The sequence below is a fragment of the Solanum verrucosum genome, unplaced genomic scaffold, assembly GCF_900185275.1.
Source record: "Solanum verrucosum unplaced genomic scaffold, falcon-dt-bn FXZP01000067.1, whole genome shotgun sequence".
NCBI lineage: Eukaryota > Viridiplantae > Streptophyta > Magnoliopsida > Solanales > Solanaceae > Solanum > Solanum verrucosum.
Window position 1 is genome coordinate 1,520,364 of NW_026020175.1, and position 72,089 is coordinate 1,592,452.

Genomic DNA, 72,089 nt, shown 5'->3' on the forward strand with positions numbered 1-72,089 from the left:
AAACCAAATCAATAAATTAAAACTGATTTTATTTGGGTTTGATTTGGTTTGGTTTTAGATTTTTGAAAACCGATAGTATTTGGTTTGGTTATGATTTTATTAAAAAAAAACCCGAAGAAATAACCGAACCGATGAATTATATACATATATTTTATTAATATACATACTTAATATATTATTTTTATAAACAATTTTAAAGATCTTATACATATTTTCATTAAAATTTCTTTATAATTTACTTATTGAAAGCAAAAATGCCCAAGATGAATCATTTATCTTATTGATTTCATGTATATGAGTGTCTATGACAATTCTTTGTGGTACTGAAAATGTTATTGTCTCTTCCTTCTAGGCCAATATAGTGAATTTTAAAGCTTTATTGATAGTAAATTTAGTGATCGAAAGTTCAGTAATTTAAGTCATTCTAACTATGTTTCGTTTTGAATGGATTGTTGTCACTTTTTTCACATTTTAATGAATTGTTTCTTTTATTTTTGTGTATGGTTAATAACCGAATAACCGAACCAAACCAAACCGAAACCGATAATCACCAAACCGGTAAATGTATATTATATTTGGTTTGGTTTGGTTTTGATAATTTTAAAACCGATTAAGTTGGTTTGGTTTTGGTTTTGACCAATAACCGATCCAAACCAACCCGTGAACACCCCTACTCTCTGTGATCGAAATTTCAGAGACATATTTTAACTAAATTAATGTCTTATTACTTTTTCGAACTCTTTTTTTTTTGTAATTTTATACACTTTTTGGCTTATGTGGCATACTCCATGACTCCTAATAGTTGAGGCGCGTGGAGATGTTTGAATGTCATGTAAGCCAAAAAGGTGTACAAAATTACAAAAAAAAAAGGGTTAAGGGGGTAATAGGACATTAGTTTAATTAAGATGTGTCTTCGCGATTTCGATCATAGTCTAGGATAGGGCTGTTCAAAACCAAACTGAAAAAAAGTTATTGGTTTATGAGTATTGGGTTATTGGTTTAGCGGTTTTGATAACGGTGTTGATTTTTTTTCTTATCGGGTTATCGGTTCTTAACGGTTTGAAGTTTTTTCTTAACGGGTTAACCGATAACCCGATAGTAAATTAAATAATTTATTTATGTCATTTTGTATATAAAGTAAAGACTTAAAGTTTGGTTTCCTATTTTTATTTCTGGTTGTCTCAAACACTTGGTTATTCTACAATGTAAAAATGTTTGTTTTTAAGCAAGATGTAACTTGTGAACTCATGTGCATGGTTCATTTGGTTTGTCACCTTGATTGTAAGTGATTTTCAATGTTTTTTTGTATGTCAAATCTTAACGGTTAAACCGATTACCGAACCGATAACGATCAAATACCGATGAACCAATAACCGATAAGCCAATATCTTAATGGTTTAATAACGATTTAGCATCTCTACAAATCGATAACCAATAAGCCAAATCGATAAACTTCAAAACCAAACCGAACCGCGATACACAGCCCTAGTCTAGGAGTACTTGTGCCTTATCCTTTTTTCTCTTTTATACCTCTTACAAAAACATTTTATTTATTCTTTTATTTGTCATGTTTTATTTTCTTTAGAGTCATGCTTAAACGAACACGTTAAAACTTATAATTAGAAATTCCCAAAAATAAAATAAAATGAATGCTTAACTATAAATATAATCGATCTTAAACCATGCATTGAGTGTGATTACATAAGTTCTTTTCCAAGAAATTGGCAATGACGCATTCTTTTTATCTTTTAAAGGAAAAAATCAAAAATAAAAATAAGATGACGTAGAAAAATATTTTCTTTGTCCATCTTTATGTGTTTAATATTGTCTTGGCATATATTTTTAAGAGTAATAAATAGAATAATAATTTTATTATATTATATTTTGATTATAATAAATTTATTGTTCAGAAAAATAACTATAGCTATTAATATTTTCTTTTAAAATAAATAAGCAAAATGAATATTTTTTAATATGATGAAATAATAAAGTGGACGGATGAAATACAGTACAATTGAATGATATTTAAAGATAGAGATTGGGCAATCTTTTTATTGTTGAAACTTATATATTGCAGAATAAATAAAGAGGGAGATAACAATCCTTGAATTGGGGGTCATTTATTTAGGCAGGTCACGAAGCTTTCGACTTCTTTAATTCTTTGTCACTTCCTCTGTTCAATAATAGTTGTCCATTATATTAAAATAGTTGTCCAATAATATTTATTCAATTTAGGAAATCAAGAAATAATTTAATTTTTGTATCTATTTTACTCTTGCTATTAAATATTATTTATTATATAACACATTTTTCAATGTATTAAATTTAATAAAGTCAAAGAATAATATAATAATAATACCCCCGTTATTTATGATTTCTTAAGGGGTGTGTCAAGTCAACAGTGGACAACTATGGTTGGACAGACAGAGTATTAATTAAAGAGAAAATTTTACATATAGCAAATAAAAAATTGCAAATTGTATGCTATAGAACAGAACGTGCGTGACTTCAGTGATTTTTTTCCTTTTTTTTCTAACCGAAATTAACGCCCTTTTCTTTTTTAAACTATCAAAATGTATAAAAAAAAAAATGACAAACGAATATACAGAAAGACAAGTCCATAGCAAATTATAATTTTGCTACGGACTGCAATTTTACAAAGTTTGCTATAGCATACAATTAACAATTTTTTATTTGCTATATGTAAAATTTTCTCAATTTTGCCATTATGTACAATTATCCCTTAATTAAACTGCTCAAATTTATAGCACAACTTGCCTAATAAATTTATCCTCCCTATTTATGGTTTTATGTATTTTTATTTAACTTCTTTAATTTTTTCTTTAATTAATGAAAAGTGTGTTGATGAAAGTATCTAAACAGTCATTAATAAAGAGATTGGAAGATTAAATCAACATTTTCTATGCTAAATTTGTCTATATTTACTTCCCGGAATAATTACTTCTTGTTGTAAAACGAGAGGAAAATGCAAGAATACTTAAACAAGAAAGTAAGATAAAGTGTGATGGAAAGTATAAAGTTGAGAACCTTATTTCAATCTCTTCAATTGTGTCTTTTACAAGGGTGAAGACTATCCTTTTATAGGATGTTCAAACCATCCTTTTACAATATTTGACAATACATTACTATAATATTTAATTAATATAATAAATGGATACATTACGTTAGGATAGATTAAGAGAAACATTCACACAATTAAGTGGATTTGTAACACTCCCCTTAGATGTTTATAGATAATGTGCCTCGTTAAAACCTTAATAGGAAAAACCCAGTGGGAAAAAGCCTAGTGAAGGAAAAAGAGTACATACATCTTGTTATACGCCTTGAGTGCTGCCTCATTAAAAACCTTACCAGGAAAATCCAATGGGACAAAACCTTGGTTAAGGGAAAAGAGTACAGGGCGAATTTTACTCCCCCTGATGAAAAATTTATTTGATATCTTGGAGACGACGCATTCCAATCTTATATCTTAGTTTCTCAAATGTTGACGTTGGCAACACCTTAGTGAATAAATCTGCAAGATTATCACTCGAACGAATATGTTGAACATTTATCTCACCATTTTGTTAAAGATCATGTGTGAAAAAGAACTTAGGTGAAATATGCTTTGTTCGGTCTCCTTTGATATATCCTCCCTTTAATTGAGTTATGCAAGCAACATTATCTTCATACAATATTGTTGGAATCTTTGTTTGCACAGAAAGACCGCATAATTGCAAAATATGTTGAGTCATTAATCTCAACCATACACACTCTCGACTGGCTTCATGAATGACTATTATCTCTGCATGATTTGAAGAAGTAGCAACTATTGTTTGCTTCATCGAACGCCATGATATAGTTGTACCTCCATATGTGAATAAATAGTCTGTTTGAGACCGAACTTTATGTGGGTCAGACAAATATCTCGCATCTGTATAACCAATCAATTCTGACTTGGATGCATTAGAATACAACAATCTCATATCAATTGTTCCTTAAAGATATTTGAATATATGCTTAACACATTTCCAATGTCTTCTTGTTGGACATGAGCTGAATCTCGCCAATAAACTTACTGTAAAGCAAATATCTGGTCGGGTATTGTTGGCAAGGTACATTAGTTCCCCAATAGCACTGATATATGGAGTTTCATCACCAAGAAGTTCTTCATCCTTTTCTTGAGGTCGGAATGAATCTTTATTTATATCAAGAGATCTCACAACCATCGGGGTACTCAATGGATGTGATTTATCCATGCAAAATCGCTTCAAAAACTTTTTAGTATATGTGGATTGATGGATAAATATTCCATTTTTCAAATGTTCAATTCGAAGGCAAAGGAAAAATTTTGTCTTACCAAGATCTTTCATTTCAAATTCTTTCTTCAAACACTCAACAACTTTTGAAAGCTTTTTAGGAGTTCCAATGATGTTCAAGTCATCAACATAAACATATATTATTACAAATTCAGATTTTGACCTTCGTATAAAAATACAAGGACAAATAGGGTCATTCTTATACCCTTCTTTTAGCAAATATTCGCTAAGACGATTATACCACATTCGCCCTGATTGTTTCAATCAATATAAGGATTTCTGAAGCTTTATTGAATAACTTTCTTTTGAATTTTTATATGCTTCAGGCACTTTGAGTGCTTCAGGGATTTTCATAAAAAAATTGTGGTCTAGTGAGCCATACAAATAGGTTGTGACAACGTCCATTAGATGCATTTCAAGCTTTTCATGAACTGTCATATTTATTAGATACCTAAAGGTAATTGCATCTACCATAGGGAAATATGTCTCCTCATAATCAATGTCATGCCTTTGCGAAAATTCTTGTACCACAAGTCGTGCTTTAAACCTTACAACTTTACCACTTTCATTACGTTTTCGCACAAAAAATCATGTGCACCCCACTGGCTTGACACCTTCAGGTGTTCGGACTATTGGTCCAAAAACTTCACGTTTTTCAAGTAAAGCCAATTCTGTTTGAATTGCTTCCTTCCATTTTGACCAATCATTTCTCTGTCAATATTCATTGACGGATCTTGGTTCTAAATCCTCATCTTTTTGCATTATTTCAACTGCAACATTATAGGCAAAAATATTATCCACCACAATATTATTTCGATTCCACCTTCTTCTCGTGAAGACATAATTTATAGAGATTTTCTCATTCTCATTAATTTCAGGTACATGGACCTCCTCTATGGTGTCATCATTTATTATGTCTCGGAGATCTTTATGAGCAATTGCCTCCATATTATGATCATCTTGATCATTTATTCCTTTCCTTTTCTGAGGATTTTTATCCTTGGAACCAATTGGTCTACCAAGTTTTAAGTGTGGTCCAGACTCATTTAACTTAACATTTTGTTCTATCGAGACATCAACTCGAACTTGAGCATTAGCAGCTGGGATATATGATTTAGTAACCCATGGATTATGGAAGGTTAGTAAATGCATCCGGCAGTTGATTTGCAATATTCTGCAAATAAATCATCTTTTGAACTTCTTGTTCACGTTGATTTGTTCGAGGATCTAAATTAGACTGTAAAAGTGAATTCCAATCTATCTCATTTTCCAACTGCTTTTGTTCTCCCCCTATTGTTGGGTAGACTGATTAATCAAAATGACAATCAACAAACCTTGCCGTAAATAAATCTCCAGTTCTAGGTTCCAAATATTTTATAATAGAACAAGATTCATACCCAACATATATCCCCAACCTTTTTTAGAGACCCATCTTTGTGCGTTGTGGTGGAGCAATTGCAACATATACCGCACAACCAAAGATTCTAAGATGGGAAATGTTTGGCTCCTGACCAAAAACCATTATAATGGTGAGATGTCATGATAACTGGTTGGCCTTATGCACACAAGTGCCGCTGCATGCAAAATAACATGCACCCAAATCGAAACAGACAACTTTGTCATCATCAACAATGATCTAGCTATCAATTGATGACGTTTAATCAATGACTCTGCTAAATTATTTTGAGTATGAACATGTGCAACGGGATGTTCAATTGTTATTCCAGTGGACAAACAATAATCATTAAATGCCTGAGATGTAAACTCACCAGCATTATCAAGACGAATTATTTTATTGCATAATCTAAAAATTGTGCTTTTAACTTTATTATTTAAGCCAACAACCTCGCAAAAGTCATATTGCGAGTTGATAATAAGCACACATGAGACCATCTTGTAGATGCATCTATCAAGACCATATAATATTTAAATGGTCCACATGCAGGGTGAATAGGCCCACATATATCACCTTGTATCCGTTCTAGAAAAGCAGGAGATTCCACTCTAATCTTAGCCATTGATGATTTGGTAACCAACTTTCCTTGTGAACAAGCAGCACAAAGAATTCCTTTGATTGAAGAACATTTTGGTTCTTCAAAGTATGCCCATGTGAATTCTCAATTATTTTGCTCATCATATTATAATCGGGATGGCCCAATCGATCATGTCAAATGACAAAATCATTAGAATTAGTAAACCTTTTGTTTACCACGGCATGTGATTCAATCGTACCAATATTTGTACGGTACAACCCAGAAGAAAGTGCAAGCAATTTTTCATTCACAGTTTTCTTCTTCGCATTTATTGTAGTAATATAAAAGTATTCCATATTTCCTTCATTTGTAGTCTCAACATGATAGCCATTTTGGCGAATAACCTTGAAACTTAATAAGTTTCTTTGAGACTTACTACAATACAATGCATTATTTATTATCAATATTGTTCTTCCAGGTAGTAATAAGGCCGCTCTTCCAGAACCCTCAATCAATTTTGTACTATCGGATATTGTATTATCATATGCCTTTTTCATAATCAAATGAGATAAATATTTCTTTTCTCTTAGTAGTGTATGAGTTGTGGCACTGTTCAGAAGACACATATCTCCATTATTTATCTTGGATTCAACTGAAGACTGGAAAATTTTATTTATCTTCATAAAAATAAAAATACATAATAAGAAGTACGAAACTTAACAAAGGAAAATTTAAGTACATAAACTTTAAGTAATACATTAAAAACACATAACAACATTATTCATTTCCCAGTTCAATTATCAATCTTCAGTTGCGATCCTCAAAGAATTCCTCAGCTTCTAGATGAGTAATATCATCGAGCCCATCAAAAGCATCATCTTTCCATGCTAAATTTGCATCAACATTCTCATCATATTTTTGAGAAGATCCTGCCTTGACATCATCTTTGAGAGTCAAATGTGACTTCACCCAGGCATTAGAAGAGGAGGCACTGCCTTTATTTCCTTTCCTTTTAAAGGAATTTTGATACAGCCTGACAAAATGCTCAGGTGCCCGACATTCATTTTTCCAGTGACCTTTAAGGCCACAACGATGACAGTGATCACCCTTTCCCTTTGAAGGATTATTTTGAGAACTCATATTGTACTCCCTTTTGTTATGACCACCACTTTGATGATTATTATATCGTCTTTTACCCTTGCCACGCCCACGCACATTATGATGGCCCCGATTGTTTTGTCTTATTTAAGACTGGTTGTGTGCTTCTGCCCTGTGTGCCTTCGGTAATGAAGCACTTCCAGCAGGACGAATTTCATGATTTTTCATTAAAAGGTCATTATGCTACTCAGCAACCAGAAGGCATGAGATTAATTCAGAGTATTTTTTAAAACCCTTTTCACGGTATTGTTGTTGTAATATCATATTGGAGGCATGGAAAATAGTTAGTGTCTTTTTCAACATGTCCTCATCTTTTATAGTTTCCCCACATAATTTTAATTGAGAAGTGATTCTAAACACAACAGAGTTATACTCAATTACAATTTTATAATCTTGAAACCGTAAGTGCATCCACTCATAATGAGCCCTTGGCAATACCGTTGCCTTGAGGTGGTCATACCTCTCTTTCAAACCTATCCACAATTCAAGTGGATCTTTCACTGTTAAGTATTCAACCTTCAGGCTTTCATCAAGATGATGACAAAGGAAAATCATAGCTTTCGCTTTATGATTTCCTTCGATTATACGATCACCAAGACCCTTAGCGGTAAGGTGAATTTCAGCATCAAGTACCCATGACAAATAGTTCTTTCCAGAAATGTCAAGTGCCACAAATTCAAGCTTTAACAAATTCGACATGATGAAAACTATCATAAAATAATTGAGTTAATATTATGATGTTGGTTTGTTTATTATAAATGACAAATTAATACTTTAAATAATAAAGTATAGGATGAGTATAAAATATATTATATGCATGAACATTAATGTTAGAAAAAAATATAAACTCATGAAGCATTGAAACGGTAAGAGTTAAATATATTTTCTACTTGTTTTAAGTATTTATTACTAGTTTCAATTAACGTCAAAGTTTAGTAATAATTTCAAGTTATATTTAATACAATACTATATTCTTTATGACACACAAAATGTATGACAAGAAATTAGTTACGAGTATTCTAACTATCATGTTATCATATTGCTTAGTATTTAATTTAGAATTATACGTTAGTAGCATATAAATAACATAACAATATAAACTTGAAACGTATTAATTATTATGCCTAGTAAAGTATCATAATAATACCTAAAGCAAGTTATATATGCAGTAATTAAAATACATATTAAAGATTTATGCAAGTCCTATTAGAGATGTTATAAACACATAAATTTATACCTGACTCTAAAAGAAAATTGATTAACTTTTAGGAAAAAAAGATAATCCCAAATTAAGTAGGTCTCAATTGGTTAGAGACTTGTGTTGATAACGTGTTGTAAAATAAGAGGAAAATGCAAGAATACTTAAACAAGAAAGTAAGACAAAGTGTGAGTTGAGAGTCTTATTTTAATCTCTTCAATTGTGTCTTTTACAAGGGTGAAGACTCCCATTTTACAGGATGTTCAAACCATCCTTTTACAACATTTAACAATGCGTTACTATAATATTTAATTAATATAATAAATGGAAACATTACGTTAGGATAGATTAAGAGAAACATCAACACAATTAAGTGGATTTGTAACACTTCTAAGGATAATAAAAAAAAGTAGAAACAATATATTCAATTATGTCTTGATTTTCTAAAACGATAAACATCATAGATTATTTATTTTTAATAAGGATGATAAGTATTTAAGAACGGAGAGACTATATCCTTACATATCTGATTAAGTTACAATTTGCACTATTTCTCCCTTGTACTCCCATGAACATACAAACATCGTTTGGGATAGTTCGGCCATTTGTGAGCTAAATATTCAGTTTGATTTGTGTTTTAGAGGATTCCTATTGGTATGTGATGCCCAAAATATGTTTGTTCTGGATTCAGATTCATTTTTAATATATTGATCAAATAAAGATGAACGAATAGGGAGTACATCTTAAAAGAGCACACATACACTATATATATTATGTTGTTGAAGAAAAATACTTCTATATATTTTGGAAAAAAACAATATTATTACTAATTTGGTTATTTATGAAATTTTTTTAACGAAAGCTGTCAAAAGATTTCATACTGTTGAAACGAAAGACAACATTTCTACGTGTTGTCATAATAAACATGTCATATCATTTCGTTTCTACTTTAAATTGAGACTTTTATTATCACAAAAGTAAAGTAAATAAAAACAGCTAAAAAGGGAAGCAAAGCAACTCTCTTTTCATGCTCATTAACTAGAATCATAAGATCTACTTGTTTTTTTCTTGTTGCAACTACAAATTTCCTTTTTCATCATTTTAATTAAATATCATAAACTAGAATATATGCACGATCAGAAAAAAAGGGAAGTTTTTAACTGTATATCTTTTTCTCTCAAAAGTACTTGTATAGAGAGTATGTCCAAAATGTTATCCAATTTGTCAGAGTAGTAAGCAGCTTTGACTTTTTAGTGTTATGCTTGATATTTTTCCGAATTAATGAATTTTGAAGTTTATAATAATAATTTTAAATGATGATAATTGGATTTTAAACTTAATATTTATATATATTTAATAAAATACAAATATATTATTTAAATTAGTGGCGAAGTCAGAGCGTTAAGGGTGTCAAAGATTTAATATATATATATGGAAAATATTGATTTATATATTTCGTATAACTTTCTAAATAGATAATATAATATTTTGACGAAGAGTGTCCGATTGATCACTCTAAACTATATATGACTGTCGATCCAACTCACATGCGGACTACTAGTTTCGTAGTAGGGACGTTTGTTGGATGATAGAGATGGAAGGCTAAAGTCAACAGAGTGTGATGGCATTAAATGGGATGTGAAAGTTGATGACAAAAAGTGGGAGAAGTACTGTCATAAATTAGAACCGTAGACTTGTTGGGATAAGCCTAAAGTCCATGCAGTTTAAATAGTATTCACAATGTAACGCCATATAAATTTGGTCACATGCATTGCTGTTTTAGAAGCATTTATGATTTTTATAATTTATAAGAGATTATATTATTGTAGTCAAGTGGACTCCCTATATTTGTTAATTAGGAGCATCTTTTCTAAAGAGATATCGTACATGTCTAATTTCTGTTGAAATTACTATTCTTTTCGTCCCAATTCAATTATATGACGATGATGTTTGATTGATCATATAATTTTTAAAAAGTATTTGAAATTTATGATTTGTAATACGTCATGCAAACGTTTAATTAAGAATAAAGTTATTATTATTAAATATTGGAAAATAACTTTTAATTAAATGTTGATTAAGAAAAATATCATGTAAATTAGAATGAAAAAAGTTTGTATATTAATTGGCCATCAAAATTGAAGGCTATATTTATATCTATTTGAATGAATTGTAGCTCAATTATTTTTCAAAATTTGACTTGTGTCCTTTGAACCTTCTGGTTGAGTGATTGATGGCATAGAGGCTAGAGTGGAATGGGTCCGGAAAGAAAAGTCTATATCTTATGCGATAGGTTCAATTCAGAAGGTAACGAAGGGAATTAACTCTCAATTATTCATGTGGAGGACCACCCTTCAAATTAAATAAGTCAATTCAAAGGACTCTATTCCGATTTTATATATTATGATTATTGACTGTTGTGCTTTTAATAAGCAGTTGAAATTTGTACCTACACTCTTGTATGCATCTTATTCAAAAAGGTGTCGATTCACGCTCCTTCACTAAAATATTATATTATGTTATATTTTTATATATGTGTACCATTACATGTTAAATTTTTTAAATTTGTTTTATATATTTTGACTCTTTTTAGTTAAATTTCTAACTTTGCGATTACTTCGTATGTGTTGTTTCCTAATTAAAAATAAGATTACATGTATTCTTCTCCTCTACTTTGTTTATCTTTTTCTTTTATTTTTTTCAGCATTTGATGATCACTTCGGTTTACCTAATAATGATCTTGATCTTAATAAATGAGAGTTGACTGCATTTATTCGAAAATTCAATTATCTACACTTATTGGATCAGTCTACAAAAAATTCACTTTACATAAACTCATAATTGACATATTCGAGCCAAAACCTTTTATATACTTTTTAGTCTTGTTTTTATACTTCTCATTAGGGTTGCTGACGGAAATATCGATAAAATCAAAGAAAATAAATAAATATCGATAAGTACTTTTTATGTTTGGTTTAATTTTTAATTTTGAATTTAAAAATTGATAATATATGATTTGGTATTGATTTTAAACAAAAAATAATAATCAAACCAAATCAACAATATAAAAAACTATTTAAAAAGTATACTTGCGCGTGCACACACACAAGTGTGTGTTTATTTTTACATAAAATTTTATGGTATGGCATATTGATTTTTATTTTTTTGCGCTAGGTGTTTTCCTCAATATAATTTGATTAGATATATAGTTTCTCTAGTTCGATAAAAACTAAAGCAATGAAAAATTGACTTAATTGATTTGATCTAATTCTAACATTTGAGAATTTGATCCAACCCCGGTCATGAACACCCGCTCCTCATTAATCTCTAACATGGGCAAATCCACACCATGCATATTTGAAGATTGCTCACAAAGTCACAATAAAGCAAATGTTTGAAAGTAACATATATATCACTGCAAGAAAAATCGTTTTTTTTTTTCAATAAACCAATGCGTCGCAAAATTTATTTTATACTTAAATGGATTTGCCACAATCAAGTTGTTTATATTGTCATCAAACAGACACTATAGCTTATCTGAGAACCAGCATCATTAATCATTCAACTTAGTTCATGAAAACTACAAGTGTGACTACCTTTCTGAAGCCTAAAAAATTAGAGCTCATAACGAAAAAGTTAAAACTATGATTGATAGCCACAAAATCAACTACTTAATTTAAATAGTGCTAGCTTTACAAAAACATCCACTCTTGGTTTTACCCCTGGAGAAACTAGACCAAGTTGGACTTGTGTAGGATACAAAAAAAATAAGCAAAGCCAAGCGTGGTACGCGAAATTTGTCCATCACTTAGCACAAACTTCAGTTACACAACACCTGAAGGAAGGCGCAAAACTAGCTGTCCTCCAAAAACACTGCAATACATTCACAAAATAAGAAGGATATGGTCAATAGAGAAGCATTTTGAAAAGCAAGGAAGGCATGGGATGCTGATATTCAACCTTTTAACGTAGTAGTAACAGAAGTCTGCTAAGATGAATGTCTGAACAACTTCAGATATAAGCACCATTGAAGGCCATAGACCATGACCCAACGCTACTAGTAGATGGCCGTTACTGTCCAAAACCTGTCGTCAGCCCAAGAGAAACTTAGAATGTTAATAGAAATGAACAGCATGCATGCAAAAATGGATCTAAAGGTGACAATCTTCCTCAATCTCTATTCGTAGACTTAAGTTACAGCTATCATACAAAAAAGGATACATTGTTCAACAACCTGAAGATGTTTTTAAAGGTCCTTCATCAGTTCCTACAATGTAGTCAGTACTAGGTGCACAACCTGACTTTGTGCGAATTAATAAAACTGACACTTAAACATGCATGATAAGGCACTTATCAAAATCTAGGACAAAGTAACCAAAACCACATATCTACTCATTTTTACTTCAACTAAGACTTCCAATCCCTGCTAGTTCGAATCATTATAGTAGCCAAATAAGATACTGCGTCTACACCAAATATGAAGAATGGAAACCTTGTCAGTGAAAATTTACGTGATTTGTGCAATTTTTTAAGTTTGCAAATCAAACCTGGAGAATCCAATGAGCGCAGCTTAAGAACCTCGCAACACCCAAAGCAAATACATAGTGAGCCGTGAATGGTTCAACTATCTGTAGACAATATACCAAGTATGTTGTCAAAGCTTACAAGAACATTTGATCAGAACAGCAGTTTTATGAGAGCGAAATCTGCATGTTCATCAACAATAATCAGTAATTATACCTGAGTGTTTTGCATGACACGAAGTTGAGGAAGCACAGAAACCGCCTCCAAGTAAACACAGAAAGCCCAGAAGATTCTATTGATCAAGTGATGTGATGTTGATGGATGAATTAGTAAGGCTAAGGCAGCACAAGGGATCCCCTGGACAAAAGTGGGTTAAAACAATTTACTTCTAAAAGATAAGCCAGAGAAAAACTCTATACAGCATGCATTACAGAGAATCATGCAACCGAAATCTTAAACAATCAAACAGAGAATAATAAAGATGATGAAATATTGGTAACTTTTTAGGATAAAGTAAACATTTGAGATCATTTCTAGTTGAAGTTTTATACAACTTGACATGGACTACTATACACAATACTCAAATGCATTCTTACAAAGGGACTTCACTTTACAAATGTCATCATCTTACAAATCTGCCTTCAGTACAAATGACAAGATAATTTGATCTTAAGGAATATTACAAAGAGAGATCAACCACACATGGATCTTCTCTAATCAAATTCCTAGTTTTCTCTATCTTTTTCATTTGCCATTAACCAAGTAAAATTGTAATTGAATTGAAACAATTATTCAACATCATCACAAATACAGTCTCGCTTCACTAGTACATGTATAAGCGGTATCTGGTAGCTATATCTATCAAAGATCAGTACATCAATCATCAATGTATGGACTACCAACTAGACCCTGAATGAAGCACATATAAAAGTGAGGTTGTTTGAAGACTTGCCACATAATAAACTGAACAATTGTCTTTGTCCTCCATGTAACTTGATTCAAGTTTAAATCGGATCATAAAAATAACCCACAACGTTGTCGCCAATGTAGCTAAATCAAGTAAGGTATGTATATCATATTCCATGACAAAACTACAATACAGTCTGACAGCCAAAAACAGAGCAGTGAGCTCCTGGGATTTGAGTGAAATCCCTGCAATAGTATGAGAGTTACAAATGATCAGTGGCACACAAAAGATAAAAACTAACATGGCAATCAGGAAAACCCAGCCATAGGATTGAATCCGGATAAAATTGAGAAATAGGTTTCCTTTATTATTTTATTTTTTAAAATCTAGTTTATAAACAACAAGAACAACATACCCAGTGTAATCCCACAAGTGGGGTCTGGGGAGGGTAGGATGTACGCAGACCATACCCCTGCCTTTGTGAGGTAGAGAGGTTGTTTCTGATAGACCCTCAGCTCAAAAGGGAAGTATGTGACACAGATTGAAATAAAAGAGACAACAAAGTAGCAAGATACAAACAAATGCAGCGACAGATAGTAATACACATCAAAGAATACAAACTATGAGCTAATTGAATAATACTACTAAGAGGACAATAGGAGGCTAGCCTACACCTCTCCCACACGAAAAACGGCAACACTCAGCTACCTACTAACCTTCTACCTTAATCCTCGACCTCCATACCTTCCTATCTAACGTTATGTTCAGATGAAGCTGTGGATATGAGGAACAAAACTCAAAAACTATAATTAACAGATATAGAAGAGTACAGAGCAATTTACTAAAGAATAACAATAAGATAAATGCTATCTCATGTGAAAACTAACAAGGGCCACATGACCATGAAAAAGTTACAACATTCTATCAATAATTCTACTACTATCGCCTTATAACCCATCTCAATAGCACACACTGATTTTCAACATGTATGAATTATAATTATGAAGTATTATGATATATAGCACAGAAATTGTGAAAAAGGCTTTGGCGTTTGTGGAAGTTATTTTAAATGGAAAACAAGAAAAGATGCTCTCACCATTTATATTGCAATGCAACAAAAATGAATTTTGATATTATATTCAGAGGCCAAGTTAATCCCCATAAAAAAGATTGATTGTGAATTGGCATTACACAAGATTGTTGGCCTAATGTAGAGAATCACACATCTAGGTTAAGTCATCTAAGAAACATGAAAGCAAAATAAGTGGAGAAAAAGATGAGTGTTATGGGATTTTCATGCATAGGACAAGACCTAAGTAAAAGGCAAATTTTAGAGAAGAGTTGTGACACCAGCAATGTTATATGGAATAATTGTTGTGCTTCTAAGGCCCAACAAATCCACAATCTGTATGTTGCAGGATTCAAATGTTAAGATGGAAAAGAGGTTATACAAAATCGGACAAGACTATACATGATCATATTCGACAAGAGTACAAATATCATAGAAATGATAAAATGCGAGAAGGACGACTCAGATCATCTGGTTATATCCTTATGCAACAGTTCTTAGGGACGCCATTATGATAGTTGAAGGTGATATAACGAGGTATACCTAAGATCTCAGGGAAGAAAATTGTCTCAGAAAGTAGACAATCAAAATTAATATGGATTTAGCTACGAAGATATTATAACGGAAGCAAATGATCAAAATAGGAAATCACACTATTTGAGATTAAGGCACATTTGTTGTTGTTATTCTTACACAAATCTGGTCTTCTTATGCTGGTTAGACACTTGCATGTCCGCGTAAAGAATATGAGTTCCAGAGAATCTCCAGTTTTAGATAACTCTTAATTAGCCTTAAATATCAATCATTTAGTATTGAAATTAATGGGCCTGAATAGAGCAAAACGAATACAGAGGATTCATCCAGCCAACCCCAACTAGTTTGGGGTTGTGGCATAATTGATAAGTTGATTGATATGCCAAGTTGTGAGATGTAAAGAAACTGAAGGCAAGTAAATGCTGTTCAGGCACTTATGCTTCTTTGAAAAAAAAAAACAATGCTTTAGGAAATAGGAATCTCATTCTCACAGACTGTCACTACCAAAGATCCCGAGAGCAAATGCTCGACCTCCTCTTCACCTGCATTGGTGTTTATTTAGAAAGAATGTAGAGGACAGAATTGTCTGAGAAGAATCATTCAATCATTTCCCACCATCTATTCCAATAACCACAAGATGCCAGACTGTCAAATCGCTAGCCATTAAGGTAGCTGCAGATAAAAACAGTCTCCAATATGTTTTCATACAAATGCAAATGATTCATTACTAATATAGCTGATTCAACCAACCCAAAGGTTAATATAGGTATAGGACACACGCTTTTTGCATAGTCCAACTATGAAACTGGTACCATACAATTCATCAGTCACATTCATTACGTCAAAGACTCCACAAAATCAATATCATCCAATACAAGACTCCACAAAATCAATATCATCCAATACAGCAATAGGTGGACTACAAAGGCCTAGCATGCAAATAAAACTAATAAGATTCAATGTAAAACCCACATTAAACGAATTCATCAAGAAGACCATAAAACTCCGCAATGTGAACTTTGCTAAGCATAGACGGGATTACAGGAGGAGGGTTGCAAACTTGCAATTGTAAAAATAGTCTAAAAATGATAATTCCTAATAGTAATCTAAATAAAGCTGAATGAGTTCAGATGATTGAAACAGCTAATCCATACTAGTTCAGAAGGTTGAGCTGATTGATCAATAAATTAGTATTCTTTTTCAAAATTTAGTTAGGAATCGAGGGCCTTTCCAAAAGAGTCTATCTACCGTAGTGGTAAGGTCTGCACACATTTTACCCTCTCCAAACTTCACTTGTGGGATTTCAATGGGCATATTGTTGTGTCTTTTGCAAAAAGGTTCTAAATTTCAATCCAAGACTACCAATCAATGCAGATCTCCTAAAAGCACCAATTTTCGATAACAATATATAAGCAGAAATAGAATGTGGGATTGTTACCAGCACAAGTTTTCTCTTTGGTGAGCTTATAGATAAGAACGGAGATTCCGATGGCGTGAACAGCCTCGGCGGCGACGAAAAGGTTGTCGTGATCGTGAACAATGGCACGTAGCAGCACCAGAACTGTCATGCCGGCGACCACCGCCAGAAAAGCCTTTACCTTTGGCGGTTGCCGTTTAACCCATGTTGACACAGCGTGGATCGGCCTCCTCGGAGCCTTCATACTGCTCTCTTGATGTGCTAAAAAAAAATCGACTGTCAATTGAAAATTGGAGCCTTCGGATACGTCGATCAATATATATACCTTATATTTCGTAACTTACCTTTTGTTATAAAAATAAAATAAAATTGTTTTGTTAAGGAGTAGAGAGGGTGTTGATACAAATTATGGAACCAAATCTATTTTTATTTGCTTTGATTTGTATTTTTTTAAAATAATAATATTTAGTTTGGTTTTGATTTTTGTTCGAAAATTTAAAGAAATAGTGTTAACTAATTCTACACATATTTTATAGTTATATATACATGATTATATTATTTTTATATGAATAACTTAAGTATAATTGAGTTATACTATAAGAATTAATAATTATAAGATTCAAAATGGAATAAAGACAATAATTCATTTGAATGAATCGTTTCTTTTACTTTGATGTATGGTTAATAACTAAACAATTGAACCAAAACTAATAACAAACAAATCAATTAAATTGGTTTGATTTTGATTTGAATAATTTAATACTAATTGAATTAGGTTAATTTAATTTTGATAAACAATATTTGTAAAAAATTCCTAGGAGACTAAATAAATGAATTATTATTTAAAACTAATAAATAAATGATCTACCCTAATAATATTTCATATCTTGGAACAAGGCAACAATATTTCAAAGTTAATTTTAGATAATTTTTTAAAAAGTTGAAAATCAAAAGTTCCAAGAGAAAACACTATTTCATTTAATTAGCTGGAATGAATACTCCATCATGAAGTTTGGTGAACTATTTGTTTATATTTGGTCATAAAATCTAACAACTTTAGTTGGATTGGATTAACCAATTTAAGATGTGATCACAACACCTATATCATGAATCATGATTGTGATGTGCATTAATATTGATTAGTATCACAACTTTGTAATATCCAAAACAAAGTATTAACCAATATAAGAGTTCATTCACACACCACGGTCATTAAAAGCTTTAAAGCAAAGTTAATTTAGAGGGTTATTATACATTTTTAAACGTTTCATGATTAAATTGACTAGTGATACTTTCGAGATGCTACCTTGAAATAGAAAGTCTTTTCAATTTCATTTGATTCGGGGAGTCTTCGCCGGTAGTAACCTCCTGAATTTGTCGAATAACTTCTTTCCCGCAAAGCTTGTCAATCCTACACTCCTTTCTTTTTATGTATGGTGACGAATCTGTTTGGACACTGATTATAAGCGAAAGCATAGTTGATTCCAACTGAAAAATGAAAGAAATTATCCACAATTTTTACTCATCGTTGAAAGTATGCACAACTTGGAGTTAGAGTTAAAATTTGAATCCTCTCCACCAACTCAACGTCCCCCGATTCCTACCTTCTTAACTCCCCCAATCCCTATATATCTTAACCATTTCAACCTGCCACCGAGGCTCTACTCCTCACCACCTATCGCCCCTATAGTGTTTTACTAGATTTCATATAAACACTCTTAAGACAATATTTTTTTTTACTTATAATTATCAAACACTATAAAATAAGTAAGAAATCAATTTGTTTTTCAAGAGAACGTTTTTCATGAATAATGTGAGAGTGACCTCTGTGGTGGACAAAATGAGGAAGGTGAGACTATGATGGTTTGGACATGTGAAGAGGAGTTTCATAGACACATCAATGATGAAGTGCAAAAGGTTAGTTATAAAGGGTAGAGGAAAAACAAATGTAGACCGAAGAAGTATTGAAGAGAGGTGATGACAAGCTACGACGCAACTTCATGTTACCAAGGACATGACCTTAGATGAGAAGGGGTAGAGGACGTTTATTAGGGTAAAATGTTAGTAGGTTGTGCCATGATGTCTTGCTTAGGGTGACTTGTTTATCATTTATATTAGTTGTATTATTGTAGTTTTTGTTTTTGATTTTATCATTATTTTATTGTTTTCAATAATCTATCCTAGTATGTTGTTTAATGTGTTTCAATTATCACATTATTTTATTATTGTTTCGAATCCTTTTAGGTAGACTTTGCAATGCTACTTGTTAATTGATATATTCTCTTTACGATTTCCTTATTTTTTATACATGAATTTGTTGCACTTGAGTCATGAGTCTTTCGAAAACAAAATATGGTAAAGTTTGTCTTTATTCTATCCTCTCCAAACCTTACTCGTGAGATTTCACTGGAATATTATTGTTATTGTACTATTCTTCTTGTACCAAACACACCCTAAAACGTTACTAAATCGGTTAAGAATTGAGGTCCAAGATTATTCTTTACTAAACAATTGTTAATTATTTTCTAGATCTTTTTCGATATTTTCTCTTTCATTCTTCCCTACTATTGTTGTTTTAGAATAAGTACTTTGTTTTTAAAAAAATTATTTTATTAAAGTAAGTGTTGACAATAAATCAAATTAAAACTTTACATTTTTTATCCATTTAGATTCAAAGTCTAAAAACCCTTTTTATAAAAAAATTCATAGTTTTGGACAAATTGATGGACCTCAAGCGCGGAACGGCGTCGTACCCGGGACTACCCTTCTAAACCAAAACCCTGCTAAAACCCTAACAACAATGGTGGATTGTGAGTCGAACTCAGCACACAGAAAGATGAAAAAGATGAAGATGAAGATGAAGAAACGAAAGCAACATAGCGCCGACAAAGAAGAAGGCTGTAACAGACCTTCAAAATCCCATCGCACCGAACAGGAAGAACCTATAGTTGTTCCGGAAAGTGAAGAAGCAATTAAGATACAGGATGATTCCCCATGGAGAAATCTACAGTTGATATTGTCCCTTCAGAACAACTCTATCCCTCTCCAAGAGTCAGTACTAATACTTCAATGTTCGGCTATATTTTGCTGATAAAAAAGTTCGATTTCGTTTCTGTTATGGAGTTATTTTTTGCTTTGTTTGGAAGCTCACGGATTTGGTTTTGGGAGAATTAATTTTGTTATTAGTTAGAAGAGAAACTTTGTGCATTTGATAGTTTTATTTTGTCTTCTAAACAAATACTCGAAATCCAAGCTAGTTGGGGTCGGCTATATGAATAATCACTATAGATGGGAATTAATCATAAAGTGACTAGTTTTATGCGGTCTGTCAACATACCTTAACCCTTCTCTGGCAATGTTAGCAAGTTCACACGTTTGGACAAGAATGGAAAACATTTCTTTAGGAAAAAACAGAACGTCTAAGCTGGTAATTGGTTCAAACTTTTGAAAAAGAGTTGCTCCAAATGCCATTGCAGAAACTGTTTCTCAACCAATGATTTTTTTTTATTCTCCAGCTTTTGGATGAAAACCAGTTTTTGCAACAAAAAACTGATTTTTTTTTTTTTTGGCAAAGATTCTTCTTTGACCTTTTGAACCAAGTGCCAGCCATTATTTTCATGTCGAAACACAAGTGTTCTCACATTTGTTTACTGTGAATTGATGATTTTCTTCTAACAAACTAATTCTAGTGCAGAAAATTGGAGCTGGCATATAATTATGTGAAATCAAGAACAGAAGGGGCTGGTGAAAGCAGGGAGAAAATTCAGACAGTAAGCTTTTCAAGAGTGGTAGTTTTCTTGAATAATTGGGTTCAGAGGATACTAGTTTCTTCTGAAAAGAAAATTAGGGTGGAAGGAGACAAGCATGCGATGGAAATTGCAGGGTCATATTCAGATTGCAGATGTTGGGTGATTTTCAGGTTCTGCTTGGAGGAATCAAAAAAGATGGGTGTTTCATTACACTTCTTAAGGGACTTGTTACGGGTCATCCAATACATTTCAAGGGATGCATTGATACGTCTGGGTGATCAGCCTTTGGTTAGTGAAGATTTGGAGTTGCATAGCATTGTGCTTGATTGCATATCCCTGGTCTTCTCATCTCATGGGGGTATTTCTAATGAAAATCTAGACTTATGGATATCATTGATTAGTGTGGTGCTTGAATTTGTCCAAAAGGTTCTCAATGATAAGCTTGATGGAACGAAGGCGGGTATTTTTGCCAAGCAGTTGTCTTGCTGCTTGCTTGAGCCATTTGTTAAGTTTCTAAAGGTCCATCCAACTCGTAAAAATGGTTTCCGCGAGTTTATAGATAAGCTTTTTGAAGATTTGGTGATTGTGTGGGATGCGTTAGATGTTCATGGCTGTGAAAGCAATCCAGAATGGAAAAGAAATCTATCGGTGTTGATAGAAGAAGTTTTGTCACAGGCATTATTCCATCCAACTCATATTGATGGATTTTTAAGCCTCCAAAGTACATCCAAGTATAGGCATTTTGATGATAAAAAATCAAAAGAGGAGAAAACTTTCATAAAAAGTTACCATAGACACTTATTTGATAAGTTGGGGAAGATAATAACTGGGAAGAATGCGTCAGCACTCAGTGGTGCTGGAGAGCTGCTTCGCCTGTTCATTAATTGTATTTATATGAAGAATGGGGTTTTAGTCGGTGCAGAAGCATTTAGACACCAGGAAGGCAATTCTACTGCCTTTTCCAGGAGCTCTTCCAACAGCTCTGCGATTTCAACAAGTCCTCCCTGTTATGCCCTGGATGCAGAAGCACGGAAATCAGTTTTTGATTTTTTTGTAGAGATTATGGAACTTTTCTTATCAGAGATTTATACTCACTCACAGCCCGGTGTGGATGCTGAACCTCTGTATTTGGGTGTTAGCACATTAAGATCAATGAATAAGTTGCTTGCAACATGTGTACAGGAAAAGGTATATATACGAACTGAAGATACCTCCGAAGGGGCTTGCTTTAATTTTTTGAAGTTAATTTATGATGCGATCATGTCTCTTACTGCCCAAATGAATCGGTTACTACAATCATTTGACTCTCCAGAAGAACGAATACCCGGGCAATTGTTGATTCTAGCTGCCAAGGAAATTTTTCTTGCTATTCATTATTTAGTGGATATTGAATATGATGTTGTTGGGGATGATCTAGAAAAACTATGGGGCACGATACTTACTCTTACAACCAGTAGTCACTCTCTGATGAACGCTTCAGATCAACATTTGTTGACTTCAGAGGTACTTAAGCTTGGATGCAGACTGGTTCACCTCTACAGTGAACTTCGACAGGTTTGTGAGTTTTGTTGATTAATTTGTAGACAGTTACTTTGTATTATGGAGGAATAACTTAAATTTTTTTAGAAAGGTATGACACTTCACATAACACCTTAGTTTCATGAACCGCTATCCACCTTCTTCTGCACCCTTTGTGCAGTGATAATGCTTGAGCTAACTTTTAATTTCATGCTTTACTATTGTTTGTTTTTTGGGGAATTGAACCATTTTGTGGTCCTTTTTTATCCTGAACTTTATAGGTTAACATTGCCATATTCGCACTAAGCAAAGCTGTTAGAGATGTATTATCATCATTCAGAAGCAACGAAGTGTTCAGCTCTTCATTGCTCTGTCACTCATTTGCTAATTCTATGAGCATGTTATTGTGCTCTCCAGAATTCAGACGTTCCATCAGAAATGCTGTCAAGTCCATTCCTGAGGGCCAAGCAAGTGGATGCATCCGACAGTTGATTGTTGATGTTGCAGAATCTCTGGAATGGATAAAATCTGAATATCAGTTGCCTGCTGAAAGTGATTTTGCAGAACCATGTTTTAGTAGTTGTGGCACGCATTGCTTTGTTCTAAAAGCTGAGATTTTGGGGAAAAGCTTGACTGAAATGTATACCCTTATTCTCGACTCAATGACTGTTACTACCGGTAATAGCAACCTCGTTGCTCTTTCCGTGAAAGATTTGATGGCTGTTATTCGCCCTGGTTTGAGTAGCCTGGTCTCTCGAGGTCCAGATGTTCTTAACGTTTTCTTTACTCTGGTAACGGGCAGAGGATTCAGTAAGGCAGCTGCACTTGGGAATGACATTCTCTCAGCATGCTGGATTGTGGTCTTTTTCTTTCGTTTATATATGTCTTGCAGAAGCTTGCAAAGACAAGCCATCAGCCTGATGCCCCCAGATGCATCAAGGAAGATGTCAAGAGCACTTACTGATTCTTTTTCTGCTTATTCTGCAAAGGACTGGTTGGAGAGCACTGGTTGGGAAGACGAAAGTTATTTTTCTTGGGTTGTCCAACCTTCAGCTCCTCTTCCTGCTGTTTTACATATTATTGCTGAGTTTTGTCATCAGCACACTGTTATAGTTTGCTGTCCCCTTATTTATGTATTGAGTGGCATGGCTCTTCAAAGACTAGTTGATTTAAATAGGCAAATGAAGTCCATTGATTACTTGCTTCAGAGGAATAATAATCTAGTCCAGGCTATGTTAGATAATGATGCTGGTCTATCATCATACTCCAAGGATACTAAAAAGTGGAACAAACATGTCTCAACTCTGAGGAAAGAGGCAGCAGACCTCACCGAATTCATGATGAGATATCTCTCATTAGTGACTGAAGATAGGATATATAATTCCTCAGTTGATCAAGTAAGCAGTAAGAATACATATCTCAATCATCTGTATGAAACTGAGGTATGGGATCTTGGTACTGGATCTATAGATGAGAAGCTGTTTCCATCTGCTTTGTGGTGGATTATTTGCCAAAATGTTGATATCTGGTGTCCTCATGCTTCTAAAAAAGACTTGAAAAAGTTTCTTTTAGCTTTAATTCAGAACTCCCATCCTTGTTTAAGCACGAATATGAGTGCGCTCAGGAATTATATAGAGAAATCTGGCTACGTGACAGGAGTCAACCGACATTTGGTCTCAGTGGAACTTCTGAGCAACACCATTCTATATGAACAAAAAGTAAGTTCTTGGGTAGCCTCTACAGCACATACATTTAGCACTGTTTTAGCTTTACTTATGACCATCAAATCTTCATGCATCTCATGTCACAGCTTTGTGAAAGAACCTTTCTATGAATCCATGTAAAAGTTACTTGCTAATCCCTCAATTAGGAAAATCTCAGCCAAAGAAACACGTCAAGAAAACAGGTTTATGCTCTTTGGTTCAACTGCAGGTTCCATGGGTATAACTTGAACATTGTGATGTATAAACTGAAGTAAAATTTCATCTACTTATAGAATGACCCACAGAAACACTAAGTTGCTTGGACTCTTCACTTTCGGTGCCGCAACCTTGTAGACATAACAGGGTGTGGGATCCGTACCTGATTTAGTCAATAGATTTTGAGTACTTCGACTAAAATCAACGGAGAAATTTTGGACAGATTCAATGATTTGTGAAATCAAAACAAAAGCTAAGGTGAAATTGAAGAAAATGGAATAACTTGTATATAGAATTTTCTATGTCACTCCTTTTTGTTTTATCTCCTTCTAAGACTTTCCTCTCGATCAATATTTTTGCTCAAGTTTTCCACATAATATCTCATAGTTTAGGTTTTATAACTCTATTTTTAGATATTTGAATTATTTTTAGTTGAATCCCCGCACCTGTATCCATATCCCCACATCTTAAAATTTAGATCATGAAGGATCTGACCTCTAAATTTGCACTTGTATCGGACACTTGCACCGGAGTCCGAGCAACTTAGCAGAAACATATTCATTTGCGAAATCTATCCTGATATGCAAACTGGAGTTATGTAGCAGTTAGTGCCTGCTACAATTTGAGACTCAAGTTTGAGTCCTCCTGGAGGCAGGTTTTCATATTTTAGTAAGAATGATGTTGCAGGTAGATCACGTAAAGCTTGGGTACTTAGGTCTCTCTCTGTCAAACTATCAGTTGCATAAGGGATCACATTAGCATCCCAGAGTTGTTGGGGATTTTGGACACTTCTCACGTCCGGGTGTATTAGATTGGATAATCCTATTCCACTTACACCTTGCTAGTTTAGCATTTGGGTTATTGCGCTGTCTGGTTGCCTTATTGAGTTCTATTGGGAGCGATTGTTTCTTGTGGTGTTCTAACTGTATGTTATGATAGCCCATTTGCAGGCACATGGCATCCATATTTTGCCAAATTTTGAAGAAGTCTGTGTTGTCAATATTTTCATATGTTGGAGAAGTTGATCTAAATGGTACACCTGATTGGGAGAATGCTATACACATGCTTGAAAAGTCATCGACTACATTTTTCAGAAGTAATCATCCACAGGATAATGACTCATTATTGATAGAGCCAATCCATCATTTACTAAATGACATACCTGCTGAACTTTGTGAAAAGGAACTAAGTCCTATAAACGCAGAAATCACCAGATGCCGGGAATTTCTCAACCTTTTGAGCTGGATACCGAAAGGACATCTTAGATCAAAATCATTCTCACGTTATGCTACTAGCATTCTCAATATCGACAGGTAATATCACTTCTTCACCCTTTTTTTTGTTCTCATCAGACATTAAATGCCTTTAGCATTAGCTGTTGGAAAGCTTTTAGATATTGACATAACAACTTCAAGCTAGTAATTCAAACTGTAATGTTGGTTTGCAAATGGCTGTAATATTTCAGGCTCGTGGTCGGCTGCCTGTTTGATCAGCATGGGTCAGTAGCTTTATGCAGCCGTTATGAGCTCTTGAGGTTGCTTGTGACCTGCCGGAGAACCTTTAAAAATCTGCTAATGGCATCATGTGAAGGGAAGAAAGGTCATCAATCCTTGCTAGCTTGCTTGTTGTCAGAGAGATCTCCTGTTTTTTGGCTTCTGAAGTCATTGTCTGCAGTAACTGGTTTTCTGAGTGTGATTTCTCAAGAGACTTCTCCTCAATTGAAACATATGATTTTCTCGTTGATGGATCACACATCTTTCATCCTTTTGACTCTGTTCAAAGATCAATTTGAAGCCATTTTTGCTTTGACTGCTGGGAAGTCTTATGGAGGAGCTATCAGTTCTGCTGATGGCCACAAAGAGATTGTTCTGAGAGAAAATGGTCCGCGTTCAGATTTCTCTGATAACAACGATGCATGGAGAAGTGTTTCATCTGTAGCTGGCACCTTAACGAGACATGCACAGGAATTGCTGGACTCCCTAAATCTAGCGGTTGTTAATGGAAAAGTGGATGATCTAGCTGGGCTTCAGGAAATGGATAAAGTCTCACCTTTGGTCTCTTGCTTTCAGGGATTCTTATGTGGTCTAGTTTCTGCAATGGACAGTTTGGATATTAAAAGAAGCAGTACTCTTATAGAATCAACAAGCCACAACCTCAAAATGAAACCATGTATAGAGACATGTGCAGACTTGTTAAACTCCATTTTGCATTTGTTATTTCTTGAGGGCGATCAATGCCCTCAAGGTTTGTCTAGTACCCACACTGCTATTGAGACAGAATGTTGCAACGAACTATTGGCAGCGGGAACTTACCAATCTAGGGACTCTGCTGATGAGCCTAATAATGTGAAAAAGGAAGAACACTATTCTGGTTCGGCTGACTCTGTACAGTCTAATGACTGTAAGAATGACTTGCAAAAGTTTGGAGGTATTGAGTCTCTTTTGGCCAATGTGGACTTTGAGCAACAATATTTGAGAAAATCTTTATTGCAAGGACTTTCCAAAGGAGAAAATCTTGAAGCAGCATTTTGTCTGAAGCATATTTTCGGTGCTTCTTCAGCTATTCTAAAATTTTCGTTGCATACCAAGTCTACTTCCTTGCCGAAGAATCTTCTTCCCATACTAATCCGTGTCTCTCATGTCTTGCTTTCTGATTTTGCCAATCACAGTGGGTCACTTGAACAGTTCTCTTTTATTTGGTTAGATGGTGTTGCGAAGTTCATTGGAGAGCTGGGAAAAATATTTCCGCTGCTTAATCCTTTGTCTTCTAGAGATTTATTTGTCAAACAAATAGAATTGCATTTGAGGGCCATGGGAAAGTGCATATCTTTACAGGGGAAGGAAGCTGCTCTTGCATCACGAGAGATAGAATCAAGTACCAAGATGCTAAGTGATCTGCCAGAACATGACCTATCCAACTCTCATTGGCTAAACCACTTGGATGAGTTAAAATCCAGATTGAGGATGTCATTCGCGAATTTTGTCAGCAGAGCTTCTGAATTGCATTTATTGTCTGCTATTCAGGCTATTGAGAGAGCATTAGTTGGTGTGCAGGAACACTGCATTATTAACTATGAAGTAACTACTGGAAGTTCACATGGAGCAAAGGTCTCTGCTTATGTTGCTGCAGGCATTGATTGCTTGGACGTGATTCTTGAATCTGTGTCAGGTACTATTTTATATCCAAGGTTTACTTTCAAGTACCAAGCTTGCGTTTGGACATGCAATATGAAGTCATAATTTCAAATCCCAAATTCTCCAGAAAGCTCAAATCATGATTTCAACTGTTGTAAATGTAAAACTTGACCCATAAGTTTATATTTTGTAAGGACCCATCATTTGAAATTTTGTAAAAAAAGACATGTTCGGCGTGAAAAGATTGTTCGTACCATGTGAAATTATTATATTAAAGAATAACTAGTTACTACTATTGTTGACTAGTGAATCTTTATAAAATTATGTGTATTTGCAAGTTTGTATTCACAAATCACAAACATTTATTTGTAAAAGGAACATGAATATATGTGATTTATCAATGTGGTGCCTTTCAATATTCCGATATCTACCCTTCGGGGTTGCCCAGTGGTTTGAGCTTGGGACTTCCATGTTGGAGGTCTCAAGTTCGAAACCCCTTGCCAACGAAAGCAAGGGGTTTGCCTTCTGGGTCGAGCTCGTCGCACCAGGCTTGCCTAGTGCGGGTTACCTCTCCTATGTGGTTTGCGAGCCATTGCATAGGAGCGGGGGTTTTACCCTGTGCGCACCCAAAGGGTAGCGGCTGCGGGTTTCCCTTGTCATCAAAAAAAAAAAAAATTCCGATATCTTGTTTATGAACTATGGTTTGTTCAATTTGGTAAGATTGCGCAAGAATTGGGGAAATTTTGATAGTTATCACAACTTGTGGGGTTGTCATGTTTATAAAAAAATACAACTAAAGAAATCCAAATTGCATGTCCATACAAAACTTCAATTTCATATCGCATGTTCAAACGGGTCCTAAGAGAAAAATGCAAGATAGCTATTATGTCAAAGTTCTTTGCTTTCATTTGGACTCCACAAATGATTAGCATTTTTTTCCTCACAGATATTACATATTTTTGTCTGGATCAGAGAGAAATTAAGCTCTTTCGATTGCTAGAAATATCAAGAGATGATGTATTTGTATTTCAGTTTTAACCTTGTGAAGGATAAGAAAACACTGGTTCTTGTCGACATGAAATTAACTGAATAGCTCTAACAATCAGATGCTCATTATGCTACTACGAATGGTTTGGATGTGAAAAAAAAATCCAAATGGTTTGAATGGATATGTTTGAGTAGGAGCGAGTAGGGCTGTTTAAAATAGTTTTTAATTCCTCAGATGTTGCATTGCATGAAATATAAAAGCTCTGGTTTGGACAGATGAGTAACTTAAGTCATAAATCACAAGAGGAGCGCGTTGAGTGGAGGGGAAAAATTAGCAGAGTCTCCCTGAAAAAGGGGGACTTTTGATTCTTTTTGTCCATGATTTCTTGTTTTTTCTTAAAGGGTCTTTTGACTGGGAGGTTGTTACTTTTCAGAACACACAATTAATTAAAAGGAACAATAATTGGCTTGGCTTTGCTCATGGCATGTAAAGAGACTAAGACGACATCAGTTTAGGAACTAATTAACATGTCTTCAGAGGCGAAGTAGCACTTGCAAAGATCTCTACCTATGTGTGAGGCACTTGCAAAGATCTCTACCTATGTGTGAGCTCTCTCTGGAAGCTGTGATGTTTTTCATTTGTTTGTTGGATAGTTTAGGGAGCTGATTGTTCTTCATATTAAGTTGCAAAAAATCCCGATACTTGCCCTATACTAATGTTTTTCAGATTTGTGCGTAACTTGCGGTTTCGTATGTCCTTTGTCTTTTTATAGGGCGTAAGAAGTTGGCTGTGGTCAAAAGGCATATCCAGAATTTAGTATCGTCTCTACTCAATGTAGCCCTGCACTTGCAAGGCCCGAAGATATTTTTCAGAAATCATAAGTTCAGGAAAGATTTTACTGAACCTGACCCTGGCTCTGTCTGTCTTATGTGCATTTCAGTGCTGACAAAAATTTCTGCCAAACACGCTTTCTTCCAATTGGAAGCATGCCATATTGGGCAGTTATTGCATCTGCCTGCTACAATATTTCAGAGTGCTTTTCAGCTTTGGACATCCAAAGTTCCACTTTGTTCTAATTATACAGGAGACTTGACTTCCGGAGAAACTGAGGTTCCTGGAAGCGAAAGAAGTGTCGTGGATAGAGAATTTTGCATAAAGCTATATGCTGCTTGCTGCCGAATGCTGTGCACTGTTCTAAAGCATCACAGAAGGTTTGCTACTTTGTTCTTGTTTCCTTCAAACTATATTTGTGGCCTATTCCCTTATGTTGTTTACTGTGCAATTTTATGATGATCACCGGGGAACTTCAAAAGAGATGGAGAAACATTATAGATGTGTGGATTTTGAGCAAATTTCCCCTTATAAGTCCATGATCTATTATCTTGGTTTTCACAATATGTAGTGAGACACGGCGCTGCATCGCGCTTCTGGAAGATTCAGTTGGCAGACTTCTTAATTGTTTGGAGATGGTATGCACTTGTCCAGTTGGAGGAGATAATTTTGGATGGGAAGTTCAAGGAGGAGTAAAATGCGCCAGTTTTCTTCGTAGGGTGTATGAAGAGGTAAGGTTACTTCTACATTATACTCTCTCCTCAATAATGGAATTTTCAATTACTCAAATGTTGGGTTAACATGATCTAAATACTTCCTTCTTGCATCATTTATAGTTGCCTTTTTGCTCTTCTGAAAAATGGGAGTAAAAGACAGATGGCTTTCGGGCTTTACAGGTTGCTTCTAGATACTTAGGCTCAGGCTCATGAGTGCTTTATGATTCGAAATTCATGACCCTGCCTAAAGTTGAATGTACTATAAACAGTGCTCTACTTGGATGAACTTGCCTTCAGCTTCATCCTTACTTTGGACTTTGAACATGTTAGTTCTAAGCTTTGATTTAGTCATAGTCAGTTCTGAGGTGGTTGTTCCCATTCATTACTAGCTTTGTACGAATTTCTTTTTTATCCGTTTACTAGCTTGGTAGTTAGTATTGAAAGTCATTAATAAAATTTCCATTAGTTATCAAAAGAGAAGTTCTGAGATTGTTGAAACTAGATAACTTAGGAGGCATATTATTGGTCCACTCTTTTGATTTAAAGGTAATTTGACAATGTCGTTTCTTGTCTCAATTACATTGTCAGAAGGGTACTAGTGCAAGTTTCGATTTTGGGTCATCAATGCATTAGTTTCATTTAACTGTTTGTCCATTCACATAAATCCAAGAGGTTTCTTTCCTTATGTCTTTCATAAAATGGCTGTCCCCTTTCTATATTGCAGATTAGGCAGCACAAAGATGTCTATGGTGACAATTGTTTTCAATTCCTATCTTGCTACATATGGGTGTACTGTGGATATGGTCGGCTTAGAAATGGAATCATCCGGTACTTTTTTGTTGTATTCACTTTTGATTTCATGTTAGAGGCACAATGTGATTTGCATTTTTGATTCCTGTTCTCCAATCTTAATGACTTTTTTTTTTTCAACTTGGAAGGGAAATCGATGAAGCTTTAAGACCTGGTGTCTATGCTTTAATAGATGCTTGTTCAGAAGACGATCTTCAACGTCTTCACACAGTATTTGGAGGTGAGCAATCTCAACCTGTTCTAAAGTTTGAAAGAATATTAAGCTATTAGTTGCCTGTTGCCTCACTATTTAATCTTTCTATTTTTATAGAGGGACCCTGCAGAAATACCCTTGCTACTTTGCAACATGATTACAAGATCCATTTCCAGTATGGAGGAAAAGTGTGATTGATCATCATAACTACTTTTGTTGGCAAAGTCTGTATGTGGAGGATCCTGTATCACTACTGCTTTTGCGGGCAAGTCTTCATTGTGAAGGAAAATGACAAGACCTGCAGAGTAATATTGTCAATGAAGCAACCTCGACATTGCTACATTGCCCACAGGGTTAAAGGCTTGCAACGGGGGTTCACCTGCAGCCTGTTTTAACAGCTATTAGAAATGCCCCTCTTGATCCGTTCTTCAAGACCTACGGTTGAAGGCTAATCAAAGAACGCAAAATTTGACATTGGTTCCTTGGGGACATGCTTGTGCTCTGCTGCTAAAATGTTGTAGCAAACTAAATACACACACACGCTCTTCATCGAAAGCTGAGACTCAATTCTGTACAAAGAAGTTTTGCTGAGCTCGAGCCTTGGGAGTTCTTGTGTACCGGTATGAGTAGAAGTATTGCATCTCTTTTTAATTATGTGAATTTGATATCCCTTGCCAATGGTTTGAAACTCTAGGGAAAATAGACCTTTTTGTAAGCACATGACATTTAATTGAAATTTTTTCAAGTTCAATTATATGTATAATGTATGGATCCAATTTTATTTGGCCGATGTGCACAAATACCCAATTTTAGGATAGTCATGTCATTTTTGTGCCCATTATATTTTTATGCAAGTTTATTTGCTTTGGGAACAACTTCAGACATACGCTGTTGAAGTTGAAAATTGTGAAGGCCAAACATTATATTTTTGGCCTCAAGTTTGGTATGACTTGTCAAGTCTTAGACATTTTCTTTTTATACTGAAGTCTTTTTTTTTTTTTTGAAAATCGAGAAATCCATCTTTGACCCGCCGCATTTTGGATCAATCACAACCTTCTAAACTCGGTGGATGATGGGCCTGTCCCTCTACCCTTCTCCACTCAAATATCGGGCTTCGCTTTGTATGGTGTGGGACTTGAACCTGCGACCTAAGTCACAAATCTTCCCCCTTTTGCCACTTGAGCCTGGCCGGGGGGCTTTTTTACTGAAGTTGTTGGTTGATTTGGTAAAGCTAAGCTTCGGACATTTTTTTGCTATAGTTGTGGCTTTAGCAAAGATCAAACTTCAGTCATGTGATTGAATTGCATATAAAAATTGGATAAAACTTTAGTGATGTATGATTTGACTTTTTTTTTTTGAAATAGGTAACTGATGTGTGATTTGACTATTTTTATCCATTTTTTTTAAAAATAATTCAAATAAGCTCAAATTCAAGACATAAGTGTCATATTTCTTATAAAGAAATACGAAACTTATGTTTTGAATTTGTTAGATTTTAATGAACAAAACTTCAAGCATCAATTTGTCAAAACAATAAAAATCTAACAAATTCATTCAGCACCCTTTTTCATGTATGTCTACTTAATTTATTTGAGAAACCTGCATACACATAATTACACTCACAATTTGAACAAATAATTTCTTTTTCTTTACTTGTTTTGCAATTACAATTTACTTTTTTTCATACTTACAAAAATTTATGGCAAACGCTGCCCATCTGTCCTGTTCTCACTTAAATTTCAGACTTGTGTCATTTTAAGGTTCCAACTTGTCAAGTATGCCTAACCCATACTTCATTAAACCAAGTATAACTTATACTAGGTAGACCTTTACGCCAACTTGTTTGAAATATAATTAACTTTTGCAAAGTAGCTTAAAAATAGTTACTTCTCCATTACAATTAAATGCAAAAAGACTTAGTTTTACATGTATACGTTCAAATTTCGAGACTGTCATGGAACTTCATTTATAAAAGTTTGAACTCTAGAACACTATTCGAGAGTTTCACTTTTATAAGTTTAACTCCAAGACGATGTGATCAAGTTTGAATCTCTACTAGTGAAACTTCACTTACTATGCTGGAGTGATGATACGCTTGAGATAAAACCATGCTGTGCAGTGCACTGGGATTCTGGGAGCTAAGGTGCCTTCAAACATCTGAAATCAATTGTAGTTCCAAGAAAAGAAAAAAGAGCAGAAAATGTACTCATTGACCATACTTCTTCACAATCCACATTCATCATTTGAAGCATAGATATTTATTTTGGGTTGGGGGTGTTGGGAGGGGTCAAGTAACTTCAGCAAACTTTGGTATAATTAGTGTCAAGGAACATACAACACATCCAAACCCCGCTATAAAAAAAAATTTACACTCTGAAGCTCCACATTTTGCTTTCACTGTGTTATTAAAATGAGATGGATGAAAAACAAGTTATACAGGATGAGTTGGAAAGTTACCAAAATTCCACTAGATAAAACTCATTCATAAATTGACCATCTGATGCTTCCAGCACTGCTATTTCTCTAAGCCATTTATTTCAACGACTACAACCCGTGACAAATGATCAAGCAGCTACCTTCTTGGATGTTACAGAATTAATAATGGTGGCAAACTCAGGACCCTGAAACATAGAATATTAAGGTTACTGCGCATTTCCAAAAAAAAAAGTTAATTCCAATGGAGAATTTCCACTTTGAATAAATGATGCAGCGACAAGTTAGAAACCAACAAGCTAGGAGTTGGTTTAGTACACATTTAATGAAACTAATTGCAATGTGTATATTTTTATTCTATCTCCATGTAAATTTCTAAGATACAACCACCACCTATGGCTGATTACTTCTATCATCTTTTTGTGATGACCAAAAAAATTTTCCGAGGGACAGTTGACACATGGTTGTAACTTGGTGGATAATGGGTTGTCCCTTTACCCATCTCCACTTAAATACCGGCTTTAGTCCATGGCAGAGTCGAACTATTGACATGAGTCTAACCCACGTGTCATGCACTGTGCTCTTACCATTGACCCGAAGCCCTAGGGATATTGCTTTTGTCATACTCCGTCAAACTCCAAGTCCCAAGGATCTTCACATTAAACTCCACATATCACTAAAGTTCTTTCCAAACCAACTTCAGCACTCCAGAGTGTGCGCAGTAGTTGCCCCAACACCAAAGAATTTTTAGTGTCCACGATAAAGGGTAGGTCCACTGTCCACTTATAGTCACGATGAACAACAATTTTTTTCCAATACTAGTCACAGTGAACAACATTTTCTAGATATGATGTTCTTTCTAAGGGGATGCCATAAATTCTAGGTCCAGCTTAAATTTAATAACTTATCCATGTTTTAATTTTTGTAATTTTGGTCAAGGATACAGTTCTTGCATGTTACAATCATTTCCACTGATCCCAAATATTTTACGGATACATTCCACATGCTACAGTCAAATAGGAAACTAAAAAATATTTGCCAGACAAAATGCATGTACTTAGCAATTAAAAGATAACCTTTAAAGAAGCACCCCCCACTAGAAAGCCATCAATATCTTCTTTCTTCGCCAGGTCAGAAGAGTTGCCTCCGTTCACAGAGCCTGTCAAAATTTTACAGTTTTATGAAACATGAAAATTACAATTCAGTTTCACAAAAAATCCAGGCATATCAACAGCAAAGAAACAGGATTTTGGAGCACCAAATACAGGTTGGATATGTCTTAATTTAACAATGCGTCAAAGTCCTTCGCTGACTCACAAAAAGAATTCTTCAAAAGACAAACAAATAAGAATTCAACAAAAAGAGTTAGGGGTTCACTTCCCCATCCCCCCTAAGTAGAAAACAACAAAAAGAATTGTTGACTCCTGTAATTATGATACTTTACGGCTCAACACAACCCAAGCGGAAGAGGGGAACTTTTACAATATCTAGTTGACATATCAATAACAAATCACAACATGGCTTAAATCCTTAACTTTTAACAATAACTCATGCAATCTCAATTCGCATGCATGAAACACAGAAGAGGAAAAGTTACTTTTTACATGAATTCAACACTCAAATTCATTACCTCCATATATGATGCGTGTTTTAGAAGCAACTTCTGCAGAAACATTCTTACTTAGCCAATCACGAACAGCTGCATGGACCTCCTGAGCCTGCTCAGGTGACGCCACTTTACCAGTTCCAATAGCCCATACAGGCTCATATGCAATGACAACATCATCCCAACTTGGTAAAGCATCTGCACATCACAGAAATGTCATCAAAGAGATCTAAGAAAGATAAAGCTTTCACATGTAACACTTTTAGCCTAAGGGAGAAAATTCATTAAGCCAAGGCAATGGATATAAATGACTATCCCATCCCTGCCCCCAGTGAGTAATCTTAGCTTTTAATAGAACATCATATACATATATAGGTCTCATGAATATGAGATGAAAGATTCTGCAAGTAAGACTATATTCAACATAATCAGCAAAATCTCACCGGCAAATGCCTTCAACTGCTTGAAACATACATCAAAAGTTTTTCCAGCTTCTCTTTCTTCCAATAGCTCTCCAATACAGGCTATAACTCCAACATTCTGGCTCAAGGCATAAGCGGCCTTCTTCCCAATAAACTGCACGAGAGAATGGCCCAGTCAAGTCCTTAGTGAACAGCTCAACACACAACGAAGTATCATCAAGACCCGGCAAATGTTTTACTTCATTTCACTTGTGACAAATTGCTTAGTTTTCCATAAAATTCACAAATCAAATGATTCATGCAAAGCCTTACTTCATCATTTTCTCCAATTACATGTCTCCGCTCAGAATGACCAAGAATGACCCACTTGCAGCCAACATCCTTCAACTGTTCCACGCTACATATGTTAAATAAAACATATTATAAATTGAAGATGAGTTACACTAACAGGAGAGTAATTGGGTCCACACTTGATCTCTGACATATTTTGAAGTCATACACAATGAGCAATGAAGAAATGATGGTCTCTGCCGTCCATTACCTAATGAACTGCACTTCTGATAGGATTCATAAAGTGGAGTTTAACTTTAAGGTTGGATTCCACATCTAATTGGTGGAAAGAAGCATTGGCTTATATTTTAATGGAGATGTGGCCTTGTAGGACAATCAGATAACAGATTCCCTTTTATTCTATTCAATATCTTGACTACATAGTAATGCTATTGTTAATGAAATATGGATACAATGGTGGATTTCATTGTACTAAATTCACTACCCATTATTATCTTCTTTTCCTTGACGAAGATGGAGGGAATTAAGTTCAAAGTCATGGTTTGACCTGAAATCCCACACTTAAAGAACAAAAAAATCCTACTGATAATTTGGATTGGGCAATGGACCTCTCAAAGATGCCTTCCCTGAAACTTCAAGTCAACAGAATAAGCTTAAGAAAATTTCGTAATAATTGGGAAATCAATAGGCTTCAAATTTCTTCAAAATACTGAAGCAATTTCATCGTACCATTGATCAACAAGAAAGACTGACATGGCTAAGGCACAGCTACAACGTCAAATCTTCATACACAGCTTCAAATCATACTGGATAGCAGGCTGGTATTAGGCACTGGAAACACAGCTGAGATAAAATACCCATCAAAGTGGCACTCTTTACTTGATGTGGTAAAATTCTGGCTTGTATTTGGTGGAATGTTTGGAAGGAAAGAAAATCAAGATGTTTGGAAGATATAGTCAGGCCTGTCCAGAAGATTAAGATGACTTCTTTGCTTTTGTTTCATTTTTGGTGTAAGGAAGAATTACTATAAGTAGATTCACTGTTAGATATCCTAGAACCCTTGCAATAAGAACAAGGTTACACTTTTTCTCCTTTCGAATAGTAGATACGGGCATACGGCTCTTAGTACAGCTTTTTTTCACTAAAATTGTTACCTCTTTTCACTCAAAAAAGGATAACCATAACCATAACCACAGAGAAAACACAAAGAGAAACTTCTGATCTCAACAGCGATGTCATGCAGGCCTTATTGGTGAAAATATAGTTAACACTCTCTCATTAGGATGACAAGAAAAACATTGGTTTGGTACACCTTGAAAGGACACAACCAATTAAAACTACGCTGAAAATCAGTTAAGGAAGAATAAACTTGTACAGATTCGTTAGCCATCTTGTCGCTCCTTTAATGGGGCAATTTCCCTATAGTTTGGTTGTACGAAGGCTATTGAGCTCCTATCTTTATCAGAGTTCAAATACCCATAGAGCCAAAAATGCTAGGTGATTACTTCTATTTGCCTAAGCCTTCGTGAGTAAAGTTACCGGATACATATGCTAGTGGGAGGTAGTAGGTATCAGGTAGAATAGTTAGAGGTATGCCTTGCTAACCCGGACACCATCATTATAAAAGAAAAAGAAGTAAATTTTGGTCTGGATTTTCAGAAAATTTGGAAAGACTGCAAATTAACATTCGAAACCAGACTGTTGAATTACCATAAACCATCATATAGTGAAGAACAAAGCAATTCTGGCGCGTTAATTGATTTAAATTTAATTTTACATGTGAGCTTAACCTGATTTCACCCGTGAAAGCTCCACCTTTGCCAGTCCAGCAATTCTGACCAGAAATCTCAATCCTATCAGTTAGTGAACTCTTCACTTGATCAATGTACAGAAAGGGAGGTGCTACAACCACATCTGCAAGTATCCAAGAAGAACATATTATTTTGTGATAGCAACTGATTCAGAATATAAAATTACTATATGAATGTTAGAAATTAATAATATTTTCAGCAATCTTGATTAGTTGACCGATGAAGATGAAGAAAATCAATATAATAGGTGGAGAAAGTGTTTTATCTATATACGGATATGATATCACAATGCCGAAACCATTACGGTGCATACTCTGGAAGGACTGGGCTATCAGCACCAAACATTCATGAAACTTTGGACATGGACATATCCAATTACAAATACCGGTATTACATCTTTATCGATACTACAGAGTAAATATTGGGAAGCAAAGAAAGAATAAAGAGAATGAGAGTAGAGTAGGATGAACAACTGAATCATCTAAAATGCTGCAGACCCGCAAACAAGAAACAGAAAAAGGAATCCCCTTAAGAGAAGCATCATCTTTTGTGTGCCTTTGTCATGCCTTTTGCAACACCTCTTTGAGCAGGCTAATTAACATGAGTTTGCTTCTAAATCTAACGGCCAGAACATTTAAAGATGACTTGCTTTTCCACGACTTCTCTCTACGTCTAGGTTTGTAAAGGATAAGTATCAACAGGACATGTAGATATGGCCAGTGTCATGAAAAACTTCGATTGCAAATCTTCACAATTCATATAAGGTTTCTATATTTTTCATTAATGCTTGCATAATCAACTTCATTCTCGTTAAAACTGAATACCAGTATTACCAAGACGAGGAAAGAATCATTTCAGATTTCAAATACAAGTATAAAACGGAAAAAAAGAGCATGGTGTTATCCGTGTGGCCTTGAATAAAACGAGATATCATCCTAGAACAGCACTATGAAAGGGATATGCACAACAAACTATATTGAATGTAGGGTGAGAAGTAGTCAGCAAACTAGGGTCAAACTAAGTGGCAACTGTAACAGGCTTACAAAGATTACTCTGCAATCAAAATCCGAATAGGGTAGAAAGTCATTGAGACAGCTTCACAGAAAGCTGGATATGCACATACAGCTTGAGGCAATGGAAAGTGAACAACATTGAAGAACTCACCAACATCTGACTCGAGTTTCGCACTGTTCAGATCAGATACAAGCTTGCTTATGGAGTCCTTTGTTCCATTCTGGGAGAAACATTGACAAAGTTACGAAAACAAAAAAATCATAGGGAAATAAATGCCACCGCCCATTATGAAAAAGAGGGGTTTCAAATTTCAATTACATAACTAGACAAGAGGACATAAGATGTAATACTTACACATTTCCAGTTGCCACCAACAAAGAACTGCAAACAATAACAAATCTATAATCAGACATCCAATACGAAAAGGGCGATAATTGAAAGTTCAAAAATGTATTACACGAGGCCTAGAAAAGTTGTGAAAGCTACCATAATGCATTTTAGGGGCAAATTCTAGTGTCATGACAAATCTAACCCATGTTGCATTGGATGATTGTTTATAAAGAAGAAGCCAACCAGCCTAATCCAGTGTGATAAGGTGCGAACTTGAAGCAGTCCCATAAACAAGAAAGGGGGCTCAAATAGAGTAGAATAAATATAGAGGATTCATGTAGTAAACCCCAACTAGTTTGGATTGAAGACATAGTTGAAAACAAGGTCATAAATAACTTGTTAATCCAATTGCTATTTCTAATTTGCTGTTTAGTCAGTAAAAGTGGTTCAATACAGGCATTGTGCCATACTCTGTTCTAATAACTTGTATCAATTCAGATCACACACACAGCCTAACAAACTGACGAAATCTACTAAGCCAAATATATAATCTAAAAGCTTATGTACCTTGCCGGAGCCAGCCATGGAGACGACGGGTCTGCAAGGTTTGTGAGAGGGCGAAAGGCGTAAGTGAGAGTCAACATTTTGGAAAAAAGAGTGAGTATTGTCAAGCTTGAAATTAGAAGATGGACGGAGACCAGAAAAGTGTGGTGGAGAGGAAAAGGAAATGGCAGATTTTGGACCAGAAAGTTGAGAAGCTAAAGAAGCTGCCATTTCCTAAACTGAAGATATTTGTAATGGCACCTTCGCTTATCTATCTGCTTCTTGTGTTTATTATTGGGCAAAACAAATTGCTGTTACTATTCGGAACATCTATATGTGTTATATCCATGTGTTTGGTTCACCGACTATGCCCGCTGATTGAAACTCATTCTGTCTAATCCATTCGTTCACTTTTATTTATTCACTATTTTAAAAATAATTTTTTTTTTAATTTTATTTTATTCTTAATGTTAATTACTTATTCTTATGTACACGTAAAAATGAATGGAAAGAATATATATTAAGATAATAATCAAAGTGATTAATGATTTTTCTTAGAAGGTGGTAAAATACTCATATGCATGTAAAGCTTGGTGCAGAGTTGTGGTATCTGGATGGATAAGGTTAAAAATGATTCTTATAGAATGGAAGGATATGTCATTTTCTAAGGCCACAAATTGATGGCTGCTTTAATCTCTTTTTCAAGAACAAGAATATAATTGGGACAGGATAGCATTGAACGTCCTCCTCTATTGGACACATGTTAATATCTTAAAGTGGTACTGGATTCTTGAGGATCTGTGGTGGAAAAAATTACTAATTGTAGATGCCTCTCAAGTCTTATCCATCATCTGAACCATCAATATTGTAAGCATTTATGGAGGAAGTTATCCACGTTAAGCATTAATTTTAGAGAAAGTGGGAATGAGACTTGGATCACTCCTAAGAATTAACATTTGCACATCAGCTACACCTAAAGGACACTATACAACAATTTACATACATATTTCCTGAAAAGTATGAAAGTAAATGTCATAATATTCAGAAACGTCATCATAAATAAAAAAAATCTATGAGGAGGATAGAATCTTGTGTATAATTAAGTCGTGGAAAACTAGGTCATATACTGCAAAGTTATAGACATTTCACTAAGACAGTCCTAAATGAATATAGACCCTCAACATTCAGAGAAGAGACGTCAAAGAAAGTATGACAATAAATTTCATTCCAAAAATTGAAAAGTCAAAGCAAGTGAAATGGACACCCTCCAAATAAAAAAGACAACATTTCATTCATGAAGCAACTATGATTACTTACATTGCAATCTAAATTAGACTTTCATAGCTATCAACAAAAAATTAAGAAAGTGGGGATGAGACTTGGATCACTCCTAAGAATTAGCATTTGAACATCAACCACACTTGAAGGACACTATGCAACAATTTATATGCAGGTTCTTTAAGAAATATGAAAAATATAACCTAAAAATTCAGCATAAAGTCATTTTCATATTTTTTATTGATCAATTACTCAGTTTCATGATTTATCGAAAAAAATAATTCTTTTAAAAAATTGTTGAATTTAAGGTTACTATATTTATTTGTGAATTTTTTGCGTTAATTTTATATTTTTTTCTTCATATTTTTCCTATTTTTATTAGTCAATTACTCATATTCGGGATTTATCGAAAAAAATTTGTTGAAAACGGGTCGGGTAGTTTATATAAAAGGGGGGTATATCTAGACCTTTTCGAATAGTTTAGGGGTATATTTGACCCCTTTCCCTTTAATATAAATGCCACGTCGTAATGTAAAAATGACGTGACAATTCCATTTGACATTTAACGCCAATAAGGGCATATCTAGACAAAAAGTTGGACTGCGATGACACAAGTGAACCAAACTTTAAACGGGGGTATATCTAGACCTTTTCGAATAGTTTAGGGGCATATTTGACCCTTTTCCCTAAGACTCTCTTATAAATTTGATTCAAGTAGATCATTTTAGATCCATTAAGAATTTTTATTTTTTTAAAAAAGAAACAAATGAACTTAATGAGTTTAATTTGAATGATTGAGATTTAGATCTAAAAATCAAACATACTGAATGGACTGGATCTGAATGATTAAGATTCAAACTTTTATTAAATACAAACAAATAAAGCCTAATGCACATCTTAATATTCAAATATGCATTAAGATTTAGACGTTTTAATCTTAATGAAAATAAATAAGGTTTTAATATTTTTATTTTTTTAAAAGAATAGGACAGCTAATTTTTCCATAAAAAAAACGTTGGTTAATTGGAAAAGTTAAGTTGGGCCCCCGTATTGGTTTGGTTTGGATGTCCGTATTTCGTAACACGAGGAGATTCACTTCCTATTCCTCTGTTTTACCGTCGCCGAAAAACGACAAAACTGCTGGTTTTGCTGGGCTTTTTTTGTCCCTCTTAGCTCAGCTCTACATTTCTGTTACCTCTCTCCTCTTCATCTTCATCTTCGATCTACAATGTCAATTAGGGTTTTCTCTGTTTTCCTCGCTCTCATTCTCTTCTCTTCATTATTTCTTCAAGGTTCGTTATTCTCAGATCCAGATCTCTCCTTTGTATATTCTTCAATGTCTTTTAATCTTTTGTGTGATCTTTGAAATTGACATTCAATTCGATGCAATCGACGTTTCTATTTACTATTAAAAGTTGAGATGCAATAGATATTCGAGATCACTGGCAAATATCAGCCTCTTTCTGTTTGTTTTTGAAATTCTTTTATGTATTTGTTTCCAATTATGTTATCGTCCTAGTTGATGTGGTGTGGGATGTGAATATGTGATTTGTCTTTGTTGAGTAAATCTGTCTCTGAATGCTAAGGCTACATACCTTGATAATCTTCTCCATTTAGAAACGGAAGTTTAATCAAAATTTAGTATTTGGAAATAAGTCAGAATTTGAATTGTGCTTTGGGTGGCAATAGTGGAAACGTTGTACTAGTAATGCTGTAGTTAAATTAACTATCTTTGATTTGATAGTATCATTTTATATATGACATGGGAAAGAACTGTTGATGCATGCATAGATCCCACCTAATAGAGTAGTTCAGTTGCTTGATTTTCAGGTTTCAGTTAGTTATTCTTGATGTTTGCATACCTTATTGATTATTGTCTTCTAGACTTTGGGCCTGATTATAGAAGAAAGATTACAGAGGATTTGTATGGCTGATATGCTTATTAGTTTGTCTGCTTTTGCAGTTGATTATTAGGAGGAGTTCCGTTTCAAACATTGGCCTATTATTTCCTGCATTTCATGTTGGTTTCTTATTGTTTTGATTTTCTTCATAGTTGCTAGATGTCAATCCGACCCTGAAACAGATGTGGTAGAAGGCACTGGAGAAGCAGGAGATCTTGGAATTGTTAATGATGATGTCCAAGATTTTGGCAGTGATAGTTTTAGTCCCGCACCTGGGATTGAGACGGTTTGTGTTTTCCCCAAAAACCCTTCTAAGGGTAAGTTAAACCCTTTCTGTTTTGTATCTTTATTCTTTGTTTTGCTTAAATGATAGTACTTAATAGTTTAAGAATTGCATCTCTCAGAACATATTTCTTCGTCTTTGCAGTAGTGGCAGCTGGTGAGGAAAGTGAGCTGTTAGTTGGATTGAAAAATGATGGTAATCCTTTTGTGTTTCAGTGGATTTATCCTTCCCTTCAAGTGCTTAATTTTAGTGATTCATTTCCCAATTTTGGATGCCTACTACAGGGGATTCAAGTTTGAATATCATTGCAATCCAAGCCAGCGTACACCTTCCTTTTGATCACCGCTATTTGGTTCAAAATCTGTCTGTACAGGTAATTGTTTGGATTTATTTTTTGGTAGAAATCAGGACACACTCTGCTTCTTCCATAATATTTGTGGTATATTATGTCCTTTATGCTGAAAGAAAAACTTCTTATCTCAAATTTATTTTACTTGTTATTTTGGTTCTTTAAGCTGGAATTTACCTATCCACTGAGTTTTGAGTTCTTCGGGTCACATTCAATCTTATTTAAGGTTTCTCCATGTTGACTTTTAACCTTAAGGTTAATAGTTTCCTTATTTAGCTAAAGTTTCATGCACTTGCTTTTGTAGCAAGCCAATTTTCAAGCAAGTTGTTGTCAGGGCCCTTAACTTTTCTGGTTTTAACAAATGGGTTGTTTTGATTTTCTTAAAAGTTGGTGGTCAGAAGACTTTGAACATTTAGTACACTTAATGAATAATAAGGTCATTATTTAATTTTTAGGTTAATTCACATTGATTTAGGATGACGAGAATGAGCAAGATCATTTTCAGTTTTACAATGTGAAAAATGAAAAAAATAAATTAAACATTTATGTATATGAAAATCTCCAAAATGTATTTCTATTTTAAAATGATATCAAGAATGACCAAGCAATAGACATGAATTGTGATTGCTCTGAGCCTCTTGACTTGCTCATAGAAAAGTTTAGATCACTACTACTTCACCCAAAAAGTACATTCCACTGTTTGTGCAAAGTCCAAGTTTAATGAAATATTACAGAAATACCCCAGAAACTGGAACGTTAATTATATTGTTATCTGTTCGACATGGACAGATAAAATATAAATTTGATAAAAGCTTCTGAAGTTGTGTAGGGCTTTCTATAAATTTTCTTATACAGAGTGTTTCATGGATTGCATGTTGTTGATTGTATAGTGTGTGTTGTCTGTTTTTCAAGCTGCACTAAGTTCAGTTGCCATTAATCTGTCCCTGACTCAATAGAATTGGAGTTAATAGTTGCTGGAATGAGCTCCTCCTATGAAGCTTGGGGGTGTGCTTTGCCGATAGTGGTGGCTAATTCAATTTTGATGGTGCATACTACATATCATTCAAAATGGATGTTAAATTTAAGGTGAAGCAGTTGAGACTAAGAATACCTACCCCCACCCGGAGGGGAAAAACAAGGGATGTGAGCTGGTTAGCTGCCAGTTGAATGAGCTTGTATACAAAACTCATTCTTCTCACGATTGAAACAATTTTTCCCCATTTGGGTTTTTGTCTTATTTCTTAATATGATTGCTCATTGGATATAATTTTAGGTTTATCATTAGTAGACTGTATATTACTGAAATTGATAAGTTCTTAAAGTAACACAAATGGTAAATTATTTGAGAAGAAAATACCACTTCAAGATTATCTTGAAAGTAAAGAAAAAAATTTATATGTCACAAGGGCAGCGATTGCTTATTTATGCTTTACAGGATGAAAGCTCCGGTGATCTTCTGTTGTTAATGTGGAGTTCTTGTTCAAATGAGTCTTCTATTTTCATGCTATTTCACTGTCATTTGGGTTAGAGACCTTGCTAATTTTGTATCTTCTCCCATTTCCTAGGCTTTTAACAATGCTACAGTTCCACCTTCTGCTCAGGCCACTTTCCCATACATATTTGCTGTCAGCAAATTTATGCAGGTTGGTTGCTTGCCAAACATTTGTACTGCTTTTCTCTTTTATTATCTGCTTATTTTTGTACTTCTTTTGCTCACACTTAATGCTGCTATTGGTTCATACTCTGAATAATTTTTATTTAATGTTGCAGCCCGGAAGCTTTGATCTTGTCGGTATTATTGTTTATGAGATAGACCAGAACCCTTTTCAAAGTACATTCTACAATGGCACTATTGAAGTGACTGAGCCTGGTGGTCTTCTCAGTGTTGAGTCTGTTTTCTTGTTTTGTCTTGGAATTGCCCTCCTTGCCCTTCTTGGATTCTGGATTCGTGGTCAGATACAAAATCTCTCAAAGGTGATTACATTTACTCTTTATATAAGCACCTCATGAGAGCAGAAGAATATTGCTAGTGCATCAGAATTACTGAGTGGATTGATAAATACATGTGTGAATGGCCTCATTATTGATTAGGGTTATACTTTTCCTCTCATACACCCCTATCCTCCCGACATGGTATGATTTAGTTTGGTGTCAACAATCTTTAGAATTTGGTACTAACTGAGACTTGATATGGTGGTGCCAGTTAGATATATCCGTACATATAAGGGCATTACTGTAAGAACACAAAATGTATGAGGGGTTTACCTATGGGGCCGAGACAAATCTTATTGTAAATGTGTGTTTGTAGTCCATAAAATGTATATTGCACTTCTGTTGGTCCCTTTTCCTTTAAACCTTTGATTTTCTCTCTTTGATGTATGTATAGAAAACTAAGAGAGCTCCAAAGGCAAAGGTTGAAGTTGGAACAGCAACAACAGATGCATCCACGGATGAATGGCTTGAGGTTTGTGGTTTATTTTACTATTGGAAATATTTTATTGTCTAGTTTTTTAAAATCATGTTAACATGATTTCTTTTTTTGTTTGGACTTGGGTATGATCTTGATCTCCTTGTGTGTGTTTATGCAGGGAACTGCATATTCTCAGTCGCTCTCCAACAAGTCGAAGAAGAAGAAGTGAATGACTTGAACTTTCTGATACTGAGGCTAGAGATAGACTTGCGAATAGTTGAAAACATGAAATAGGTTTCCAAAAATAGAATCCATAGACGTTCTCCACTGTTGTAGCATGAGGGAAAAACCTATCATCCATGTCTTTTTAGTGCCAACTGACTTGTAGTTGGAGGTGGCAAAGACAATTTTGTCTTAACACATTCACATTTTTTCCTTTCAAATATTTATTGTTTTTCTGGGTAGATAGATTTGGCCAGCTAATGGTTCCTGTGGCCTTGTTCGAGTATGGTAGACTCCTTTTACCTTGTGGATCTTTAAAAGCATACAATAGAAATATTATCTGTGATATAGAAACTAAATAAAGAACAATAACATGTACTCAGCAAGGTAAATTTTATGGACTCAGCTCATATACTCCAGTTCAATTGGTTGGATGAGAAACTGATGATTTGGGACGAATCATATTATAGTAGTAGAACTTTAAAAGTATAAATGCAAGTTTCTACAGGCGGTGTTTCATTTGCAGACAAGTTATATAGAGATTATAATGGAGAGATTAGTTATATGCGAATTGTTAATATAAAAATTATTTTTTGTTGGGTGTTTGGTTCTTTGCACTAAAATAAGATGTACTGTATTATATCATTTGAAGGAGGATGAAGAATATGATAGAACGAGTTAGCTAACATTTTTCCCAACGGGTTAAGACTCCCTTTGAAACGGGAATCCCCGCAAGAAGGAGGGTTGATAGTATAGTAGTAGTCTTAATTGCAATATAATATGCATGATGATGCATATACGTCCATGAGTATGAGTATTTTGAAGTTAATAGCAAGAAAAAATAGTTGAGAAATGTCCATTGATTCACGGAGAGTGTGAGGAGACGAATAATTCCCATTTCATGAAAATGCCTGCATAATATACCTGCCTTTTTCTCTTTACTATATACTCCATCCGTTCCAATTTAAGTGTCTTAGTTTGATTGAACACAGTTTAAAAAATAAAGTGAGACTTTTAAATCTTGTTATCTTATATTAAAGATGTATGAAGTACTTTAAATTTTTGTGATTTTAAGCTAGCTATGTAAAATGCTGGAATTGAGAAACTTATTAAATATAAAAAGAGATACTGGTTTGAAACAAACCAAAAAGAAAAGTAAGATAGTTAAATTGAGACAAAGGAAGTACTTCCACACACAAAAAAGAAGCAAATCAGGCATAGTAGAAAGAATGCCAATTTGGTTCGGTTTGGATCAATTTTTATTTGAGAAAAGATCAAACCAAACCAACTATGTCAAATTATAAATACAATTGATTTTACAGTGTTTGTTGAACACTCCAAATGGCAATTCAACTAAAAGTAGTCAAAAGTTCACATGTAATTAATTACTCTGAATTTTAGCAAAATTTACATAAATAAGAACAGCTAAGTAGGTTTAGAAATAGAAAACAGACGAGGTTTGTAGTTGGATGATACTTCATTGAATGAAGTTAATAACTTTTGATCTAACAACTCACCCATATTTGTAATTTTTTCTTAACTTTTGCTAACTACAAACCTCTTTCAAACATTCCATAAGTCAAAAGTTCATGTGAATGTGCTTAACTATGTGTTGGTTGTAAGTGTAACTAATAAGAAATGTTACCATTTTTTGTACTATATATATACCCTTTAGCATCTCAATCAAACATACTCAACACATCAACTTTTTCTTATCTTCACATTTCTGGCAAAAGAGCTCATTTGCCTATTAGCATAGTGATCCCAATGGGGATTCATGAGTCCCTTTTTGGCAGAGTCTTCTCTGTTTCTTTGTTATTATTTGCAGTGAGCTTCTGCTATGCTGATGACAAGACAGTTCAGGTTGTTGGATTTGGGGAGTGTGCTGATTGCAAAGAGAGTAACATAAAGACCATTCATGCTTTTCAAGGTATGTAATCGTTAAAACCAAAAAACAACCTCTTGCAGAAATGTAAAAGAAAAAAAGTTGCGTAGTATAGACCTAATGTGGTCTAGAGTCTAGACCTTTCTTGAACTTTGTGCATAGTGGGAGCTTTGTGCACCTGACTGCTTTTATTTAATAGTTATAACCAAGTGTAGTGATACCACTAGTTTGAGGCTTGTAAAACCTTATATTCATCGTTTCAAATTCTGAATCTGTCTCTGATTATAACGATTCTTTCTTTCAGGGCTTCGTGTTACCATCAACTGCAGGAATGGAAATGGAGCAATCAAAACAAGAGGAGAGGGAAAACTTGATAAAGACGGAAAATTCGAAGTGTTACTTCCTAAAGAGATGGTGAAAGATGGGAAATTGAAGGAAGATTGTTTTGCACAACTCCATAGTGCATCTGCTGCACCATGTCCAACACACAATGGCATAGAAGCCTCCAAGATTGTATTCACCAATTCAGAAAAGAATGAAAAACAGACATTGAAACCAGTTGAAAATCTAAAATTCTCAACAACCTTATGCACCTCTGCTTTCCTCTGGCCATTCTTCAAGTTTCCACCATTTCCAAAATTTCCACCATTTCCCTTATACAAACAACCATTTCTACCTCCAATTCCAGCCATCAAAAAGCCACCTCTACCTCCAATTCCAACCTACACTAAGCCAACTCTACCTCCAATCCCACCACTCTTGAAAAAACCATTCCCTGAGATTCCAATCTTCAAAAAACCATAGGAGGGCTTTAAAAGAATAATGCACAGACATATAGGCGGATTCAAGATTCGAAGTTAGTTGATGTGCCTTTTAATGTATGTGTGTGTTTTTTTTAAATGGTTTAATAAAACTTTTATTTACATATATAGTTCGAGTTGAAAGTAACAAGTGCAGATGTACTATTGCATATGTGTTGAAATCAATGTCAAACTTGCTAAGTATGAAACAGTATAATTGAAGGATGATGGTGCTTGAGAATGTGAAACCATGAAAGATAAAGGCAAAATAGGTAAAAAAGAAAAAAGAGAGGGATTCACATAGTTAATGGAGTGGGGAATTATTAGAAATATGTTACTTATCTAGTTGTATGTTCATGCAGTCTATGCAGATATTTTAATATCCATAAATGACCGATATATGGGTTGTGGTGCAGTGGTGAGACTACTTCATTCTTAATCAGATGTCTCGGTTCGAGCCTTGGGTATGTATAAAATCCTATTGGGAACGCCACCCCGAATGGCCCCTGCAGTGCGCGATACAATTTCGCTTACGATTCAATAGAATCTCGTAGTTTTGATCCAAACTATTAGTATTCAAAAATTCACTTAATATATATAAAAAACCTAGTAAAGCTGCCTTTTCAAAAAATTTAGAATTTATAAACTTAAAATCCTAACTCAAACCCAGCTTCTAAATGAATTATGCCTTCGTGGGAAAAATGGTTATATATCTGTAATCTGTAAGCATAGGCGTATCTAGAGGGGGTTCTGTGGGTTCACATGAACCCATGCTCCCCTCTCTAGAATATACTCCATTTGTCCCTATTTACTTGTTTACTTTTGAATTGACACACCTATTAAGAAAATAATTAATGACATAATGAGTTTACCATTTTACCCCTATTAATTATGAAGTGGATGAAAAGTTCTACATTTTTCAAAGTAATTAGTCATTTAATTGAGGGTATAATAGGTAAAAAAATGGTCCTTTCTTGATTTGTCAAAATGAACAAGTAATTAGGGACAACTATAAAAGGAAAAGTGGACAAGTAATTAGGGACAACTATAAAAGGAAAAGTGGACAAGAAATTAGGGACAACTATAAAAGGAAAAGTGGACAAGTAATTAGGGACATATGAAGTATATAGTAGTGCTATATTTTTTAAAAAATAATTGAATATCGATGTGTGAATCCACTTTCAAAATACTATTTAAAAATACGATGATGATTGAGTGCATCTCTCTAAGTGAGGATAAGAATTAATCTTATATTTATATTGTTTTTTTGAGTAACAACTCTCTAAGTGGTTATTGGTGACACTTTTGATGTTTCGACTAATTTTTCTTTTATTTTTTTGCTTTAATATTTCAAAGTTCAAGAGTGTTACATTGAAAATTTCTAAAAAAATTATATTTATATAATCAAATCAAATGTGTATATTAAAATTTAAAACTAATAATATTATGTATTTTAGATCTATAATTTTTAAAATTTGACGGTTCATATTAAGAACCTAAGATCAAATCGATCAAATTTATATTTTAGATATATTTTTTCGTAATAGTGCACCCATCCGTTTAAAATCATGGATACACCTTGTAAGCTAGTATATGGTGATGAATGAATTTTCTTTTTTCGTTAGGCTATTTCTGATATTGATGGAAACTTTTTTTAAAGTTCTTTCTTGCTTTCTCTTGTTCCCTTTATTTTATTTTATTAATAGCTTTTTTCTCTTTTATACTTCTACAACAAATTAACAATCGAAATAAATATCAACCAAGTATATTATTTAATCTTCTTATAGCCTGGTCAAAAAAATAATGTTATATCAATTTTAAATTCTTTATATATATATATATATATATTGTAGCGACCCGTAAATCGAATAAGTAAAACTAGAGCCCAACTAGTGAGTGTGTGAGTTTGTCATGAGGTTTGAGGTGGTTAGATGTTGTCCCGAGTTATAGCTGAGGGGTTTAGGGGTTAAACGTCACGGTACGACTCCCCATGGACCACCCTAGGGATCCTTGAGGAGGACCCTAAGTCTAACCCCAAGGCTGCCCCAAATGAGTAAGCTTGCCAATTTGAGGGTGACCTACGGAAGGGTCCATGCCCCGTAGGTCCATCCACTCCCCGTGGATGGCCTTCGTAGGTCATGGCCCTCCAAACCAAGCCCCAGCCACAAACCACGAGGTGACAGCACGAGGCGTCAACCCATCCACGGTCCGTGGATGGGGATCCGTCGACTGCACCTGGTTTGCTGTCAAGGACTCGGCCAAGGTAAGGTCGAATTGGTAATTGTCTAATTAATTATTTTAAATGGAGGGACGGTTATTTTAACTTAATTAAGGTATTTTAAGAGTATTAAAAGTATTAAACTCTATTTTAGACTTCATTATTTTCAAAACCCCAAATCAAACTTCCTTTCCCTTCCAAAAGTTCTCTCTAGAAACCTCCATTGGAGGTGAAGACTTCAAGCTTCCAAGATCAAAATCTTCAAGTTTTCAAGGGATTTTCGTGGGATTCTTCTTAAAAAGGTATGGTGATCTTCATCCTTGACTTAGTTTCTTTCAAGGAGCCAATCTCAAAAGTGATTTCAAGTCTCCAATGTTTTCTCTAAAACCCTAGTTTTCAATCTATGCATGGGTTCGATTCTAAATGATTTCTAAAAGCTTTATTGCATTGAATTATGAATGAATTGTGGATTTAAAGATGAATTAAGATGATTTCTTCCTAGAACCCATGTTTCCCCCCAATTTTTTAAATTGTGATTTGTGATTGAGAGTTGATTGATTATGCAAGTATGTTGAATTGTTGATGCTTATATTGAATTAAGTGATTGAATCATGTCAATTTCCTATTCTATTGTAGTATCTTGGATTTATGGATTGATGTTGGTTCTTAGCCTTGAAGGGAAAGTTATGATCAAATTGCATATTAAAGTAGAATTGTGCTTGATCTATTGATCCACTTGAAAGGTGGGAATGTTTACTTACTATGCATATTGTAGTCTTGAATTGATGGATATCTTCCTTGTACCTCTATATATGAAGGATCTATGTGTGATATTGATGTAAAGTTGGTGTGTGTGATTACAATGAATGTATAATGATCATGTTTAGAATGTAAGTGTGTTATGATTGAATGTTATTTCTCAATTAACACATATGAATGATGAGGCTATATGTGAAAGGTTATTCTCACATACACACACTCATGAATAACTAATGAATGAAGTTTCTATGATAATGTTAATGATGATGAGTTAATTGAAAGGTTATTCTCAATTGTACTCTAATGAATGATAATGACTTGTTGTGAAAGGACTTTTTCACAATAAGGAAATTCTTAAGTGAAAAACTATTCTCATCTTTGAATCTATGAGTTTTCCAATCATGAATGAATGTTGGGATGGGATGGATGCTCATCCAGAAATTGAGGCGGAGTATTTAGTAACAATCCCTATATCCTATTTTAGTGAATGTTGCGCTTGAGATGGATGCTCATCCGGAAGTTGAGGCGGAGTATCTAGTAACAATCTCTTATCCCATAATGAACTAATGTAATGTACTCCGTGGGAAATAATGCTAAGCACCGAGTGGATATGATTTGAGATGGATGCTCATCCGAAAGTTGAGGCGGAGTATCTAGTAACAATCTCTTGAGATGGATGCTCATTCGTGAGTTGAGGCAGGGTATCTAGTAGTAATCTCCCAATCCCATAACTATGTGCCCACATAAGTCTAGCTAGTGGGTCCACTTAAGGCTAAACAAACGATGGTCCTACCTTAGGCAAGTAGGAATCCCTTATTCGGTGAGGGTGACACCGGGATTCCATGAATTTCTCATATGGTCTATGTCGGTTAAGGCTTACCCCCACAATAATGTTAATGAACTATGACTTCTTAAGAATGCCCTACTTAGTGTGGGTGGTGGTATGAGATGCCATCTATGCATTGCACAAGTAGGTTTTGAGAGAGGTTGTGGTGTGTTCCTTTATAATGTTAAGTGTAATGAATGTCCTCTTATGATGATGTTAATGAAGAATGTTGATCTAATGTCTAAATGAATGAAAGTGCTCTTAATGTAATGAAGTTAATGGAGAATGTTGACTCGCTTAAATGAAAAGATGCATGCTATACTTGGATTGTATTATGAGTAACTTCTTTGTCATGACTTAATGAATATGAATGTGCCTTGTCTATGGTGGCTTTAAGGAGTACTTAGTGTGAGTAGTAGTATGGGATGCTGCTTTCACATTGCACAAGTATGACTTAGAGTTGTCTTAGGTGATGGTCTTTAGGTGTTGATATGGCTTATGTAATGTTTGTCTTTTATGCATGTGAATGGTATAAAGATGGAAAGGTTGAATGGTAAGTTCACTTTTGGTAACCTTAAGGTGGTACTTTGGTGTGGATGGTGGTATGAGACGCTATCCATACATTGCACAAAGTGTAGCTTGAGGGTTACTTGGGGTGAAGACTTAATGTGAAGGTAATAGGATCTATGTGATTATGTTCTAATGTGGTATAAATGACTTGTATGTTGGTTGTGGTTGAATATTATGTCTCTTGTGTTTATGTTCATGAAGGTTTTATCAAAATGGCATAGATCATGACTTTCAAATAAAATGTCCGTTTTAAGCATGTTTTTGTGTGGCTATCATACTTAGTACTTAATTGTACTAACCCCATTCTTCTTCATGTTTTACTACAAGTGTAGGTTCCGGCAAGTGATTGCATTCTCTCTAGTGAAGCTTGGATTAGAGTCTCCAAGACATTTTGGGTATGTCCACCTAGATCGAGGACAAGTGTTTAGAAGTTTCCTTTCTTTTCATGTAATAGACTATTGTTAAGATTTCGATTGTAAAGGGTTGTGTCCCTAGTTTGTTTCAAGATTGTGTCTAAAGATGTCCATGTGTGATATAGACTTCCGCTTGCGTTTAAATGTTTTTGAATGTTAGATTGTATGGTTTTATAAAGAAAAGTTTTAAATTTCTCACTATTTCTAAGTATCTTGTGTTATGAATGCTATGAGGCTTGTATAAGACTCATTCGGGGTCGAGTACGCCGTGTCGCTTCCGGGGCGTAGAATCAAGTCGTGATATATATATATATACTAGATGGGGGAGGCCCGTGGCAAGCACGGGCCCAATAGTCAAAATATTATGCTTGTAAAAATATTAATATTAATGAATCAAGGGTGATAGCTTTTGCAGAAGATGATAATATCATATATTATATACTATTAGATATATTTAGAATATGTACAACAGACATCAGTATGATGCCGATTTGAACGATTGCAAATACTAACTAATGTAATACAACCAAAGTAATATAGCAGATGTTTCAGTTTTGGTATACAAGATTAGCATGTCATTGTTTATCATATGTAGAGGACGTCGGAGTTTGCTTCTTAGTAGCTAATCTTCTTCATTCAAAAAACAATAGCATAGGGAGACTGATTCATTTTATTCTCCCTATTAAGCAAAAGTAACAAAATGGAGTGAGGGAGTTCCTGTAATTAGACAGTTTAAAGTCTGTCAGAAACTGAAAATATGGCAACACATAGCAAAACAATTTAAATATCAGTCTCCAAACTGGGACATTTTTAGTACAGAAACTGGAAAAGAGCAAATGGAAATTTCAGAAAGAACAATACATGGTCAGTTAATGGGGGGGGGAGCTAATCACCCAGAATGAGGAAAACTTTCAGGGTAAATTTATATGGCCATTAGGTATCAAATAGAAAGAAAGTCATGGAATCACGATAAAAGTCATAGATTCCTTGTTGAATCTCTTTGTGATCAGCTCTGTAATTAGTATCATTGAGGTTTATCATTCTTGGAATCAATGTTTGAGAGTATAGATGGTCCATAAGTGTATTCAATTGTTGGTATGGTAATAGTTCCCAATTCATTTCCATAAAAATAAAAGACATTTGAATGCTTAATAACTTGACAAACACACACAGATCACTGCCAAAAGAGGTGGTCCTAACTCTGAAGTAATCAAGTTGCTCAATTGTTATAACTAAAATAATCTAACTCAGATTCTTCATTCTCCATACTTTCTTTCCTATAAAGGAATTTAATTACATCAGTAATCCAACTCAGAATCATCAAAATCCAACAGTTAAAAAAATTTGAAATCCCAAATGAATTATAACTTTGAAGGAAGAAAAATGTAGTGGGTTGTAAATTCTTCCAGTAGTATACTTCCTGGATTTCAAAAGACTTGCATAACTTACTGATGACATTATGAACGATATTCTTCCAATACCTCAATGATTCTACCTTTACTTTTTAAAACTCTGTTAGTTTTTTTTACCCGAACTTTTTCAAATACTTATAAATATTTTGAATTGTTAATCATTTTGACTTATAGTTTGGTGTGAAAGTCAGATGTAGACTGACCTTTTAGACCTTTTTGGTTGGTGTGGGTGGTTCAAATTTCAGCGTCGCATTTGAAGAACCAGCTGTAGTGGTTGTTGCCATTACCTCCACCTCACTTATTTCCAAAGGCCTTATCTTTTTAGAATTCCTATCAGTAGTGCTCTGTGGAGTATGTTCCTTTTCCATGTAGGAAAGAATGGACAAAGTTGCATGTGTGTTATTTGAGCTGCCCTAAGATGACTTCCTTAGCTGAATTTGAAATTGTTTGACAACATCTCATGGCCATGATTAATAGACAATGATTGCCTCTGTAAATGTAAAGAGTCACAACAAACACTTTAGAACTAAGCATATATGCTAAATCGTTTCTGCTCAAGATATATGCTGTTGACAATAGATGTGTACAAGTAGCCAATGGGAATGAGAGATCACCTTAGCGCAAGTTATGTCAAATATGTCTTCCGCTGTCATGGAGAGTAATTTTTCTCCCAATTCACCAGATAAAGATGTTGTGGTTGTAGCAGTACCATCAATAAGATCAATTTGAAAGATACACCTGAAATTATGGCAAGTTTAAAATTTGTGTATAATATACGCTATATTTTGTACAAACTATAATTTACAAGTCAAAAGTATAGTACCGAGGCACTAATGTTGATTTCTGATTGCATTTTGGACAGTCAAAATCCTTTCTATCCTTTGTGCGCTTCTTCTGTTTGCATCCTGAGCAATCGAGCACACAAAACTCTTGGAATTCATCTGATATGGCCATTTCTGCCTCAACATAGAAGAGTCCCATTTGTCGAAAAATATCATATACATAATACGTGTTAAATTACTCATGAGTAAATATAATTTATTTTTATTATTTATGTAATAACCTGTAATATGCATATGCTTGCTCTGTTTTTGTGATACTTGACATAGCCTTATAGTATAGGTGAGGAACCATGTTTCTTATATGATTAGTGTTGGTTTAAACTAGCTCGAAAGGTGATGTGATGCCTTACACGTTTCAACGTGTGTACTGCAAGTAAACTCCAACGAAAGTATTTAAACTCGAGACAGTAAAGTGGTAATTGAGCTTAAAGTTGAAAGTTAAGTGCTAAGTAAAGCGAAAATGATTAAAATTTAGAAAATGGAATAAAATAAGTGAGCTGCTTGCTTGACTTAACTAAGCTAGTAGATGACAAGTAGGTGCATCACCTACTTTGACTTATTGACCAGTCCAAAGGACCAAGTAGGTGCATCACCTACTTGAGCTATATGGATCTAGTTAAAAAGACCAAGGTTTATGGATCAGATTGGGCCTATGCCAATGGACTCACTTGAGGCCCAAACTAAGTTAAATAAAAGGAAAATGAAATTTAAGCCCAACAGCCAAATCTGTGAAGGCCCAATATTTAAACATAAATGAAAGCAAGTAGGTGCATCACCTAGTTTGACCTTTTGAGCTGCTTGATGTACATAAGCAGGTGCATCACCTACTTGACCAATTAGTGGCTGGAAATGAAGCTTTCTAGAGGATATTCTTAAAGGTGAAGAAAGCTCAATATAAGGATATATTGGCTGCTATTCTCACTCATTTTAACACATAATATTGAGGATTAACTCCAGCTCTCTCTCTCTTTTCTCCTAAGGATTAAACAACAGCCTTAAAGTTATTCTAGGGTTCTTGAAGAAACCCTCATCTCTGCAACATAAGGTAAATGAAAACACTTATGGATTTAGCTTACTTCTCCCATGGATGATTAGGAAAACATGTTATTCATGCTCAAGTATAAAGGCATAATATTTCCAGAAGCCACTGCTCACTTCCTTGGTTATTAAGTTACTTTTCTCTTCTTCTTTAGTTTAAGTGTGAAGGGAAGTTGAAGTTCTTGAAGATTCCAAGATTAAAAGGAAAAGTTGCATAAATTGAGGTAAGGTGACTGCTCCATTTTTGTCCTTCTTATGCATGAGTTTGGATAAAGAATTACATGTGTGTTGTTGTTAAGAACTCAAGGGATGGTGAGTTCAATATTTGGTTGCTATGATAAGGAACATATTGGGCTGTTTTATGTGTATATGTGGGGACTGCATAGTTGATGTTGGGGAATAATGTGAATATTTTATATGGAAATATAGGAGAGTGTGGCGATACACCACCAAACTGAATGTTATGTAGGCCTGATGCCGGGCTACTATTTTTGTGAGGTTAAGTAGCCAAATGTGTTGATTAGCTACTAATGATAGTTTTACTTATTTCATTGTAGATTAATAATCTGAAAGGGATGATGTTAATTCCTTGTAATAACTGAGTTACACAGCAAGGTATGTAAGGCTATTCGATTCCATATTCTTTGGCATGAAATCTGATACTTGCGATTAATATCAATAAGTGAATTTCCTAAGTTCTATTCCTAGTAAAGGAAACACAGTGGCAGCGTACGATCTCCAAATAGCTAACAATATTTCCCCCTCTCCTTTGTGTATAGAATTACTTCATTATATGTTCACTACTCTATAGTCAATTGAAGTCAATTGTGTCATTTAAGCTCACAAGTAATGCATTGATGTTACATAGCTCCTTATGCCATTGTTACTGCCTTGAAGTATAATTTTCATGTCTTTTACTACTGGTTCGTATTTCCAAATCCCAAAAATGATTATGATCACCAAAACAACAATCTCAAAGATTAAAGAATCTAAGTGAAAAATTGGTATAAGAGGGTGGAAGCTCAGGGGCGAAAGCCTAGCATAGGCCGATCCCAATTGGTATAAGAGAGTGGCAGCTTAGGGGCGAAAGCCTAGCATGGGCCGATCCCAAATTTGTGGAATTATGAGGACAGCATCCCAGGGGTTAAAATGCCTAGCATGGGTCATCCTCTTCTACCGTTGATCAGCTGGTCATTTGTATCACATGCCCTCCAAAGATTTTTAAGTATAGAAAAGTAAAGAAAAAAATGTAACTTACATGCTCCCACAAGAGTAACAAAGGTGGTCTCTATTCTGATCAATGCACTTATATACAAATACTTGATTTCACTTAAGCCTTGTTTTATATAAGTTGTTGCCTTACATATTCAGTACATTTTTTTCTTATTGACGTCCCTCGCGGGAGGGACGCTGCATTTCATGCTGCAGGCATAGGTACTCTAGCTAGTAGACCTCCTCAATAGGAGCACACAACACTCATCTACTTTTGGTGAGCTCCAGGTTAATTCAGAGCTTTACTGAGTCCTTGATTTATTCATTTTGGTATTGTATCATAGTTAAGAGTAAGGTGGGGTCTGTCCCGGCCTATTTTAAGGTTTTCTATCTTTTAGAGGCTTTGTAGACTAATGTATATGGTTCAGTTGTGTCTTAACAAGTTGTGGCCTTAACGGCCAAGTCTTGTATATAAGTTTTGGGTTTACTTATGTTGGTTCTTATGGTTGCATCCTATGTGAATTTGTCACAATATTGTCATAGTTATATGCATAGTAAGCACAAGTTTAATGTTGTTTCTCTCAGGCCTTTAGGGCATCGGGTGCATGTCCGTCTTAATGGGATTTGATGCGTGATAATTTAGCCAAAGTTAGACAGTCAAAAAATTAATAAGCATACTCTCAAATGATTATCTTGAAGTATGACTTACAAAAGCTGCTGATGACATTTCTGCAATAGAGATAACTTGTTGGCCGGCAGGAGTCACTACTATGGGAGGGGCAAATGAGCTTGTTGAGGTTTTCTCTGACGCACGACTTAACATCATTGTTTTGTTTTATTTTGCCCTATTGTTACAACATATAATATATTTAGTAGGTTCTTTACATGCCAATTAAAGCTAGAGAATAATGATGAAATGTGAGTACCAGTTAATGAGTTCTATTGCCTGTGGGTATTTAGAATCCACACGTATTGTGGAATTGAAACTAGTATGCAGTGATAACCCTGTATAACACATAGCTTGTATAATGTTTTATTATTATCTAAAATTATGTTGGTAAAAAGTTCAGTGCATCTGTACCTTGATAAGTAGAAATTCCTATACTCCTTCCGAGAATTACAATCAAATCTGCCTCTGTTGCCATTTTAGCTTCAATTTCATTTCCTTCTATTTCTCTGAAATCTTCCCATAGAGTGAGGAGAAACTGCTTTTTTTCGAGAACGTGAGGTGAGAAGACTAAGTACCATGATAATGCCCAGACGATAACTGATGATCCAATCAAACAAACCAAAAAAGTGTTTACTTATTCAAAATCTTTTCAGCAAATGGGAAAATAGAAGGTGAAATGTTATACTTACTGATTGTCAAAAATTGTAATTTCTCGACACTTATGATGAGTGCGACTTGCGTATATTTGAGGACCATAACGAAGAACGATTGCCAGTATATCTACTTATATAATACATAATGAAATGTTGTAAGTGTGTGTATTAGTAAACATGAATATTTTAGCCTGATAATAACTATTAGGATCGATATACCAATTTCAGTAACAAAATCAACCATCATATGAGGAATGCGGTCAAATGTTGCGATATTCAGCTTGGTTGGTGGTGGAAGTGGTTTCTCAAGTTTGTTAGATGGTTTGATATGTTCAATTACTGCTTCTTTGTCAAGAACCCAGTAAAATTTATGTATTGGCTTGCCATATGAAGTTGGCGAGACTTTGACTTTTGCGGTAGAGATGAGATAGGTATTCTTGAGTTTAAGCTTATCTGCATACTGCTCAATTTCATTGGCATAAATAACTGCCTTAATTTGGCATGCCTGAAAGTAAGAGTTATAGAAAGCTGAGATTAACTCAAACTACTTACCAACAATAAAACCAAGGAAAAATGTCCATATGAGGTAAAAATAAAAAGAAGAATATTCATAAGATAAAATAGAATGAGCTCACCTCTTGTCACGACCCGAGCCTACACCCTGGACGTGGTCGGCACTCGAAGACCATTGCTGGTCCCCAAGCGAACCCTCATCCTGACTGACTACAAGCGGAAAACTGATTCAAGCATACAAAGCTTAAAAACTGAAATAAAAGTTCATAAAACTTAAATACAAACTCTAAGTCCAAAGAAAACTCTGTATAATAAAATATATACAACTTTCCATAAAAAGACAACTTTAGTCTTTAAAACATTTAATAAAATAAATGATACAGACTTCTTAACTATACTGACTATCTATGAAGCCTCTACCTGATAAAGATGGAAGTCGGGACAAGACCCACGGCATCCTAACAACTGATATAACTGAAAGGTAAATGAAATCCTCTGAAAGCAAGGAGGCTCACCATAGCTAACTCGGACTCTCGAATGTATCAACGAAGCTCCTGTTGATGATCCTGAATACCTATGTCTGCATCATGTGAAGATGCAGGCCAAATGGCTCAGTATGTGGAATGTACGAGCATGTAAGAGGAATTCTAAAACATAAACATAAGCTTGAAACTTGATAGAAATGAAACATACTTACCTCTTCTTAAACTTACTCAACTCAAGGAATACTTAAGGGTACTCAAAACTACTCAAACTTACTCAACTTAGAAGTACTCAAGGATAAGATACTCAACTCCGAGATTAGATACTCAACTGAAGGATATGATATTCGACTCAAAGATATGATATTCGACTCTGGATACTCAACTTTGAATACTCAACTAAATATGACTGAACTCATTTCAATATAAAGCAATTTAAAACAAGTGCAATATAAAGAAACAAACTGTTTAAAAACATGCTGTCAAATCTGTGTGTATGCAAGGATACAACATTACTCTGAAATGTATATAAAAATACAATAAACTGATGTATATAAAAATACAATAACTTCTGTGGGAGTTTCTCTAACCGACAACCATCACATAAGAGCTATAATGATGATACAACGATCTACCTCACGCTGCCAGCGCATCCTATACCCGGCCAAAGGTATAGGACCTGAACTGCCTAATGGATCCACTAGTCTATTTCGAAAAAGGTTCATCTAAAAAGCATGACCCTTTTCTACCCATGGTGGCTACATGGTTTATGGAGGCTGTGAGTTGTCTAAACTCTCCCCCATATCGGTGCTCAATACTACTCCAAAAAATATACTAGCTCTTATGGTTTAAAAACATACTTCTTTCTGCTGGTTTGAGATAATTGCTCAAACCTTAGCTCAAAGGTATCTTGGAAATCTCAGTTTCCTCTCTTGCTTCATTTAGAAAGCGATTACTCTTTTCTGAAAACTAACCCGAAAGCTCTTTGGAAATCTCAGTTTCCGTTCTTATTTAAATGTGAAAACATTTATAAACTTTTTGGGAATTCTTAGTCCCCATATACTTTTGAAGAAAAAAACTTCAAACTTTACTCTTTACTCCTTACTGAACTCAAAACTTAAGTCTTAAAACAAAGTTAATACGTTTGTAAAAGACTTCTTAAAATATGGTTCATACCGAATTATGGACATGAACTACTCAATGCAAGGTTTTCAATCACCATAGATAGAACTCAAATACTTGGAACTCAAGAACTTCAATAATACTACTCATTTCAAGAATGCTCAACTCAGAGTTCATGCAGAATTATGAGCATGAACTACTAAACTCAATGACTCAAAGATACCTCTCATCTCAAGACTGTTCGACTTATAATGTTCATGCGAAATTATGGACATGAACAATTCAACTCAAAGACTTCATGGATAACATGTAATAGTCCCATGATTAGAAATATAATCTCAAAGGGGTTAGAAACTCAATTCCTAAAAGGCTTAGAACTTGAAGACACCACTTCTCTAAAGGATGTTCAACTTACGACGTGCATGCGGAGTTTATGGGCATGAACAACTCCACTCAAGGGTCAAAATATCAATAAGGAATTCATGTACAACTCTTCTCATTCTCATACTTACGTTCTCAAAATTTAACTCAAATCGATGATGGATCTCAAAGGATTCAGAATTGAACTCAAAGGCTTCCTTGAACTCTACTCTTAACTCTCTCTTGAATTTGAATTATGAATTCAAGAGTTATGATTCATGATATGAAGGATCTCAATAACAATATAGCTATTCGATAATTAGGAATAGAACTTTTAAAAGAAACATGAATTCAAGAACTCAAAATCAAATTATCTCAAGAATACTCAAATCTAGGGAAGTATCCTAGATTACTCTTTTTCTGATATGAAAGTAGATGTAGGGCGTGAGGACGAACTAGTGCAACACTATGATAGCCTTACATACCTAGAATAACAAGATTCTTGAAGAATCTTTAAGAATCTTGAAGAAGAACTTGATTAGAAGCCTTGAAACCCTAGCTTGAAGGTAAACAATCAAGAAAACCTTTTTTTGAGATTCTTTTCTTGAAATCTCTATGGCCAAGAATTATGATTTTCATTAGTGAAGATGAAAATCTGATTGTTTTGAGCCTTTTATTAGTCAAGAAATTCGTTTATGGTTTTCTTGGAGGTAAAAGGCAAAAACGACTCTTTTTAATATTTTCCCGTCGGCTAATTCGTAACAGCACTGTATAGGTTACTAAAATAGTCACAACCTTTTACTCAGAAATTGGATTGACTCGAAATTGGTGGGGTTGGAAAGTAGATTCAATTACCTTTAATTGGATAGGTAATGGCTCACGTAACTCTTAATATTGTAAGAGATATGGTCATTTAAAGTTGACCCAAGCAGAATCATACATTAAAACTTAATGAAACTTGAAGAACACTTATCAAGAACTCATCAAAAACTCTAATCTTTAAATTTCAAGAACGAAATTACGCTGAATAAATCATGATTGGCGTGTGGGTGAAAGAACCCAACACTATGGAAGCTTACTACCTCTTAGGTCTTAATCCCATGGTGACAATCCGCAACAACTCTCAAGCATCTCGACGAACGCTTCAATCCTTTCTCTTTTCTCCTCTTTTCTCTTCTTCTTTTCTCTTCTTGAACTCTCAACTAAAACCCTAGGTATAAACTAGGATTATAAAACTAAACCTAATCAGATTAGACCCCTAAAATATTACTAAAAACGAATCAAATCTGTTTGGGTAAGGAAAATACCAAAATACCCCTTACTATTTCCGGTTTTGACTTTCCTTAACTGGACAGCCTAACTTCAAAAGGCCATATCTCTCTCATCCAAACTCGAAACTTAGCAAACTCGGCGGCATTGGAAAGATAATTCAAAGGTATTTCCTACGGTATCTGGTAGAACACCTAACTCATTCTGATCTAGGAGTTATGGTCGTTTGAAGTCGACCCAAAACTCATACTTAAGCATAACTTGCAAAATTTCAGATTTTGCTATTTCCAATTTAGTTCTTTTTCGAACTCAAGGTGCTACATCTAGTGAACTTAACACTTAAGAAATTTTAATTCCTCGGTAAAATCCTACTCACAACGAAGGATGGTTCAAGTCTTTTTCGAAAATTTTTCTGGGTTGTTACACTTCTTCATCTTCCAAAATCAAATTTTGGAATCTACATTTCTTGTCAGGACTTTCTCGCGGGAGTTCTATTTCCACAATTTGAACTTTGCAAATCCAATCTCGTGTTGCTAGTTCTATTCGGTCGATGTTCAATCTTAGTACCATGTTTGTATGAATATATTTAACCAAACAGTAGTATCTGCAGGATAGCATGAGTGCATGACTATTGAGTCAAAGTCCTTTCTTTTTTGTGGTTGCATGAACATGGACGATTAAATTAGGAACATGCAACAACATAATTGCCCCCCAGATACTAAAATTCAGAAAATGTAATGAAAACACAATATGAATATTTCTAATCAAATTCGGAACATGCAAGAACATAATTATTCCTAACTTACTGAAACATTAGAAAATATAATAAATACCCCCAAATCTATCCGCTGAGTAATAAAATTGGAATTTTAAGTGAAAATAATAACTCTAATTTTGTCCCATTTTGATTTTCTCCTTTAGTGAGAAGCAAAACCTGCAACAAAAATTGAAAATGGGAAGAGGAAAAACATGAAAAGGGGAAAAAAATACCTGAGAAAGGGAGCAAAAGTTTTTCTTCAATGGAAGCCTAATAAATTTGTGCTCTATGAGTAATAAATATATATAAAAGTACAGGTGTCTTCTTAAAAATTGATGGAGGTTTGGTAGCCAATGAAATTGTGCCAAAAAAGAGACAAAATTATTACATTTCACTGTCAAAAGTCAAATTTGAACATGCTTTAATCTAATTTTTTAGTGATGTGTCTTGTGGAAATTTGATGGGTTTTGATAGCGAATGAAATTGTGCCAAAAAAGAGAAAAAGTTATTACATTTGACAGCACAATTTGACCAGCCTTCGGTCGAAGTTTCTTTTTGAACTCTATAATTAGATAACTTATGATTTTCAGATGTTATTCACAGTTCAATATAACTTATAATTTTTAGATGTTATTTACAGTACAATTTGAACAACTTTTGGTCCAAGTTATTTTAAGGCCATTATATATATATAAACAACGAATAAAAACAACAGAGCAATTAAAACAAAATACTTAGAAACCTACCAGAAGCAGATTTGAAGCAGTCAAAGAAAATAACATGGGAAAGAGTTTAAAGCAGATTAGAAGTGAGAGCTCTGCTTGTTGTTATTTGACTTTTGAGCACAGCTGGACACTCGGTAAAAACCACCATAGATGCACTATGTACATCAAAGTTATATACATATTTATTTTCATTTTCAAACATGCATATGAAAATTACATATAATTTATGATACGCAACCTAAGAATCCAAAGAATAATGGAAAAAACTACCATTATATAAATTTGGAAGCTCTTTCATTTATGTTTGTGGATGACAGTGAGATTGTGTAATTTCCTATATTTGCTTTTGTTTTTTGTATTATTAAATTGATTGATTGAGGAATAGTAGAGAAGGAATTGAGACTTTATAAACATCGAGTAGAAAATATAAGTGGTGGAAATCACTTATCTTTGTTCAAGTATGTGTATTATGTATTTATGTTGAGTGTCATCCAGCGAACGATGATTGCAGATATGACTTAAGAGGCTGAATTGCTATGAAGTTGCCTCTTAGGATCTCTTTGAGAATTAACAGTTATTCTAATATCTTTTTCATTGTTGAAAAGGTAGAGTGGATGTGCAAGATATACAATAACCTCAATAACCTCAACAGATAACTTCAAACTGGTTAAATTTTTTACCCAACTTATGAATCTAGCGTATGAGGCGGCACATCTCATTCTATCTTTTTTCAACAACGAAAATGCTACCAAATAAATATTAATTCTCAAAATAAGTTATAGACTTTGTATTATCAATTCAGTCACTTAGTCGTTACTGAAATTTCTTGCAGTGAATAAATCATTTGAAAGGATACCTAGAGAAGTTGATAATTATGTTTTAGATGTCTGCATAAGCTATATAATATGCAACTATAATAATAAAATCAAACCAGTATATTATCTTTGAGGTCCCACTGAAAAAGTGCTGAATTTTCTAACAAAATGCTCCGTCGTGAAGCAAGTTTTAACTCTTGTCAAAGTTAAATTTTACAGTTGGTATATATGTACATAAAGCTTCCATCTCTGCAAAAATCAATAAATTACTACTTAATATAGGAGATATCTGCTTAAACCTAGAAATTTGTACAACTTTTGCTGCACAACAACTAATAAAATAAAGTTGTGCAATTAGTATTTTAAAAGAGTTAGTTAAAACTGTTCACGACAGTTAGTTAGCTCAGGCCTCAGTTAGTGCAAAGGCTGGCCAATTCAGTAGTTCAGTAGTTCTTTCAGGTTGTGTATAAATACAAATCGTAATTGTACGTTGATCACATTTGATGATCTTCTTCTCTTCTCCCTTCTAAATTTTGTGGGATGGAACATAAGATAGAAAATAATAATTGACATGAGAAGGAGCATTGGAATATTTTATCATTTTAACGGTGTACACACCAGTGGCTGATTGAGTAGCCTCAGTAGGTCTTTTAGAAGCCAATGCAGATAATGTTGTGAAGTATGCTATACAAATAAGATTATCAGCAACCAATCTAGCAGCAACAACTGATGGTGATGTTTGCAGAGCTTTGAAAATAGCCACAAGTTAAGCATCACTGAGAAAATTTATTAACAATAATTATCTTATGTACCAACATGGGTAGAACATGTGAAGTGGTCACAATCATCAATAATACTCTTCTATATACATCTTTGATAGTACAATACATTTTAAACTAAATATGATAAAGATATCAATATATTACTTGGAGAAAATACTCAATTACGCCACAGGAAAACATGGAACAATAACATTTATTTAGAGATGAGTATCACAAAAGACAGAAAAATATTTAAAAGACCTTTCCGCCAATTCACATCAACATAAAGTAGTATAGTTGAGTTTTTTCAAGAACAAAGAAAATCTGGCATGGCATGGCTGGAAGCTAGCTAGTGGCTCATCAGCCGTTCTGAATGAGTTTCTTTGTCTTACCACTATTTAGATACTTCGTCATCACCTTTTTGCCAAGTGACCCAAATTGAGGGATATTTCAAAAGAGCATGGCCTTAAATTGGATTTAGTCGGTCAATAATATTTGTTCGAATCAATTAAACATTTAAAGCGCAATAGATGAAAATATTTAAGTCAAGCAGTTGTTTCAAATAGCTTTAAAGTAACCTTTTTTCCACCAAAACGCAGAGCAATAATGAACCCCAACCAACTAAAACATGCAGCAATAGTTTGACAAAAATGCAACAATTCTTAAGCCTCAATTTTTGCCTAAAGTATCACAGTCATCATAGCAATATTTTTGACAATATGGCTGAATTACAAGTGCAGTGAAGTTTAGCTCACCACAAAGCAACCATTGGCTCAAATTTGGCAAAAAGTATCTTAGTTTAAAATTCAGCACTAGTAAAAGAAAAAATACAACAACCAAGGGCTCCGAAAACACTACAAAATGGAGCAACAAAATGCCAAAATGCAATAGTGATTCAACTTCAAAAAGAGGTGTCAAATTGTAGCAGTCAACCTCATCAAAGAAAATAATTAATTCTCATCAAAGACATGACGTAACGATAAACATGCCAAACAGAAGCTAAATAAGCAAAGTTGTTTCATTGTTAGCCTCAATAGATTGTACCAGAAAAATGGCCAAAGTGGTGAAATTGTTCATCAATGGCGACAAGTATTATCAACAACATCAAGCCACAAATTTGCCCAAAACACAACAACTATATTTTCTATTAAGTAAGGTATATGTCGAAATACACCTATATCAAATTAATTTACTTGAGAATCTGCTCTTGCAAATATAAGTACGTTAAGAGTATTCGACAAAGCAAGCCCAATAATTCTTTTATGATGTCCTTTGAGCTTTGTCTTTACCTACACAAAGGGATCATACTTGAAAGGTTGTTGGAGAGGGGGCATAAATGTTGTCATAGTCTGTATTTGCAACATACACAATATAAAGATTAGTGGAAAGCAAAATAATATATAACTTCATGCAACTAATTCCTGATTTATAGCTTCTTAGCTGAACTGTTATGCTAAAGCTAATGAAATGTCAAATCTGAATAGTTGTAAAAGTATCTATTAAGATAAACTAATATCATGTGGTTAAAGCTATAGTTGTTTCATGTAAACTAACACAAAGTATATATTAATTTACTTTGTAAATCTGGAACGTTAATGCAACGAAAGAGCTGGAATAACCAACATACTATTTTCCCTAGTTCCTTCACTCTGAGGGCGAGATTGTTCCATTCATTCGAGAACTCAAAAAGATGTTCTTTTTCAGTAATCAAATATCTCAAAAAGGAAGATATTTATTATTGGACAACATAAGAACAATCAAGATAATGTGAGAAGAAGCAATTCGAATATAACTGCCATTTTCATTTCCTTCATAAGTAGCAACTTTCTCAAATTCCTGGGAAAAATCTTGGCTATTACTATCCAGATCATGAGACTCCTTAGGAAGAGTCAATTTGAGAGCTCCATCTAATAATGACCACTTGGGATTTTAACCCCTGCTTATTTAGATGAAAGAACAATACTTTTTAATTGTGATTACAATGAAAGTGTGTAGCATTTATAATAAATCACATATATTATGTCGTGGGCAAGGTACAAATGAGAAACAGGAAAAGAACAGATAAAGAATTACATAGTCCATATAAATTGAGAGTGATAACCATCCATGCCTTCTTCATTCTCTAGAGGTGTATCCATTTATTAGTTTGCCACTTTCTTATATGAAGAAGAAGTCGAGGATTACAGTAAAGTTTGGTGCTCGAGAAGTAAAAATAATATTTCAACGTTATAGCCATTTGTAAGAACACTGTAAAAGTACTTGAGAATTATATTACCCTCTAGAATACTTCAAGTGTGTTTAACAGATTCCACAATTATTTTTGAGAAATGAAAAGTTCAGTTCTCACCTCGCAATTCTGACCATCCAGCAACTTCATTACTGTCCTCGCTTGTTTATTCAACTAAAAAAAAAGAGGAAAGAAGCAAGAAAAACAATATTATTGAATTGTTTATGGAAATCATATATTAACATGACATGTGTATAGAATGTCCAAAAGAAAATTATAGGTCAAAATAAACATTATCAGAACATCCAGAGAACAAAAATTATCAATTGAGTATATGAATTTTTTTTCCGTGAAAATGTTTCATGAAACTTTAGGCGTAAGTTGATTATGGTAACATGAACAACTTTGGCTGAAAATATTGAGTGGAATAGAGAAGATATTCATGGAGCAGCGCCCAAATAAACTCAGCAAAACATATACGTTAGATGATGAAAGATTGAAGAAGAAAGACAGTTTGACGCAATGAAGAAGAGAAAGAAATTACAGTGAGTTATTAAAAAAATGCAGTGTATAATAACAATATTTTTGACAATATGGCTGAGTTAAAAGTGCAACGAAGTTTGGCTCAACACATAGCAACCATTGGCTGAAATTTTGCCAAAAGTATAGCAAACAACTTTGTCAAAAATTCAGCAATAGTAAAAGAAAAGATACAACAACCGGCGGCTCAGAATATAACACAAAAAGAAGTAGCAAAAGGCCAAAATACAACAGTGATACAACCTCAAAATGAGGTGTCAAATAGTAGCAGCCAAACAAAAGTTATTCTATCAATAAAAATGCGAAAGAGAAGTTATTCTAGCAAACACAAGTGAGGACGGTAATGTGAGAAGTTAAATAACAAACAAAGAGAGAAGGTAAGCAAGAAAAATTCACTGAAAGTACAGTCAACAAAGTTAAGAGCATTAATTGGTACAACATTATGACTGAAAATTTTGTTTACCTCATCATCATTTATTTGCACTTGTATCATCTCAAATAAAAAGGTTTGAAGCCTTAAGAGGTAGGAGCTAGAATTATATAAACAGTTACCCTTGATAGAATAAGTTGTTCCTCCAATGTTAGCATTTAGGTTAGTCAAAATTAACATTTGAAATTTAACTAATTGGCCAGGCACAATCTGAATTGAAAGGTGAAATTTTAAACTTAAAATCTTGAACTGATATGATTGCGAGCTAACTCTTAGTTAGCTTTAAATACATATGAAGTAAAAGAATCCGAAATTTCACAATGTGTAGCATAAGGGTGCTTACTTGTTACATTTCTTGGTTTTAAAAGTATCATGAGAATGCTTTTCGAATGATTTCGTCATTAACTACATTATATGTAGAATGATCATCTGTGTCCTCTGTCGTAGGCAGACGTATTAATATTTTTACGTTCTCTGAACATTTTGCTCAAGATAAAGCAATATAAAGTTGTCCATGTGAAAAAATTGGTTCACGCAAATATATTCCAACAAAATCTAATGTTTGACCTTGAGCTTTGTTTATAGTCATAACAAAACATAACCTTATCGGAAATTGTGTTCTTTTGAAGGGAACTGGTAGTTTCTCATCTTGTGATGCTAGTAATGGTATCTTTGGAATAAAAACATGTTTATTTTTAAAATCACCACTGAAAATAGTAGCACTGATAACATGTGACTTAAAATCATGACATATCAATCGTGTACCATTGCATAAACCTTCAGTAGGATTTAAGTTTCTTAATAATATAACTGGATAATATTTTTTCAAAGTTAATCTATAAGTTGGTAAGTTAGCAGGATGGAATGTATGCAAAAAATCTTCAAATTGGTATTGATCATTTAGTTCTATTGTTTCATCAATAGTTGTATACACTGTAATATCATCGGGAAATCGATGTATAAGCATGTCATTTATTTCATCAACAATGATTGTTGTCAAAATAATAGGGAAAGTTATAAAAGATAGATTAGAATAGAATGTACGCAAATCAGGATAAGTAACATTAAACAAAAGATTCAAAGATTTTATTTCATGTGTAAAGGTAATGATAAAATTATTAGGAATTCCAAATTTTGTTGCAGTTGTTAGTTTTTTCTTGTCCATTTCCAATTCTCATTAAATATGCATAAAATGCTGGATCTTTATTTGCACGCATGTTTTCAGATAAGCACAATTTTTCGAGATGATTCCAAATATGAGAGTATAATAAACTTTGACTAATAAAGTCTTCTTTTTTCCACTACGAACAACAGACAGTGTTTGTCTAAAGTCTCCCCCAAAAACTACTACTTTTCCACCAAATAGTGTTTTTGTATTCATAAGATCTTTTAAAAGTGTATCAAGAGCTTCAATCGTGTTTTTTTTTGCCATTGAGTCCTCATCCCAAACAATTAACTTTGAATTTCAAATTAGAGTTGCTAACGAACTCTGTTTACTAATATTGCCAGTGAAATTCTCATCGATGCCAACATGTATTTTGAAACGTGAATGAGCTGTTCGTCCTCCTGGAAGTATTGAAGCTGCCACACCAGAAGTTGCAGTTGCCAAAGCTATGCATCCTTTTGTTCTTACAACAACAGCCAAAAAATCTCGATAAAGAAATGTTTTTCCAATTCCACCAGGACCATCAATGAAAAAATCTTCTGATTTATTGGAATATACTCTTTCAAGAATTATGTTATATGCCCTGTTTTGTTGAACATTAATTTGCTTTGTAGAAGTATATCTTCTTCAGACACTATTATATTTCTTTCACCTCATTAATTATTCTAAAAGAACTAACATTTCCAAATATATCTTTAAATTCATTTATGTTACGTCCCATTGAAAGTAGAACTTCATTGATATGATTTAAAACTAACTGCTGGATATCATTTTTTGTAACATTTGAAATTGTTTTAAAATCCTCCGACATAGCGTGTTTATATTTTTTCCAAAGATCTTTTGGGTTACCAGGATTACAATAAACTAATAATGTTGCAAATAGTCTTCTTAAACTATAAGGCATTTGATAGCTTACAGCTTCAGACATACACACTCAATTAAGTTGTTATTAGAATGTAATAAGCCTTTTGTTTATGTAGCTTCCCTAAATGTAGTGTAGCATCTTCCGTCCATTGTACGAAGATCTTTGTATGATTTTGGTTCTCTTACGTTCATTAGAAGCAACCTAAGATAATATATTTCTCCTTCGGTTGGATGACATGTGACAATACGTCCGATAGTAAGGCGTTGTTTTCGACACGATCACATTTTGTATGATAATGACCATACAAAGTGTTGGGGAAACTCTTTATATAGTAAATTGAGATTTATAGCATCGTTATTGATTTTGTTCATAAGAAAAAAATCTGTTAACATCGTTTTCCTTATCATTGGATTGTTTATTATTTGATCCACAGTTTGGTTATTTTTTAAAGAAACAAATTGTTGTCCATCAAGATGCAATTGCAACTGGCAAACACTTGGAGTCATTTCACTTATTGAAAAAGCAAACAGACGCCATGCATCCTCTGGTGGAGAAACTCATCTAGCAGGTTGGTATTCTTTGATTTCATCTATTTCTACATTAGTATCATTATTATGTACACAAAATGCAATTTTGTCATGTCTTTTGCAAATATATTTGTAAATGTATTTGACAACCTTAATATCAGAACATATTTCAACATTAATATGACAACCGAATTTCTTGAGTAAAAACGGATTGTACGGAACAATCCAAGAATTATCAATGTTGTGTCCTCTAACTTTGATTGGTGTGATCATTTTTGGTCTTTTGTAAAGGGGATACAAATTCTTTCCTTTGGTTGTTTGTTCAGTAAGTTCTTTTGGATATTTAAACTTACATTTTCCTCCTTTTTGCATGCAAGAATTTA

General features: G+C 34.2%; 5 protein-coding genes and 1 pseudogene across 5 annotated transcripts; 3 read left to right on the forward strand and 3 right to left on the reverse strand.

Moving 5' to 3' along the window:
* Positions 1-12,295: 12,295 nt before the first annotated feature.
* LOC125828930 (uncharacterized) lies at positions 12,296-17,382 on the reverse strand. Its single transcript, XM_049508237.1, has 6 exons — positions 17,121-17,382; positions 14,125-14,324; positions 13,389-13,529; positions 13,196-13,276; positions 12,609-12,733; positions 12,296-12,521 (listed from the first exon to the last, which is right to left on the reverse strand). The coding sequence occupies exons 1-6, from the start codon at positions 17,341-17,343 to the stop codon at positions 12,473-12,475; spliced, it is 819 nt and encodes a 272-aa protein (XP_049364194.1). The 5' UTR covers positions 17,344-17,382; the 3' UTR covers positions 12,296-12,472.
* Positions 17,383-19,950: 2,568 nt separating this feature from the next.
* Positions 19,951-31,742, forward strand: LOC125828866 (uncharacterized). The gene is made up of 10 exons (XM_049508181.1): positions 19,951-20,150; positions 20,794-22,402; positions 22,648-24,084; positions 25,225-25,598; positions 25,751-27,453; positions 29,180-29,618; positions 29,810-29,969; positions 30,679-30,782; positions 30,893-30,984; positions 31,075-31,742. The coding sequence occupies exons 1-10, from the start codon at positions 19,951-19,953 to the stop codon at positions 31,149-31,151; spliced, it is 6,195 nt and encodes a 2,064-aa protein (XP_049364138.1). The 3' UTR covers positions 31,152-31,742.
* Positions 31,743-33,192: 1,450 nt separating this feature from the next.
* On the reverse strand, positions 33,193-39,714 carry LOC125828952 (triosephosphate isomerase, chloroplastic-like). The gene is made up of 9 exons (XM_049508258.1): positions 39,432-39,714; positions 38,889-38,915; positions 38,685-38,754; positions 37,500-37,623; positions 35,731-35,815; positions 35,440-35,572; positions 35,021-35,194; positions 34,467-34,549; positions 33,193-33,578 (listed from the first exon to the last, which is right to left on the reverse strand). Exons 1-9 carry the CDS (start codon positions 39,636-39,638, stop codon positions 33,522-33,524), a joined length of 960 nt encoding a protein of 319 aa, XP_049364215.1. The 5' UTR covers positions 39,639-39,714; the 3' UTR covers positions 33,193-33,521.
* Positions 39,715-41,765: 2,051 nt separating this feature from the next.
* LOC125828953 (translocon-associated protein subunit alpha-like) lies at positions 41,766-46,092 on the forward strand. Its single transcript, XM_049508259.1, has 8 exons — positions 41,766-41,977; positions 42,739-42,903; positions 43,014-43,064; positions 43,154-43,242; positions 44,784-44,861; positions 44,989-45,192; positions 45,605-45,682; positions 45,807-46,092. The coding sequence occupies exons 1-8, from the start codon at positions 41,914-41,916 to the stop codon at positions 45,855-45,857; spliced, it is 780 nt and encodes a 259-aa protein (XP_049364216.1). The 5' UTR covers positions 41,766-41,913; the 3' UTR covers positions 45,858-46,092.
* A 1,455-nt stretch (positions 46,093-47,547) lies between these two features.
* Positions 47,548-48,655, forward strand: LOC125828954 (proline-rich protein 4-like). Its single transcript, XM_049508261.1, has 2 exons — positions 47,548-47,780; positions 48,040-48,655. The coding sequence occupies exons 1-2, from the start codon at positions 47,618-47,620 to the stop codon at positions 48,537-48,539; spliced, it is 663 nt and encodes a 220-aa protein (XP_049364218.1). The 5' UTR covers positions 47,548-47,617; the 3' UTR covers positions 48,540-48,655.
* Positions 48,656-54,939: 6,284 nt separating this feature from the next.
* LOC125828949 (replication protein A 70 kDa DNA-binding subunit B-like) lies at positions 54,940-63,464 on the reverse strand (annotated as a pseudogene).
* Between the last annotated feature and the right edge of the window lie 8,625 nt (positions 63,465-72,089).

Bases quoted from the DNA above. Each gene is read 5' to 3' on its own strand.
- LOC125828930 (XM_049508237.1), bottom strand. From the start codon at position 17,343: ATGAAGGCTCCGAGGAGGCCGATCCACGCTGTGTCAACATGGGTTAAA. The intron at 13,277-13,388 runs GTATAATTACTG...TATTGTCTACAG, and splicing joins GTGTCATGCAAAACACTCAG to ATAGTTGAACCATTCACGGC. The intron at 12,734-13,195 runs GTTTGATTTGCA...GGCTGACGACAG, and splicing joins GCGCTCATTGGATTCTCCAG to GTTTTGGACAGTAACGGCCA.
- LOC125828953 (XM_049508259.1), top strand. From the start codon at position 41,914: ATGTCAATTAGGGTTTTCTCTGTTTTCCTCGCTCTCATTCTCTTCTCT. The intron at 41,978-42,738 runs GTTCGTTATTCT...TTTTCTTCATAG, and splicing joins CTCTTCATTATTTCTTCAAG to TTGCTAGATGTCAATCCGAC. The intron at 42,904-43,013 runs GTAAGTTAAACC...TCGTCTTTGCAG, and splicing joins CCCCAAAAACCCTTCTAAGG to TAGTGGCAGCTGGTGAGGAA.
- LOC125828954 (XM_049508261.1), top strand. From the start codon at position 47,618: ATGGGGATTCATGAGTCCCTTTTTGGCAGAGTCTTCTCTGTTTCTTTG. The intron at 47,781-48,039 runs GTATGTAATCGT...TCTTTCTTTCAG, and splicing joins GACCATTCATGCTTTTCAAG to GGCTTCGTGTTACCATCAAC.
- LOC125828866 (XM_049508181.1), top strand. From the start codon at position 19,951: ATGAAGATGAAGAAACGAAAGCAACATAGCGCCGACAAAGAAGAAGGC. The intron at 29,619-29,809 runs GTTTGCTACTTT...CACAATATGTAG, and splicing joins GTTCTAAAGCATCACAGAAG to TGAGACACGGCGCTGCATCG. The intron at 29,970-30,678 runs GTAAGGTTACTT...TCTATATTGCAG, and splicing joins TTCGTAGGGTGTATGAAGAG to ATTAGGCAGCACAAAGATGT.
- LOC125828952 (XM_049508258.1), bottom strand. From the start codon at position 39,638: ATGGCAGCTTCTTTAGCTTCTCAACTTTCTGGTCCAAAATCTGCCATT. The intron at 38,755-38,888 runs GTAAGTATTACA...TGTTTCTCCCAG, and splicing joins TTGGTGGCAACTGGAAATGT to AATGGAACAAAGGACTCCAT. The intron at 35,816-37,499 runs GTTAAGCTCACA...TAACATATGTAG, and splicing joins GCTTTCACGGGTGAAATCAG to CGTGGAACAGTTGAAGGATG.